Below are 71101 nucleotides of genomic sequence, written 5' to 3' on the forward strand. Positions count from 1 at the left end.
TCCACTGATGAACCTCCCAGCAGAGAGACTCCGTCTTTAACTCCATGTCCTAAATATCGACAACAATGCCCCCACAGCACCAGATGGAGAACCATAAATAACAGGCCCATGTGCACCCAATAGAGTCCATAAATAGTGTAACAGTTCTGAGGGTAAAGACATCGTGGCGAGGAACTGGTCCCCCAAGGGTCCAGAGGGCCGAGGAGACGCTGGCCCATAACTCCCCGATTCTTTCAGTGACAGAGAGCCTTTGCTCTCATTAACTTGTGAGTAAATCATAGAGGGGCAACACTGCCGTGCACTTATTCTTCAGCTACGACCAGTGGTGGTTGTCTGGAAACCAGAGGCAAACCAGATGTCTGGGTGGAGATTGTGCGAGACAAAGAAAGACAGAGATAAGGAAAAAGACAAATCATTTTCATATAATTCACAGAATTATTTTGTTGAGGTTTTTTTTCACACAGTAGGATGGAATAAGTGATAGAAGGGTTTCATAGACCTGAGCTGATGACTGACCTGGTACTATCTTTGCTACCTTGATTTGAAAACCTCAACCACCTGATGCTTCAAGTAAACAGGAACAACCTCATAAAGCTTTATTTCAGCCCAGACAAAATACACTTTTAAAAACGTTTCATAGTCTATTCTCATCCAACACTTCCTTGGTCATCAACAACCATCCGTTACAGCCAACATATACCACATACAGATGCCAGACCATGAGAATTGATACATTTAATTCCTTCACTATTGTAAAAGGAGTTTGAACATCATAGTCTGAGGGGTGAGGCGGTTGTTGCAAGTGTGTTTCTGTTAAACCCCCATGACTGAATCTATTTTCTGAGGCACCTATGACACTCATCTGGACCACAACAATGCCCCCTTTCTCCTCTCCGCCTCACGCTTGGCTGGCTTCTCTGAATACGACCCAGGGCGAAATAATCCATACCCCTGAACCCCCACACGGCACTCACATACACAGAAACACACACATGAATACACATGTTGGCACTTAAATGGTCGCACGTGTTGGGGCTCACTGAAACGAAAGCCTCACTTCTCGTAGCACACACATGAAAAACTAAGCTTAGGCAAACACCTACACATAAACTCACAAATTAAACAGGCAGACAATACACATGATGATACACGTAAGAACATTGAAGCCTAAACATCTACAAGAGCTCAAATCAGAATCAGACAACTCGGAATCACAACACTGCCCTCATGTGGAGATCATGAAGAAATACAAGAGGGCTTTGCTTCATTTCTTCCTGACGATTAGTTCAAATTAGTACCATTAGTCCACTTTTGAATTTATCAGTGTCACATGAGGACATTCTGCAAACTGAAGACAAATGAAAACAATCTAATCCTCATTAACTTGTCCACTGTATTAAACTGTAAACTGACTGCTTATCTTAACAGAATGGCAGTCTACACAATACTGACTTATATTTACATGTATGTGAATTTGAACTTACAGTTATCCATACTTTTAATTCATATAATTAGTCTACAGTCCATTTTGCTTCAATAGATGTTTATGTAACGCAGTAGTATAACAACCTATACTCGATTCAATTCCACGAATTTAACATTTGCCACAATTTCCCATGACCATTTTAAGAAAAATACACTCATGTATGCATCACATTAATAGTTCAGCTGGTTATGGTGTGGCAAAGCTCTCTGCAGGCATTACGAGTGCGCGAAGTGACTGGGCTGGCTGACTCGAAATGCTGAAGTGAGCGTGCACGTATTGTATCCTATTCCATTTCAGTTCTCCGACATACTTGATGAATACTGAAGTTATCTCTTTAAAGCACTTCTCATCATGGAGGATCAGAGATGAGGGCTGTCAGACGTCCTGTCTGCAGATGTGTCTCAGAGAACTGAATTTGAAAACATACTGAGCAAAGAGAATAAAGAGTTGAAATGTTATTACATTGGGGATCAATTTAAATTCCAAACCATCATATTCAATGTGAAATTAAACAATACAGATTATATTCCTTTTTTCTGGAGCATGTTCCTCTCAGTGGACATTTTATATTTTAAACATTTACCTACTACATGATATAAGCTCAACTATGAGTTGGAAGAGGATCCAATTTCCTATTATCAAAAGAAAAAGAAATGCTGGTTTGAGGCTGAAAGTTCTCTCTCTCTCTCTCTCTCTTTCTCTCTCTCTCTGTTAATTTAATTAAAATAATTATGCAAATTCATGTCAGAAATATGAAATAAAAAGCATTATTGGATTAATAGTTCATCATAGAAAATCTGAAGAAGCCTTTGGGACGCAGGTATTATAGAGGCGCTTCCTCTCACGCGACTGAATGTTCGGAGTGAACTGCTGATAAGCAGCAGTCTGCCTAAAATAGCAACATCATGATCGTCGTCAGTAATTGAATATAGTTGCTGTAAGGAGGGCAGAGCCGCTGCGTTCTCGACAGGATCCGTTCTTCACACACGCTATCTGATCTTCAAGATCTTGGATGCTGACAGTAAATAACCACAGGACCAAGTAAGAGTTTATTTTCTCATTTTATGCTTATTATACCTGCAAATTTTTTTATTTCTGTTCAATAGTAGGTCTACAACTTTACTAAATCCAAGCATTTGCAGCTTTTCATTTAACTTGCTCTGTTGTGATGATTGTGTGTCTACTGCTATCAGTATACTGATGATGACTCTTTATGCTTCTGTTTCCTTCTGCAATTCTCATGTTTAACCCTGTTGCCGAGCTAAAGCTTTGATATGGATGTCCAAAAGGTCAGACATCCCTTACCACATTTGTTGGTATTGAAGCTATTGTTTTACCCTGTGGTACATGTAAAACAAATATAATTTCCTTTGCTTACCATGTTGTCTTTGCATTGATCCAAGGGGCAACAAAATAACTATTCTTGGTATTGTCCTTTCTTTTAATGCATTGTGCTCAGGTTGTCTTTTACAATAATATAGTTATAATAATAATAACTTTGTTTACAGTTGCAGCTACTTCATTGAAATGTTCCTCTGGGTGTTTTCATGATTAATGTTTATTCAGAATAATAACTCATCCGGGACAGCCAATGTTTACATCACTGTATTAGAGCTGTATTCGAGCCAGTTGGTTTGTTTTGATAAGAAGTTGAAGGTGGTGATGTCACCATTTTGACTTCTTATCTCTACGGCCATTTAAAGGGCTGGTGCCTTTGCCGGCTCTTTGACTTGTTTTTAAACACATGGGTTTTCGGCATCGCTTTCTCATTTCACCGTTTAATTCTACGAGGTGCCCGATGAAGTATTTTTGCAATATGTTGTTTGACATGTTAGAGAACATGCTCATTAATACTTTGAATTATATCTTCTGCAAAAAGTAAAAAACAGTTATTTATGGTGGTATTTCTTGAGCATCTGTACAGTTTACTCAAATTTCAGGCAGATGAGCCTCGATAACATTGTTTGAAGCACCCTTGGCATACTATTTCTAAGTGAATAACAGTAACCGGTAAACACTTTATTTACAGACACTTGAAATGTAAAAATACTAATTTCTCTCATGTAATTTATAACTTGTGTTTAATTGCTGGTGAACTTTCAAACTTTAACTAATTTGAACCAATTTCACTGTAAATTACTTAAAGTTAGATAACACATTCCACATATTTCCTAAACATCCACATTGGCTAAACGACTACTTCATTATCCAGTGATTATTCTGTAACTCTTTCTTTTTCTTCTTTTTTCTAAATGGAGCGTCCTTTACCCAGTAATCCATCAGAGGGCGTCATCTCACAATCTTCTTTCTGAAACTCCAGAGTAAATATTTGTACGGAACCTTAGTCTGCACTTTATTTGATTTAGTGGACCTTTTGATTTACCTTCAAACAACATGTGTCAGCTATTGAGAGAAAATAGCAGAAAGAACGTGTGTGTGTCGAGCATGACTGAAATCTTTTAGGCGTGGAGTTGTGTACATAGCAGCACTATGGAATAGCCATTCTAGAGCAATCTGTTTTACTGCTGCTGGGCATCCGCTTTGTGTCCTTAAAATAACCATGACTTAATCCAACTGATGTTATTGTAATTAATCAACACATTTTTAAGAGTTTGGCCCAAACACACAAGTTCATTATTAGAGCAATGCCCGAGGGGAAGGGAGACAGAAAGACAGAGGGGTAAGAGAGAATAGAAAAGAGATTATAATGTGCGTATGAGTGTGTGTGCGTGTGCGTGTGCGTGTCACGGCCACCCGCAGATGAGTTTACGAAGATGAGGGTTAATCTCGTTACTCAGACAGCCATGGCAGTGAATAGGCTATAGGAGGAGGAAGAATCACGTAATCTGATGTCCTGCCTGCTGCTCAACTCCAGCCAGCAATGGTCTGGACTGGGTAGTGTGTGTTGCTCGGGATAACTTCCCTAAATGGATTACAGGACAGCATATGTCAGTGAAAGGGCACCTGGACAGACAAACACACACACACACACACACACACACACACACTGTACGAGCAGGTGCACAACCAGAGATTAGTCAGAAGTGCGTTTTTCACCCCCTGCAAGGAGCTTAACGTCAGCTAAGAGAAAGAAGAGGTGTTGGAGCAGCTTTGCATTTTTGACATTTCTCTGCCTTTTCTCTCAATATTTGAATACTTTCTACCTTTTGACCTTTTACAGTCATTGCCTACCAGCTAAATTATTCCCTTTTCTTCCAGATATCTGTTTCTCTGAAGTCTGACTGGAGTATCAAGTGTCTGAGAGCTGCTACAACAGGAGGATGGCGTCAAAGGAAGACACCAAGTCTGAGGCCCAGGCTGAGGCTCCAGACAACCCCCAGGTCTGTACTCCGGACTCATCCGAGTTCGAGGTAACCGCCGACCGGCTCGAGCAGCTGCTGAAGAGCATGGAGGTGCTGTTGTTGGACGTGGAGCAGCTGCGGGGCCACTGCAGCCACCACGCTACTGAGCTGATGCATGCGGCGGTGGACCTGAAGCAGCAGCAAGAGGAGCTAAAGGAGGGTTACTCTGAGTTGTGCAGAGAGATGCAGGAGATCATGGATTCAGTGGAAGACCTCTTCAGCACCAAGAGTGCCTTCGAAGCCAAAGAGACGCAAGCACAGAAACTGAACCGGCAGCTCTGAGGCAAAGAAAGTGACTGACAGACTTTGTTTCTCCTCGAGGAGGGAGCCAAAAATCTAGAGTGTGTGGTTTTGAATTTGGATGTGAGTCAAAAGCTGGTTTGGATGGGCATGGAGGTGGGGTGAGATGCTGGGCTTTAATGAGATTCTTAAATGACATATAACATTTCTGTTGTGCAAGGGATACTTTTTAGGTCTATATTTGACAACCACATTCACTGAAAAGTAGTTTGTAAAATGCATGGCTATGTATCGTTACTATTGGTGTAGTGAATATGTTCAAATGCATACAGCCTCAATAATACTCATAAAGTTGAATTAAAACCTTTCTGTCGTAGTTTTAATGAAACTTGAACATTATAAGCTTAACAAGGGTACAATTTGGTGCATCGCTTTCACACTATATAATCAAGCTTCTGTCTTTAACACAAGTTATGACAGGCCTGTGCATGTCAACAAACTATTTACTATGACTTCTGCAGTCTTTCTTTTTTTCCTGCCCACCCACTAAAGAACGCACACACACACACACACACACACACACACACACACACACACACACGCACACACATCACCACGGGTCTTGACTAAAGTATATATGTTCTTACTCCCGTCCGCCTGGATGGCTCCTACAGCAATTGCGGCACAGGAACGTTGCTTTTCATGGTCTTTTGGTATATCTTCCATATTCTATTTCCATCCAGGCTCACTAAAGCACATCTAAATAGAGCCTTAGAGCAATTTTTACCTCCAACTAGCTCCTCTGTGACTTACTGGTCTGTATTTAGTGGTTATGGCATGTGTGAAAGGGACAATCAGTGGCCAACAACTTTGAAAAAAAAAAAAATCAATCAACACTGGTAACTTCAAGATCTCTTTTACCCTCAATCTCACTTTGGTGGGTTTATGGTGCACATTAAATGTGTACCATAAGATTATCTTCTTCTTTTGTATTGGGACAAACAATGAGTACCTCTGGACACACGTGGTGTTTTTCATACCCCGCTAAAATTTCAGGTGGCTCTTCATCTCACCATTTTTGTAACATTGAGCATCCAGCACACAAAGCCTTTCTAAGAATGTGTCTGTGGCTACGTTCATTATTAGAGTCTAATCCCAGAACAGAATGATGTGGATTTAGAGGTATATCTATCCTAAACACTCTCTTAATCTCTCTTTGGACTGATAGCAAAAAAGTTACAGTTTTAGGGCATGACCACATAATATGTTATATGAACCACGGCTATTTTGACATTTCAGACACAATGGAGAGCACATAGGGTCATATTTAGATCAACTAGCTGGGAGTAGGCTGTGATCTTGTATTGGGTCTCATAGGATTTGTAAGAACATACAATTTTCTTTGCATTCAATAAAATGTTTCATCACATGTGAGCATCAAGATAGGAACCAACATCTTCCCCCTAAGATGTTTTACTGTTAACAGTGGAGATGTTAACAAATATTTGATCATAAATATGAACTTCTTCCTCATCGAAGTAACTTATTAGTTGTCTAAGTGATTAATTTACAAACCATTATTTCTTTAACTAAAACACATGGTGAAAATATTTGATATAAAACTACAACACGAGTTGTCTCACGGCCTGAGGGTCTTGACTGGAAAACCTCTGTTCCAAATTAAAGATATCACTGAAACCTGACACTTTGTGGGCTGTGGTGTGAGTGAGTCGAGAGGGTGAGGAGATAAAAAGCTGGGCGTCAGTGCCTACCTTCACTACTGAGGAGCACATGCCTCTGGACGGCTGGGAATTCACTTCAAGAAGGTAAGACAAAATAGGACATTGAATGCATGCGAAACAAATCACCAAGCATATCAAGAAATTGATATGTGCATCTGATATACATATGGAATGTCCTTTATGGTGAGAAGTACTTGCAATTACAATTTAGTTTTTTTTTTTTTGCCATCCTCGTCAGTAGTTGTGCAGTAGCTTCTTTAGAAAATGAACATCTTGCAAGTCCTGGGTCTCCTGCAGCTGCTGGCTGTACCTGCTTTCACTGTGAGTACCAGCTTTAACAATATTAATGTTATACCATTTGAATGCTAATGTCATTAATAAGTACTTTGGTACAGATGGAAATTGCAAAGAACTCTTAGCAGTATGTCCAAAATCTCAACAACCCCCTCCCCAGAAATGTATACTCTCTGACACATGTGTCAGCATTGCTGCTGTTTGTGTGCCATAAAGAGGGTTTATGTAACGTCGAGGGGAAGGTTTGTGGCTAAATGTCCCAGTTTCTATTTCGGTGTCTCCAGTGTGCTGTTAGTGTGTGTTAGTGGTTCGTGGTGGGCTATGATATGGCGTGTGAGAGAGCACTATGTGTTCCAGAGGCTGAGTTGTTTTCTTTTTCAGCTGACACGGCCAACCCATGACAACTGGGGAGAGTTTGGAGCCTACGGGCCCTGCAGCCGCACCTGTGGCACGGGAGTGGCAATGAGAACCAGGAAATGTATCACTTCGAGGTGGGGCATAGAGACATAGGGTGATGGGATGTCTCATCTATTGAATATTTTGCAACGAGAGGCCCGATTTTGATTTGTAAAAAAAGTAGCACAATACTTATATGTTTTATTTGTGCTATCGCTTTTCTTTATTTTGCATTGCCTTTATATTTTCATATTTTTTATTCTTTATTAAACATCATAATAACATCATCATTTATAAAGTATGATCTGCATAAATAAAGCCAAATGCATTCAACAAGAAATTGAGATGCAAGTGAATAACATTCTTTCCTCTCTCTTACAGGACAGATGGAGGACATAACTGCATCGGCTCCTCTAAGTCCTTCCGGACCTGTAATACACAAGTAATCATCCTATTTTTTGGCCTCTTAATAAATTCCACCCATCCATAACCGACACTAATGTTTCCTAAAATATGCCAACAGTCCATCATTTTGTTTTAATGGCAGGAATGTCCAGTTGGATCCCGGGACTTCAGGGAGGAGCAGTGCTCCCAGTTTGACAGAACGGACTTTCAGAGCAAAAGCCGCACATGGGTGCCTTTTTATGGAGGTATCAAACATCCACCTGAGTCTATGAAATGATACTTTAAAAAAATGATTGGTGTTATATGTAACCTCCTAAGATAACCAGAGATGGGTTCACCAAGTTGTTAATTATAAGAATTACCTTTACACAATATACATAAATAGTGAGGCGCATTACAGTAAGTAACGTTACTTTGATTGTCTTCTTTCTCTAACTCTCTGTATTGCGCTACAGTATACAGAACAAACCCTGGTTCACCGCAGTCAAACCACAGGATAGTGCAGATATTTTGATCTCTTGATATACTATGTGTTTCTGTAGCATCCAATCCATGTGAATTGAGCTGTGTCCCAAGAGGAGAGAACTTCTTCTACAGACACAGACCTGCAGTGGTGGATGGGACGCCATGCTATGTGGGCCGCACTGACATCTGTGTGGACGGCATCTGCAGGGTGGGAACACAACTGGGATCCATAATATTATGAGAAACTTTCAGAACTCTTATTCATATCTGTAGAATATCATTGTCTATTTTTCCAAATTAGTAGCTATTATTTATATTCATAGTTGCAGTAGTGTAATCGACAATAATTTCTCTCTCTCTCTCCAGATACTGGTCCATGGAGATTTTATGGGCTTAGATGAAGACGCTAATTCCGTACACTCTGCTGCTGTCGTTGCTGTTGCTCCTCATCCACGGGAGACACTCACATACATCTACAAAACCGGTGTCTATGGCCAGTGCTCTGCCTCCTGCGATGGAGGCATGCAGTATCGCAGCTTGGAGTGTTGGGTTCAGGACCCAGTGAACCCCCGTGTGGTGGAAGAGTCTCACTGCATCACCCAGCACCTGCAGAGGCCACACAGCCAGCAGGCCTGCAACATGAATCCATGTGCTGCTGAGTACAGTATCTCCAGCTTCAGTGTGGTATGTATCTTACACGTTTGTCTATCATACAGCCAGGCAATGACATACTGTTTCTGGCTACAGAATAGGAAGAAGTTAAAGACCTAACAGAAATAGACTCATCAAAAATGTATCCTTTAAACCACAAGGGAAAATACAACATAAGTGTATAACTCAATGTTCACTTTTGCTGGTCAGTGCTCGGTGACTTGTGGGGAAGGCCAGCAGACGAGGGAGGTGAACTGTGTGGGGTCGAGAGGTGAACGTGTGGCTGACCATGCCTGTAGTGGACTGGCAAGACCCCCTTCTGTCCAGGCCTGCCGCAGACCTGCCTGTTACACACACATCACCTGGCATGTGACTGACTACGGACTGGTAGGTGGAATTGAACAAAACAAAAGAAAAGTGTTGGAGTAGGTGGTAGGTGGACTGGGAAGAAAGCTTTTGTCTTTCCTTTCTCTCCACATTATTTACCCTCTTATGTCTTGTCTCTGCAGTGCACCAGAAGCTGCAGTGGTGGTGTGAGGGAGAGGAGAGTGGGCTGTTTTGATACGGATTTGAACCCCTACCCAGAGGCCCAGTGTGGAACAGCTACCAAACCTCTCTCTGTGGAAACATGCAACTCACAGCCCTGTCCCAGGGCACAAAGTGAGCCAAATCTGAGCCAATCAACTCCTTTGGTTTGATTATCTGTGCTTGTTTGTGTTTAACCAATGTACTTTACATTTAGTGGTCCCAAGTTTACAGGACCCAAGGGCACATGAGAGCACCATGAGAGGATTTGTACCCCATGTTCCAGAAGACCCTTCAGGTATGTAGAGCATGTGGAGGACGTTTTGTTTGAAGGCTATTCTCTTTTTTGTGCATGTTTGAAATACATGCAATTATTTTATAAAATATAAAAAAGATGCACAGAGAATATTTAAAATGAATGCACAGTTATTTGAGAGCAGGTGTTGCTCAGATTATATTCAAGTAAATGCATCCTCGGGCAGAAAATGTGCCCTTATGTTGTACTTGTTGCTGTTAAGACCATGATTGCACTGGTTTCTCATTGCTTTCTTGATCCTTTTTTACACACACAAAGTCCAAAGTGTCTCTTTACTACCTTACCACTGAAAGTCATATTTATTATTATATATTACATTCTAAAAAAATACCCGTCTTAAATTAACTACTGGTAAATATAATCCTACACCTTTAAAAAAAGCTAAGTTTTTTCACAGGTCTATGGCATGTACAGTAAGCTTTTTTGACCATGTCTGCATATGTGTTTGCTTACTTTAGCTTCCAGGCCACAGACAAACATTGCCTACCCTCCTGTGATTGGTCCTTACTGTGCACAGTCGTTATATGGCTGCTGTCCCGATGGGCACACCTCTGCCACGGGGCCAAGGAACGTGGGCTGCTCCCAAGACGACTGTGTTCGCACTAGGTATCACTGCTTCCTGCATCCGACTCTTTAAAACAATATATCACATAAATGAAAATGATGAATGGCATGGTGGCTCAATAGAAAATGTGTCCAACATAAAAAAACCTCTCTTCCCAGGTACGGCTGTTGTTTGGATGGGGTGACTCCAGCGCAAGGATTTGGAAGGGCTGGATGTCCCGAGTACCTGACAGCTGTGGTAGGAATCACATCCGTGATAATGTAGATCTATTAAAGGGACACCTCACTGATTTTACAAATTAAAAGTTTACTCTTTATGGAAAGTCCTACTCATCCTGTACAAATAGTTGTGTAGGGTATTCTTTGGCTCTGGAGAGGCTTTGGCAAGTCTGAGAAAGCCATCAGGGTTATTATACATTCATGACAGAACGCCTGAGCTTCAAATAGAGAGTTTTGAGTTTGAAACATATAGGCGTTCACTAGGCAGGGAGGGTCTAGTGATATGGATCTGAATATGTTGGCATCTGTTGCAAGTTTTGAAAATTGTGATTTTAATCATATCACTGTACCTCATTTTTAAACGAGAACTGACCCTATATAGTCCCTGCTACACACACCAACACACACATACAGTATATATGTAAATTTACTGGCTATACAGTACAATTTATCTCTCTCTCTCTGCCCTTTTCCCTAAGCAACACACACCACCTTCTGCCCCTCAACCCTCTGGTAATGTGTGCTCCATGCCTCGTGATGAGGGCCCCTGCGATACTTGGAAGGTCCGCTTCTACTTTGACTCTGGCACAGGCAAATGTACTGCGTTCTGGTATGGAAGCTGCCAGGGCAATGCTAATAACTTTGTGACCCTGGAAGCATGCCAGAGAGAGTGTGGGGATGTGGTGATGACGGAGCCCCCACCTGCATCTCGCAGAGGGACCCCAAGGAGAGGGGCACAAAGCAGTGCTTTGAGGGCAAGGGCATGACCATGCTCACCAATAATACCTCCAAATCATGGGATAACCAGAGTCCCGCCTCTATGAAGCTAATCACGGGATATTTACATGTATGACATTCACAAACATGTATTCTAAAACTTACCACATCCTACCTTTCATTTAAACATCAGATGTTACATTAAATTATCTAGATTGTCTCACATTATAACTAACATGGACCCAGGACATGGTTCTGATTTTGTTATCGTTTTAAGCTTTGTATTTTGTTTGTGATGCTTAGTATATTTTGCCGTTTAGATGAGGACTACAATAAAATAATGTCATTGTGATTATAAATTAAATCATAAACCATAAAAAAAAATTGGTTTTCTCTTGTCTCCACCTCTTGAAATGTCTCTAAAAAAGCACTTTAATTTGACCATCTTTTTAATAAACTATCAGTCAGTTTTTACAAAGCAAAATACAATGGTGTGATCATATAACATGCTACATTTACTCAAGCACTGTGGTTAAATACAGTCGTTTTTTCCTTTCTTTCATACTTCTGCTTAACAATACTAAACAACAGCATCGGCCAGCTACAATACTGAAATACTACACCTTGATGCATCAATAATAATAATACACTAATAAAATATCCAATATAATATATAGAATACTTTTGCCAATAATTAAGAAGGCCTAAATAAGATTTTAATGAAAGACTTTCACTTGTAATTGAGTATTTCCCTTTATGGAATTGAAACTTTTACCTGAGTAAAAGATATAAATGCTTTTCCCACCAAATACATTAATAATCATTATGAAAAGTCACATTGATTCTGTATTTTTAAAGTCAGACTTTTATTTTGAAACTAAAACATTATCTTGAACGCACCTCAGTTCTCAACCGGAAATATCTTAATTCATTTCCTCTGCATATTTTCCCCCAAACAGCTAGTTTAGCTAGATTACACGGAGAATTGAGAAGCATTAAACACTGTGTTTTTTCAGTTTTGCATGTCCTTTATACAGACAGGGTCTGCAGTCAGCCTGAACATGGTAAGAGTATTCTGTTTTACGCTTTAAGAGGTGAAAATACGCTGTAGTATCTCTATTAACTGTTAATCCATCATAGCTAGCTAAGCTAACGCTACATGAGTAACGTTAACTCTTGTCGAATTTCTTCTGTTGCTGTTAACACGTATTTTAATGCTTAATTTAATTTAGTAATTTCCGTTTGTTAACCTGAATGTGGATGAAGTAATGTATGCGGGGTATTTAGTCAAAGATGACCGTCAGTTATTGCGTCAAAGTTGCAGTCAGACAAACAACGTCCCTCTCCTGTTTGAGAAGGTTCCTCGTGTTGAATCAGAGCTAAATATATAGCTGCGCCTCGATAATTTAGGTGGTGTGGAGAAATATAATGAGCTGACATTATTGTGTGTATTTAATGTTATTAATCATCTTTACAGTCGCACACAATTTTGCTTGTCCAACCCACCAAAAGACCCGAGGGCCGCACTTATGCTGACTATGAGTCAGTGAATGAATGTATGGAAGGTAAGTGTTCACTAACAAAACACGGTGCTGTCTTTACCTTTGGTTCATTCATTGTAGTCTAAACCCATATTCTGTTAGCACCATTAGGAACATTACATTTCAATAATATTCCTCATTGAGGCCAATTAAATAATTTAATTTGGCTCCCTTTCATCATTATAGTTTGGGATCTGTTGGATGCAGCGTGAATGCATTTAATCGGTATTAAAATCTGTATTAAAATAGTAAAAGTTCATATGTTTTTACATTTATTTTGTCATTTCTTGGTTATTGAATGGTAAGTGTACTGTACATGCTTTAATTAACAATACACTGGAGTTGAACCTATATTTCATTAATAGTTTTAAAATATTTTTTCTCCTTTTCAGTCTCTTGAATGAACAATTTGACATTGTTAAATGAAGTTTATTATTACGTGTAGCATTTTAGCCTTTTTTTTTTCTTTTGATGCACACTTTTGGAAATAGCTTTGCTTCCATTCAGCATGCCTTGCACCTTTCTTCTAGGTGTTTGCAAAATGTATGAAGAGCATCTTAAGAGGATGAATCCAAACAGTCCCTCCATCACTTATGACATCAGTCAGTTGTTTGACTTTATTGACGACTTGGCAGATCTGAGCTGTCTTGTGTAAGTATGATTTAGCTTATCAATTTGAATGAAAGCCATTGAGTGTATATTGATTACTTCAAGTAAAAATATCATTATTTGTGTACAGGTACAGAGCTGACACTCAAACATACCAACCGTACAACAAAGACTGGATCAAGGAGAAGATATATGTCCTTCTGCGGCGTCAGGCTCAGCAGGCAGCAAAGTAAAGGCATCGGTGTGGAGTTGTCCGGCTACACTTGGAAGGAGTTTATACTGCACCGTATTGCCACAGCATCTGGAAGATCTTTGTATACGGACACCGTTGTCAGTTTGACATGGGGAGGGTTTACATATACTGTACATGGGAAAATGAAGGGGTTTGAAAACTGGGGAAAAGAAATGTGAGGCTTTATGTAGAAATAGAGTCGTGCTCTGCAGCATGCATAGCTGCAAGACATAACGCATTGACTGAGAGGGATTCGTGCTTGGCGAAATGCTCCACGGGCTAGGTAAAAATGTTTTTTTGTTAAATGTTCAGTAGTGTGCTTTCAGTTTTCCTAAAAGTTATGTGGCTTTTTTTTACATTTACTGGGCAGTTGGATTTGAACATGCTGTGGATTTTGAATGCAGATGCTTAATTTTTGAATGACCTAAATGCCTGCAGACTGACTAACCTATCAATGTAACCGATCCCAGAAGATTTATTTTCCATATTTTATCTATTCTGTTGCCACTATATCCTACCATCATAATGTAAAAAGTTGTTTTTTACATTTTGTTTTGCGTAGTATCTGATTTCAACTCTCCACTTTCTGTATTCTTTGATTTCAACAAAATAAACTATTGTTTTCTGAATTGTCTGCCCTCTGGAATTTCAATACAACCGTTCGCACAGTGAGGAATACATTGTTTATTCAGAGTCTCAGTATAGAAATTAGGATCTACATGTGGATCAATTTATATGTCAAATGGCTCCACTACTGATTGAATATGATGAGTGGCTGCATGGTAAATTATATGAAAGGTAAAGAGCAAATCATGTTAGATATTCTTGGAGCCTTTCGAGTCATTTTTAGAAATGGAATTGAGTTACTGTCTCTTTAAATGTGGCGGACTGCCCTGTTGTTGCTGTGCTGGAAACCCCGTACTGACTCTGAAGGGACCCAAGATGGCTGAATACTCACGGGGGGGGCAGTTAGCAATTATCTGAGCAAGACGTCGGAAATGAATGGCATATAGCATTATAATGTAAAGCGTTACCCTCAAATAATTATACGACTACCGTTTGTTGGTTTGCATACTTTTTGGGATGCATGAATACCACTGAGGAGATAGTGGTCTCTCCGCGGCCCCGAGCCAGAACATGGCGGAACACTTGGGGAAGAAATAGCAGCTAACACTAGCTAGCTGGCGTATTACTCAGACATAATTAGAAACATTGGTGTGGGGTAAACACGGTATCTTCGGTCCGCAAGTGTGAAATAATGCTATCGGTGCACAGCACTGGACATTTTGCTTTCAATAGTTGTTTAACATTGAATATATGGAGCGTAGGTATATAGCGTACTGCTAGCTAGTTAACTCGTTAGGTTTTCTAGCTAACGTAACTGGCTAACGTTGCCCGCAAGCGTATAAAACTGTACTAATAAGCAGGTAGTTTGTTTTGGGGGCCACATATCGTAACGGTGGGGCTTGATGTAAATACTCTTATTTCAACTGTGTGCTAGGACTTTCCAATGTCTGTCTGCCCTCGTTTAGTCGACTAACACGTTAGCTAACGTCAATGCCCTCCGCACTGTAAACTGTCGTTAGCTTGCTACAATGGTCCGCGAGACGTTGTCTTCAACACTGGCGAGATAAGTTTAGAGGCTGCTCGTGAAAATAAACCGATATTGTGGTTGATGCAGAATCGATCGGGGAATCTTCCTGTATACTAGCCTGGGTGTTCGGCTTTTAAGCTCCTTCAAATAACTGATTGCTTGGTTGACATCTGACACTTAACGTTAAGTTAGCTGAGTTAACGTTAGTAGTGTTAGTAGTTACAAGTGATCAGGTGTAGAGAAGTGAATTGAAGTTGTGGAGTTACGAGGTGAAGCAGACGCCCTGTAAGAGTCAAGAAGGTCCGGAAAGGGGAAACCGGTCACAACTACCTGCCAGGATGACGGACACTCGTCGACGAGTCAAAGTCTATACCCTCAATGAGGACAGACAGTGGGACGACCGTGGAACCGGCCACGTCTCCTCGGGTTATGTGGAGCGTTTGAAAGGCACGTCTCTACTGGTGCGAGCAGAGAGTGATGGTAAGGCGAAGCAACGATCTAAGGCAAGATGAATGGCGTATGGCAAGTTACAGATCACTTGCTGTGTATTGGACAATTGTATAGTAGCTCAATACTTACTATATGTAAACAATACCTTACACACACTTATTTTGATCAGCTGGAACCATGCATGTAAACCTCCTTTATGATATATAACTTAATAAGATCCGAACCTACCCTCCTCATGTCTTTTTGACAACACCTTTGTTTTTCACCTGACAGGTTCTCTACTGCTGGAGTCCAAAATCAATCCAAACACAGCCTACCAGAAACAACAGGTCAGTACATAGCATGGCGCAGTATGCTCATCTAGAATATGGATTTCTTTCTCTGTGTACCGATTCTAAATTGGCTTTGTTTTTCTTTTTGGAAAGGATACTTTGATAGTATGGTCAGAGGCAGAGAATTATGATCTGGCACTCAGCTTCCAGGAGAAGGCTGGCTGTGATGAAATCTGGGAGAAAATATGCCAGGTAGCTGCACTTTCTTTGTGTGTGGGTGTGTGTTTGTCTGCTCCGTCTGTGTATGCGTTTGAATTCAAGTGTGTTTTGGTTTCTGTAACTAGTCACATCCTATTTAATCGTATGTTTGTCTCATGGTTAAGGTTCAGGGAAAGGACCCATCAGTGGACATAACCCAGGATGTGGTCGACGAGTCTGAGGAGGAACGCTTTGACGACATGTCCTCGCCGGGTCTGGAGTTACCGCCATGTGAACTGAACCGCTTGGAGGACCTGGCTGAGCTGGTGGCCTCCTCACTCCCATCACCACTGCGGCGCGAAAAACTGGCACTAGCTGTTGAGAACGAGGGCTACATTCGCAAGCTCCTGGAAATGTTCCGTGTGTGTGAGGATTTGGAGAACAGAGAGGGACTGCATCACCTGTACGAAATCATTAAAGGCATCTTCCTGCTGAATCGTACGGCACTCTTTGAGGTTATGTTCTCTGAGGAGTGCATCATGGACGTCATTGGTTGTCTGGAGTTTGATCCGGCACTTGCGCAGCCACGGCGGCATCGGGAGTTTCTAACTAAGACGGCCCGCTTTAAGGAGGTGATCCCCATCTCTGATCCTGAACTGCGTCAGAAAATACACCAGACGTATCGGGTGCAGTATATTCAGGACATGGTGCTGCCCACGCCCTCTGTTTTTGAGGAAAACATGCTGTCCACCCTGCACTCCTTCATCTTCTTCAACAAGGTGGAGATTGTGGGCATGCTACAGGTGAGATGCGTGTGCACAACATGTTCCCTTTAAAATGTATTCACTGTAAAAGCAAATGATACAAAAGCATTTACTGTACAAGCTTTACAGAATGACAATCCTGCAAAACATCAAAAGGCAAAAATGAAAGAATATTTTTTTTAAATAGCGTTTATGCCCGAGGACTGGAAATTACAGTAATTGTAGAATCGTTCAAAGGTTTTAATTTAGGCTGATTTAGCTTCACCCACCAGTGTGAGTTTGTCTGCTAGTCTTTTATGGTCATGTGACCTTTGTGTTTTTGTACTGTGTCAACTCAGCAGTGTTTGTGTATGGCTGTCTCCATAGAGATGGGGAAGTGTTGTGTAAATCAGTTATGCTGCACTAGAGGAAAACAAACTGCCACGCTGTTGACTCTGGTACACGGTGCTTTGTGAAGTTCTGAGGTCAAACACTACTGATACGGAGCTTTTCTTCTTCCTGTCTTGTAACATGAACAGACCAGGTGTTTAATTTATTTCAACAAGCACTTGATATTCTGGATTGCAGATATTGAAGAACTGAGTAGTCTGTGTGAGACATCTAATGTACAAAACCCATCAGGAAATCCACACAAATGTTATGTGATAGTTCTGAAGACTTTTTATATGCAGCAGATTTCCTTTAATGTAAACTGTAATAGTTATAAATAACAGTGAACAGAATATACATGTCTCTACTATGATGATTATAAAGACAACTTATACTGCACTATAACTTCAAAGTCAGTCACGTTAAATATGGTTGATGTTATTTCCTGGTAATTTGTATCTGACACATACCATTGTACATCAACAACAACTTTGTAACGACAGATTTAACAGAGTGCACAATTGGCCCAGGATGAGTGTGAGGGTAAAGGGTGATTTTTCCATATTGTGATTTGTTGACCCTCTCTGTGATACTCACCCCTTCTTATCTCCCTTTTTTGACGTCAGGATGACGAGAAGTTCCTGACAGACCTCTTTGCACAGCTAACAGATGAAGCTACAGATGATGACAAAAGACACGAACTGGTATGGCAGACCGTCATCAGTAATTATTCATAAATTATTGTTCTATTTTTTATCTTTTTCCCTTGTTTCACTGAGCGGTGGTTTGTTTCTTCCTTACAGGTGAACTTCCTAAAGGAATTTTGCGCATTCTCACAAACGTTACAACCTCAAAACAGAGACGCCTTCTTCAAGACATTGTCAAACATGGGCATTCTACCGGCACTAGAGGTCATACTGGTGAGTGCAGCAAGCTTAACACAAATCAGTCGGTATCATCAGTGAAGATGTTACGAGTGTCGGCATGATGTGCAACTGTGCATCTGCTCTATACGATGCTATTTTGCTACCAGAGATTGTGTACACACCGCAAGGACATCTTGAGTTGTATTACAGCTAAACTCTCACAAGCTTTGTTAGACTCTCATTGACCGGTGCATCTAATCATACCAGGTCGAGTTATCTGTCAGGAGAATCCACTCTTACGCTGACTCTGGGCCACACTGAGATCCTGTTTGAAATGTTTGAAAAACGATCAGTTATGTGTCGATGTAAATGCGATGAGAATATTGATTTTGCCAAAATCCTTAGCCTTACAGATGCAAAAAAATAAGAATAAAAGATAGAAGCTGCAGTGTGTGTGTATGTGGTGGGGAGTACACCGCCTGCATCTACCCAGCAGCCTCTGAGCTGCATTTGGTTGTTTCTTGTGTTCGTGCCTAGTTCACAGAACAACCCATTATCCAGCGATACAAATATGTGAAACAATTATCCTTGGACATTGGAGGTCAGGGAAAAAATATCTGAACAAATACATACAACAGATTGAAACAGTAGCTCATATGTTGAGATATGTGTTCTTGTTACATGTAACACATGTATACCTAAACCGTTTGTTAGAGTAATTCCCGCTTCCTCCCTCCTTGTCCACTTACACCCTTCTGAAGTAAACTAAGAAGAAATAAAACAATAAATGTTGGTGAATTTAAATGCTGTTGTGTCTGTTTTTGATGATCACTTTTGTTTCTGTTTTGTTGTTAAGATAATACACAGTCCACTGATGAATCTATTTCATGTTGATGAAACAGGGAATGGATGACGTTCAGGTGCGTGGGGCAGCCACAGATATCTTCTCTTATCTGGTGGAGTACAACCCCTCCATGGTACGAGAGTTCGTCATGCAGGAGTCTCAGCAGAATGATGATGTGAGTATATGAACAAAGTCAGTCAGAGATATCGGAGAAGGATTTCTTTACGATTACTAATACGTAATTATTGGCCTTCCAGGACATCCTCCTGATCAACCTGATCATAGAACACATGATCTGTGATACAGACCCAGAGCTGGGGGGAGCAGTGCAGCTGATGGGTCTGCTACGGACTCTGGTGGACCCTGAGAACATGCTGGCGACTGCAAATGTAAGTTTGCGTGCTACTCCTAAACACGTTTATACGGTCGGTGACTTAAAGAGTTGTGCTTCGTCTCATAGTGGCGCTTTACATTACCGCTTTTAATAATCGCCACGTTCTCTGAACATATGAGACACACTGGTTTTAAGTGACATGGGAAGAATCACCATATAAGAGTCTGGTCTCGCTGTCTACCTTTCTCTTTTTGGAGAACGCCATGTGAAATAACTTCTCTGACTCGAGTACTGTTTGGCCTCTTGTCCAGTCCCAGTCTGTATGCATGTCACTCAAGCCGCGATGCTTATCGGAATACACATATTTAATTGGCTGAGTATCATCATGTGAGATGATTTACGAGCATGTAATTGGTCGCTGTGTTTCCTGGACCGCTGAACGAGTGGCGTAAAGGCTAGACAAGCTGCGCCGGTTAAAATAAAAGCGTCCGTCCTAATTGAATAATTCCCAATTAGTTGTAGGTCCAGGGTCCAGCTACTACATATTAGTGACCCCTGCCTTATATACTCTATAGCCAACTGTGTTGTACTTTCTCCAGGCGTCCGTCTGACAGTCCATTACACAGAAACTGAGTTCACCATTCTGTAGCCAAGAGTTCGGCGGCAATGGAAAGGACCGGGTTATTACAGGGAGCAAAGGAAGGTGGAGTTGTTAACATGGAAGTGCCACATTCACTTCTATACATGCAAAAGACAAACATTTGATCCAAATGTAGATATTGGCTGTTAAAACAAAAAATGAAACATTCTTACCGAATAGCTGGACTGTCCTGCTCATCAAGTCACTCTCCAGTAGTGGAAAAAGTTGTTGGCAGGTTTGTCCAGAGCTCTGCACCGTCACCGTTGTCTCTATGTATAGCGTTCTGTAAATATTTACATTATCATCCATATCCGAGTTGTGTTTCTAAGTAACAAATTCTTGTTACTGAGTAGAAAATGTGCTCTTTTTTCTTTTTTCTCCTCCAGAAAACCGAAAAGACGGAGTTCCTGAGCTTCTTCTACAAGCACTGTATGCACGTCCTCTCAGCTCCACTGCTGGCCAACACCACAGACGACAAACCGAGCAAAGGTATTGTGTGTGAGTGTGCGTGTGCGTGTGTGTGTGTGTGTGTGTGTGTGTGTGTGTGTGTGCGTGTGTGCGTGTGTGCGTGTGTGCGTGTGTGTGTGTGTGACAGTATTTGTCATTCATTTGTACCGAGTTGCCAGCCATCGTTTCTCACATTGGAGTGAGACGAGGAGAAAATGTGATGTTGTGATCTTCGCAATAGAACATCTTTGATGTGACGAGTCTTGGCCAATCAGCGTTAAGATGTCTACAGCGTCTTTCCCTCCGTTAAAGTTTAAGTTACGTTATGTCCGTTACCGTTCATACTTGCTGGGTTAAGTTAACGTCCACTGCATGCGGAACTTTGTCGACTGTTAACGTTCGTCATTGTCACGATTTAGAAGGAAAAAACGTAACGTGATGAAACATGCAGCCCCCCCCGTGTTCCGGTTCAGTTCACGCGGTCACTCATTAACGTTAAACCGGAACACCGGCGCATCTGGTTGCAGGTTGTTTGTTTTAACTCAAAGTAGGATGAGGATGATTTCGTGGTCAGAATAACTTTCATGACCACGAAACATGAGGCCCAGATACTGATGAGATGATGAGGTCAAAGAGCTCCAGGAAGAGGAGGCTGTCTGTAGCGCAGCTTGACGCAGGGCTGAGATGTGAGTGGAGCTGGGCCTGGATAAAGGTGGAGGTCTAAACAGACGTGAGTACAGCTTCCCGCTGTCACAGTGTTTTAAATACATTGATAAGGCAGGGTATGCTAAATGCAGCCTCTGCTCCAAGGAGATAAAGTACAGCAACAAGGGCTCACGTGCCCTCTCATCACACTGTACACACTGTTCACTGTAATGACCACAGCCAGTGTACCAACAGTCCCAACAGTCCCACGTGCAGTTGCTCTCAAGAACCCTGAAGTAATGAGAGGGTTAAGGTGCCTGTACCTTCATTTCAGCAGCTTGCTAATGCATATTAATTGCAAATAGAAGATAGGCCACAATTCCAACAGCTTTGCAGTAACAGTGGAAGTTAATATTAAGCCATACAGTAACAGGGTTCAATGAAAACTTTGCACTACAAAAGAGAAAGCAATATGTGCACTAGCTGGATGCTACTACCTACTAAAGCTCTTATTGATGTGTCAGTGTTATGAATGCCTGTCAACCAGAGTATATTTATAAATGTTTATTCTTTTAATCAAACTATTGTCTCTCATTCGTTTGTGTCATTTAAGGTATACTGTATGCTTTGGAATTCTCATTGTTAGTTTAAATACTACATTTTCTCACTTTTTCATGTATACACCGAGATTTCACAAAATGTTTGGTCATGGAAATTTGGTTAAAAGTCATGGAAATCCATTGGTCAAAATGTGTATGAACCCTGGACTTTAATGCACAAGTATTTCATGTTGCCTTCTGCCTTCCTTCTTTTCTCAGATGATTTTCAAACATCCCAGCTGCTGGCCTTGATTTTGGAGCTGCTGACGTTCTGTGTTGAGCACCACACCTACCACATAAAGAACTACATCATCAACAAGGACATTCTCAGGAGGGTGCTGGTGCTCACGGCCTCTCAGCACGCCTTCCTGGCACTATGTGAGTCACACACAATCACTTTACCTGTTAACTCGGGACAACATGCTGACATTGATCATGAATGAGTTTGTTTTGAGCTCGACATTCCTCCGTCTGTGTCCAGGTGCCCTACGCTTCATGCGGAGGATCATTGGTCTGAAGGATGAATTCTACAACCGCTACATCATGAGAAACTTTCTCTTCGAGCCCGTCATCAAGGCCTTCCTCAACAACGGCTCGCGCTACAACCTCATGAACTCGGCCATTATTGAGATGTTCGAGTACGTCCGTGTGGTGAGTGTTTTCTTACAGTTAACATGGATATTCTGCCCATTGTTTTCTGTTTTGGGCAAGTGATTAGGTCATTTTATACCTATTAAGAGGCAACTAACAGGTTAATTACAAAAATAACCTACGCACAAAATGACGTTAATTATAAGAGGCCCTTTCCTGTTAGTCCTGCGCTTTATTGACTCAATTAGCTTTTCAAAGCACTATCCATTCTTAGAGGTGCTGAAATGTTACATGTAACATTTTATCGATTCATTTTAACTTGTTTGGTGTGTTCTCCCCTCTTTCTCTCCCCGGCTCTTTGTATCCACACTTCCTTCTTCTGCTCTGTCTCTGTCTCTGTCTCTCTCTGTCTCCTGAACTGTAAACTATTTATTTTACCTTTTCACACTTTCCCCCCCTCATTCTGCCCTCCCACTGTGTCTCTACACTCCTCCTCCTCTCTCCTCCCATTGCCCCCAGGAGGACGTGAAGTCTCTCACAGCTCATATAGTAGAGAACTACTGGAAAGCTCTGGAAGACGTCGACTACGTCCAAACGTTCAAGGGCCTAAAGTTGCGGTATGAACAGCAGCGAGAGAGACAAGACAACCCCAAACTGGATAGGTGAGTAAACCAAAGCTGCACAACCACTAAGGATTTAGTGAGTGTGAGTCCCCTTGTCTGTGACGGTGTCTCACAATAAGTGGAACAAACAATGTCAGACGTTCCAATCAGATAACAGATGTTGATAAACCATAAAAATACCATTATATTGTTTCCAGTGGGCATTACGTTTTGGGCAGTGTCTATTATTATTATTTTATATCACCTTTTGAAATGTTGCTTGTGCACTTGTTGTGCTGCAGGTTTCTCAAGTAAACACAGTGAGTGTTGTGACTTGCTGTGATTGTGCAATGTACAATCTAATATTTCACATCACATATGATTTACAATTTTAATTGTTTTTTTCTTCCTGAAAACAAACTAAGCCTAAAAACCGCCACACACACAATGTGAGAGTGAAGACTGGTGGAGTAGTTCCCAGTGACTACCGAATAGCCCTTTTGCTTGAAATGCTCGTCCGTAGTGCGAGTTCAGAGTCGGTCGCGTTAAATGCAGAATGACCTCCATGCGCTGCTTCATCCCCTCCAGCATGCGCTCCATCCTGAGGAACCACCGCTTCCGCCGCGACGCACGGACACTGGAGGACGAAGAGGAGATGTGGTTCAACACGGACGAGGACGACCTCGAGGATGGCGAGGCCGTGGTTCCTCCCTCCGACAAGATGAAGAGCGAGGAAGACCTCATGGAACCTATAAGCAAGTTCATGGAGCGAAAGAAATGTACGTATGGCAACGCATCGTTTAGTAGATACTTTAGGGTTTGGAGAGAATCACATTTTGTTGTTATTGCAGGACAGAATATTTGTCGTAATGTTAGTGGTTAATGGCTGATTGTTTTGAGAGTGAGAACTATATATCTGGTACGTGTGGTGTCTAAACTGTTATGCAATTTCACGAGGCTGCACTTTTATGATGGTTATATCAGTGTGAGATCATTAACAAGTACTGAGGAGGGAATACTACCAGGAAAGGAGTTTTATGTACCGGCCCATTGTAGTCATAGCCATATGATAAAAACTTTTTACGCGGTATTTGTCATATACTGCCTTATTTTATTGTAGTGCTGTTTTGGGTGCATTCATTGTGGATGGTACATCTATCTGGTGCATGAATAAGTCCAGGAACTTAAGACATTAGTCTGTGTTTTAGAGTATAATGTACAGAAAACTGTAGTTGGAGGTATTGGCTTGATTCAACATGGTTGTACCTAAGCTCACTCAGAAACAATACTTTTTACTGTAGGTTGTTTGTGGTGCTGGGTAACAGTCCCTTGTTGTTGGCTCAAACACAAACATTAAAAAGCAAATGCGTCTTGTAAAAGCATGTGGTTATAGAAGATGCATTTGTTCACCCATGAAGTGGTGAAAAACAACGTAAAAATGGAGATAAAGAGCGTTTGTCCGCCTCTCCCTCCCAGTGAAAGACACGGACGACAAAGACGTGCTGGGGAAGTCGAGCTTATCCGGCAGGCAGAACCCGAGCTTCAAGCTCTCCTTCTCCGGCTCCACTAAGACCAGCCTGTCCAGCCCTCCATCATCTGCCTCACTGAACCCAGGCTCTCCAGGATCACCGGGTTCTCCGGGCTCAGGGGCACGGAGCTCACCCTCCACCACAACTGTAACCACAAAGGTACCCGTCAGCATTTTATTGGTCCGCTTGTATTCAGTGCTACTGAGAGATTCTGTTCAGTAACTGAAAGGAAGGAAGGAAGGATTTGGTGAACACTGAGCTTTAACTATGAGCCTTCACACTTAGACTGTTAATTTTCACACAACTCCCACCATCCCTGTTGTGTCTTACAAAGAATAGTCACCACCACCAGTGTGCCACTGGGCTGTACAAATGTTACTTGTTGAGCGTTTAGACAGGAGGGAAATGGAGGGAGAGAGACTAAGAATGGCACATGAACATTCAATAGATTTACAGAAGTGGGTAGTAACGTGATACCTTCACTAAAGTAACCTTTAAGTACATTGTAACAGGTGCCGGTTGTGAATGCTGATCTGCAGTCAGTGCATTAGAGAAGCGTGTGTGTATCTCATGGAGTCATGCTCATTGGTGTAGCCTGATGAAGAGAGAGACCAAACTATGCACACGAAAAACATCACAGCATTGTCTCCTAATGATCCTAAAGGATTCATCTGACTTGAAAGATAAGAGACTGATTTGTCCACTTATCTAATCTTATTGTCGTTATATGATTGAAGAGAACTCTGGTCTGTGATGGGAACGTGGACTTTGAGTTAGTTTAAGGCAGAGGTAGCCAACACGCTGCAGGCACCCTGTCGCCCGCAGGGACCACGTGAGTCGCCCGCAAGACATGTTCTAAAAATAGCACTAGTCATTATGGAGCTCCGTCTAAAATTGTAGTTGCTGTTCTTTTTTAATCAAAAACGCTTGCAGAGAGTTAAGAGAGTTGGGTACCCGGAGGCGCACGGCGGACAGCCAGGACGAGGCTGCCGCACCGCACTAGGTTTTCAGGTTCTGAATGGCGGGCGCATCCCGTTGGTGCCAGACGCGAGCCGCGAGCGCACCCCGTCGTCAGGTCCGTAAGTCCTCGGAACAGGCCGCGGGGCAACAACTCAGGGGTGGCGGGGGTAGAGGCGAGGCAACGCAATCCGACCGAAAAGGCCCAGACTAGAGGTTTGAACGCGGGCGCCCGAAGACGCTCGCGCACCTCGGAGGGTTGGATCCCCCGCTCGGCTATAGACGAGACCTTTTATTAGTTAATTCGTGGAGACAAAGGTACCGTTGGAAAAGCTGGTGTCGGTGACAACAGACGGTGCTCCCGCGATGACGGGCCGGCATGCGGCTTCATTGCGCAATGCAAAGGTGACCCAGACTTCGCAAAATTTCTACATTACCACTGGATCATTCACCAGCAGGCGCTATGTGCAAAAGTAACCGGCTTTAATCATGTGATGATACAAAAATATCAGAGATGTGATACCTCTGACTTTCAAATGTTGAAACAGATTAACAGAAATAAAAGTTGCATGTTTAAATATATATGTGTAGCTATACCATCATTGTTGTGGAAATCATTATTAATAATTAGTGTGAGGAATAATTAACTGACATGTGATCAAACAGTCTCTTCACATATATTATTATTATTAAGGTGATCTGTGCAATTTTGTTATTCAGGAAGTTTGTATCAAATAAGTAGCCCTTCGTACTACTCGGTACCCTTGAAGTAGCTCTGTTTAAAAAAGGTTGGTGACCCCTGGTTTAAGGACACTGTAACATGTTGACACTTTATAATTACTTTTTGACATAACAGACGAGGTTACATTGTGCATGATTTGCTGATTTATTTGCCAAATAATACAATATATGAGACAAGCAAAACATGTAATTTTTAGAAAGTCTTCATTTATTGATGAACTTAATAGAGAAGAAGAATAATAATAATGGTGCCAGACTATTGCCCGCAAGAGATTGTTGTTTGTATGATCGTGTTTTAAATGAATCTAAATTAAAAAACATAATGACATTCATTCATTTTGAAAGCTACGGGGTTTGTCTTCCGCGTACAACGTGATGTCATTGCGTTACATTAACTTGGTACATAACACGGTAACTGCTTCTGTCTTTGGAGTATGCTCGTGATCATGTCATTGCATTGCTTTGCAGTCTGCACACAAAAATAAGCATTTGTCTAAAAACAAATGTATTTTGGATCGATGTTTGTTTATTTATTCAAATTAGTTCAAAGTTGATGAAAACAGATGTCTAATTTTTGTATTTTTTGTTTTATTTATGACACAATTTCACTACTAATTATTATGTTTGTCGACTTCGTAACCTTTTAGCTTATGTTGTACATATGTCAGGAATATGAAGATAAATTGCATCAAAATATGCAATAATTCCAACGTGGGCTATTGTTGACCATTTCTGCAGAGTTCAAAGGTCTGATTTGTGATGTGCGTTTTGTCTTCAGGGAGGTTTAGTGGGACTGGTGGACTATCCCGATGACGACGACGACGAGGATGAAGAGGAGGAGGAGGATGGGGAGAGTAAAGAAGACCCTCTGCCACCTTCGAAGAAGTCCAAACTGAGTTCCTAAAGAAGCTTCACCGTCCCAGCGCGTGCTCCGCTCGGACGGTCTCGGCTCACAGACTTCTCACGGGAATGATGAAACTTGTAAACAGATTGAATGAATCCGAGCCACCCCCTCGCTGTCAGCGGGTGGCCAAAACGAGGAGCAGACTGTGAACGGATACCAAGCCTCCTCAGACTAGCCCACTTCATACAAAGTGCCAATCAGGAAACCAGGAGTGAAAACACGTCTGAAAGGTGCATCGGGCGTGTGAATGTCGGGGGGAGAATCTCACTCAGTGCATCGTCCGCAGACTCGGGACAGCACCAGGCCGGTTTGGAGTTTGGAGTTTGGAGTTTGGTTATTTAGCAACTGGAGGAAACGACCACAAACAACACATGTACACACAGACTGAAATCCCAGAGAGCTCGCATGGCTCGGACCATAACCCACTGCCCACCCCCCCCCCCCCCCCCCCCCCCACTCAGGGAAGGACATCGCAGCGGCCCAAACGGGTCGGCCAGTTCAAACCCAGAACCACCACTCTCACCCCCCCCCCCCCCCCCCCTCAGAATTCACCTTCCTCCTTGTTTCCCACCTACTTCTTTTCCTCTTCTCTTTCCTCCTCTCTTTGTTGCTTTTCAACCCTTTTTTATTTTTATTTTAAGTTAGTATATAGGAGCAGACGGGAGGCAGCATGCGGCAGAGAGCTGTCCCTGTTGTCGTTTGAAGATGTCATCAGTGTTGTCGTTCCTCAGCGGACGTTCTCTCTCTGAAGAGAAACAAAAAGCCAGCAGTTTCTTCATGATTTTCTTTACGTTCTCTATTTGTCTCTCAATCGTTCTCCTGTTTTTTGTAAATGATGACAAAAAGAAGACCTGCCTTTAAATGTTCAGGACGTTTTCAGTCACACTTGAACAGGTTTTTAAAGACCTCAGTAGGTGAGCTAGTTTTACCCTTTTTGCCCTTTGAAACTGCAGATTTTTTGGAGAATTTGTAATCCCGTCTTGATTAAAGATTGAGTGGAATTCTAGATGTGATGAATTTTGTCATATCTTTTCATTTTTTTTTCCTTTTACATGAGTGTACACTTAGTTGTTGAGAATATTTGGGACCATTAAAATGATCTTTGCTGTAAGATGTCCTGAATAACTCCAGTGTTTCCTTGCTGCATCGTACCGTTACTGATCGGCCTGGGTTGACCCTATAACTGCAGCACAGAAGGTGCCGTTGGGTTCAACATGGTTCCACAAACTACTATCCGGCAACTCAACCCCACTCTGAAGATTAAAGAAAGACCTCCAATCCCACCCGAATGCTGTAAAAATGTAATATTTCAGTGTACATTTTCATACTTTGAAACGTGTCTGTTATTACTAAAACAAATGGATGTTGTGAAACCATGTACATGAAAAAAATATATGGTCAAATCTTGTTGCGGTAGGACAAACTCATTTTGTTGATTTGACTCAACTTTCAAGATTCTTTTTCAAACTTTAGTTCTTTTATTTTATTTTTGGGCCGTACCTGCTGATGTCATTATTTTCCACCAGGTGGCGCCCTAAGTCCATAAAAGAAGTTTCAGGAGGCGCGTTGCCCGTCCCTGTGTAACTCTTACAGTGAATATGTTTAGGATGCTGTCACTAGGTTAACACTCTGAAAACATGTTGATGCTTCCACTGCCCATAGCACTGGTTTGGTGTTATCCTTAAGGTACTACGTATTCTTGGTATATCACTTGAGCAATGATGGAAGGGTATCTTCATTTTAAGTGCCGCTTTCAGGACGATAACGAGTTCAAAAAAGGTACTCCATATGATATTCAGAGTGAATATTTAATAACTAACTCAGTCACTTCACATCCTGGAGGATAAAAACAAGATTGTGCTCTTTTATGTAGATTGTTGACAGTTTTCTACGTGTGCATGTTCATTTTACCGACTATCACTGTTTTGGTCATAAGTGTTATTCAGTTTGAGGAAAGGTAGAGCTGAATTGCTCCTTTAGTATCATAAACTAAAGCCACAGCACACTGGTAGACCTTCAAGTGTCGTTTTTTTTATAATGAGGGAAAACACTTTTTGAAAAATGTCAGCACCTCCCAGCTTATGTGGTCACCTTAGTGGGAGTTTGAGCACGACTCAAAAAACAAACAGCACCGAGGCCACCGAGGAGTCACTGTGTTGTCCCTCCAAGTGCATTGTGGCCCTTGAACATTGCTTATTAATTATAGAAGCCAACAGAAGAGGATCGCCCGGTACTCAGCGTGCAGCGAGAGCCGTTGCGCAACGCCTGTTAAGGCTCCCATTCACATGAAAGCCATCGGCAGACAACGGCGGCTTTTCAGGAGCAGCCCTCCCTGCCAGCCTCCGTTTGCTCCTCAGCAGGAGTGTGGCAGTGTGTGTGTGTGTGTGTGTGTGTGTGTGTGTGTGTGTGTGATCTCCCTCTTTGCCACTGGAGAGGCCAGCCTGCTGCTGGTGCCAGCCACTGCTGCACCAGAATGCCGGCTCCACTTCCAGTGCCAAGGCGCTCACCCGGCTCTGCCCGCCTGTATGTCTGCCAGACTGAAGAGTCCCCCATCGGTGACACTGCTGTCCGGCTTCCTGCTGGGCCCATGAAAAGCCTCTTTGACAGCTCTCTCCATTGGCTCGGCCCCCCGAGCATCCAGGCTGCCACTTATCAACCGTCTCTGATTGATCACATCGGTAGATATGTATGCAACTGATGGCACTCGCACAGCAGCGTATAATCGTGCACTGCAAAACAATATTGCAATGTGTGTGGGGGTAAGTTGTATGCATGTTACCATAATTGCATATTGCAATCTAGGGGGAAACTAGGAATTATCCTAAATGCTTTGAGTTGACTCAAACAAACCTATAATGCACAATATTTCATAGACACCGACAACACTGAGGGGTTTTAAGCAGCAGTCACTTGTTCACGGTGTTTCTAGGAAGGACATCTATTTTTATGTTGCATAAGAAATACATTCTACTGCAAAATCAATAACTTCATTATATTATACTGTATCCCATTTAGTCTCAAATAACATTCATACCTTTGGCCCCCTACAAAAGAGCAGTGTGTTGGTGTCATGTTTCAGATTCTCCCTCTAAACGTCTCACATTGTTTCATTCAAATAAGTGTTTGAGGTCTGAAGGTAAAACTCACAGAAAAGCTAAAAAAAATGAGAAAAGTCTGAAAAATAAATAAAAATGTATGTAGCAGAGCTGTGTTTTTTTCTTCTGTCTTCATCTCATGACCCCCAAAATCTGTCTTCTGACCCTTTGCCCGGGGCCCAGACCCACAGGTAACCACTGGATTTAACAACCCAACTGTAAAGTATTTAAAACTAATTCCACCTTCTGTATTAATCATTGTATTCATCAGTCACAAGGGGATGCTTTTCTATTTACCATTCTAGCTGATCATATTACTTCAACCGGTCTTTCTTCCATTGCAACAACTTGTTGGACTCTTCCAGCGAGGTTAGTAATCTATTTTTGACTTTGTGCTGTTTTAAAATAAACCGAGTCTTTGAATGTTTCTTACATTTAGTGTAAGAAACATTGACTTAGCTGGTTCTTGATAAGTACTTTGTATATTTGCAATGTACAGTAGGTCACACACGCAACTGGCAACAGCACGAAAGGACAACCTGTAGGGAGCAGTAGAGACCACTTGTGTGGATAAACTGCAGCGGATCAATGGAGGAAGAAATAACTCATTAGACCTTTCCTAATTAACTTGCAGGCCATCATGGAAGGAACTACCTGGCAGTTAGTTTGCAAGCAAACTTTTTGCTACTTTCTGTTTGTGGAGTGACCTTAACTGATCACAGGAGCAGTGCAACGACGAAACAGTGATCCATTACCTTGATCCCATGTAATCCTGGTAACCAACCCGGGATATGAAATAGGAAATGTGTCGCACACATGCGGTTTTTTCGGAAGCCGAGCCGAGGTTGTCAAAACACCCGCAACAAAGTCCGCACTCATGTCTGCCCACCGGGCCTGGCGTCGCGGCGGACAATGACCTGTGTTTCCCCGGCACAAAGTGCCCTCTGTGTCCGCAGGAGCTCCCCTTGCTTTAATGGGAGGGTATGGGGGTGGTGGGGTTGGCCGTGTTTAGCGCAGCACGTCCGCCGCTGCGTGTGATTAATCACCGCGTTAAAAAAAAAAAGACGCAGCAGCGGAGAGTCCCCGCGGTGGGGGGGGGGGGGGGGGGGAGGACCGCGGGTCAGCGTCCGCCGGTAGCAAAATGAAAGAGAGGAGAACAGTCATCGCCCGTCACATGTGGTTCACATTGAGGCAGAGGTGAGATACAGTGAAGTCCGACAGACTTCTCTCATGAGTGAACTGATGTCTGACACGTTAATGAAGTCGCGAGGTTAGCGTGTAGGCGCTCAGTTGACAGTAAAGCTTTTCTGAACATGGCTGCTGCTGCTCTCTGCAGAGTTTGCCTCCTTAAATCCATTGGAAACTGTTGTCCAGTGCAGCGACTCCTAAATGCAATGAGTTGATTTGTCAATTAACAAACAAATTCAAATTGCAACAACTTGGATATTTAAGTTATTCATCAAACTTAAAACAGGGACTCACCGTACTGACTCAAACAGCTTGATCAGGTTATCTGTGACAATGGGCCGACCTGGTACTGGAGGCCATTATTTGAGTAAATAACAATTCAAAACATTTCTATCTATGCATTTATTTGTTTCATTTTGCTTTACAAAGTGATGGTAAGCGATGTTTTAGTCCTGACTTCTAATCAAACGCAGGTATCCGATCGTTTCTCAGTATCGGCCGATACCCAAAGTCCAGTTATTCTGACGGAAAAAGTCGTCTCCGTGCATCCCTAAACAAAAATACCCCTAAAATGTAAACATGTGCTAATTTAATCTGTCTTACATGATAGTAAATCGAACATCTTTGGATTTGGAAGTGTTGCTCGGACATTATACCAAGATATCGCGAAACACAATCACGTTGTATACATTGTAAAACAAGCGCACACTAACTTGAATTTCTCAGCAAAACTGATGTGAAATATTTTGAGGCATCCCTGCACACATGTCTTTTGGCTGCAGCTCAACACTTTAAGCTCAGAGCGCATACAACTGTTCCTAAATGTGCCCCATAAACCATCAGTAAAGCCCGTGCTGCCTTTGTTTCTCGGAAGCAGGCCGTGGTCCCTTCATAACTCTCGTCGCTCTAAATCAAAGACGAATAATGAGCTTTCCCATGGACGCGTTGGGATGTGGAAGAAGTTGGGGCTGGTCTGCCATTGCTAAATGTTAAGTGGTTGGTATTGTGCCTCAGCATGGGGCACAGGAAACATGGATGTGAATGTAAGAGCTCTTGGGCTGTGTGTTAAATGGAAATGTCACAGTGATAAAGAGCGCACCTTCCGCACCCAGGCGTGCGTGTGTGTGTGTGTGTGTGTGTGTGTGTCGTGTGTGTGATGGGTCTGTAGTATACTCTGGAGGCGCGCTATAAATCCTCACCATGAGCTGCAGATAGCTGGTCACACACTTGACTTACACACACACATGCACACTTGGATCTATTCCTAGAAGCAGCGTACTTTCCAGGAATTCACATCTAACAGTGGCGCGCTAGTGTGGAGTGGTGCCTTGGGATCCGGCAGATAAAATCCCCAATCATATAAATTTCTGCGCCTGTTAAAAGCGCATAAAGCTCTCACCGAATAAAATAAAACCAACTTCACCAGCCCTCTGGGCTGTTATTTGAAATGGGGCTGTGCAGCGGAGCGCTGTAGGAGACTGAATGGCTTCTGTGAAGGAGAACGCGGAGAGAGGCCGACATCCAACATGTGAAAATCACCCAGGGCCAGAAGGTGAATGACCAGAACCATGATGCCTGGGCTATTGAATTTACCTCTCGTCATGTAGCATGAATGAAGCCCTTAAAGGTATCGGCTTGCAGTCAATAAACAGGGGAATCGGACGCATGGTTCAGCAGGAGTTGAACATGTGGGACCAGTCACACACACACACACACACACACACTCATGCAGCGCCCCAGTCAGGATACTACTGTGCACGTTCGACTTCACAAATCAAACCTCCAGCTCCAGCTATATGTTAATGTCTTGGCAGGCTGCGGGTTCTTGCCGGTAACACAAAACTAACCAAACAGAACTTTCCCCAAATACAGTAGCAGTCAAAAATGGTGTGTGACGTTCACAATTTGTGTCCACTTTTTGTTTTTCCCGGAGAGTTGAGTGCCCGTTTATAATCGAAACTCTTTGATTCTCTTCTCCCGCGCAGCCGTGCCTGATGGCTCCTGCTGCTGGAGTGTCTGAGGCCTTTTGACGGAGGCTCTGTGTCGTGTGGCGTTGGCGTCCGCGCTCTGCCAAGGCGGCGTGTGTGGTCAACAGGCGGCTGGGAGAGCGAGAGGGCTGCGGGGGGGGGTCGAGGCAGAAGCCCCCATCGGTCCAAGTCAGTGGCTCGCCGCGTATCTGTTCAGTGTCCACTCTTCGCGCTTTCATTTCTATTCATCTTTATGTTTCTTACCTACTGTACGCGTTGGCATGTGCCTCTTTCATGAGTTTCGGCATCCTGCTAAGACACATTTCCCCCCTCTCACACTCTTACACCACATCTTTCTCCCCACCCCCCCTCCCCCCCTTTGCGGCCTAGGGGCATATGGTTTGGCTGGGCAAGAGATAAGAGAGACGTGTCAGCCTGTGGTACCGAACAAACACATCTTTTATTTCCCCCTTTTCTTCTCTCTTCCTTTGACTCCTCCTCCCTGCCTCACTCCTTTCTCCTCTCCTCTCCTCTCCTCGCCCTTTCCTTTTCCTTCCCTCCTCTCCTCTGCCGCGATCCGCTCACCTCTTTCGTCTCTGTGACGTCTGGGTACGATTAGGAGCAAAAAGCCTTCAGTCTTGTCGCAGAGAGAGAGAGAGAGACGTTGTTATATTTGCGGGTGATGGAGAGAATGGGCTTCAGATGCTCTCTAGGAGCGATGACGAGGGGGGAAATGAGGGGCTCTGGGAGAAGAGACAGATCTCCTCCTGCTGAATGAAAGGCCCTCTTTCCTCTCTGGTAGGGCACATCAGAGGCATGCGCTCCTCGCTTTTATGGAGGGTAAAGTGGTTTCCACCAAACTCTGCTTCCATTTATCTCCGGCTTGCTCGCCCTACTCCCTGTGCGCACACACACATATACACACACACACACACGCACGCACGCACACACGCATCCGTTCACATTTGTGCGGCACATGCACGCTCATGCACATACTGTACACATGCTGGATTTGCTTTGATTCTTGATTGCTTTGCTTTCTGCGGTGACTTGATCAGGTTACTGTTCAAACTATGTGCCAAGCCTGTGTGTGTGTGTGTGTGTGTGTGTGTGTGTGTGTGTGTGTGTGTGTATGAGTGTGTAGAAGTATGATGGTTCCTCAGCCAGTGGTGGGAATAACACAATTTCAGCTTCTATTATTAGCTCTCTGTTCCACAGGCCTGATTCTTTCCCTCTGTCTCCTGCCTGACACCAGCGTTTCATTACTATCTGGCTCCAGCGCAGGAAGGGCTACGCTATCGCAGCTTGCCACGGGGAGGATAGCCCCGCTTTCATTCCAACAAGGCTTTTTATAGGCTCCATTACTCCTGCGTACATTGTGTTACATAGTCCGTGTGTCAAGGACTCGTGGTGGATGGGGGGGGGGGGGGGGGGGGGGGTAATAGTTCCCAGAGCCAGGCGACACACTTATTAGTCTTTCATGGTGTTGCTCCAACACTCGCACTAACACACATGTCGGCAGATGCACCCTCCTTGTGACCGGTGAGTATTCCAAGGGCACAGTCCTGGGCTCTGATCCTCGTATGTCACGCTTCAGTCATTCGAACACAGTCACCGCTCCCACGTGCAGCGACAAATGCATTCCCGTCCCGTTCCTCACCCCCCCCCCTCCCTGGACTATCGGCTACACAAGTTGTCTTCCATTACAGATAAGTGCAGCAGTGATATTGACAGGGTCACGATGCACCATAACTGCCTTGACCTTTTGAGGCTACTACCCATTTGACCAGCCAGATGGTCACAGAGAGTTCACCTCTTGTGGGTTCTTAAAAAAAAAAGGTGCAACAACATGTTCTTTAAAAGATATTCCACTTATTAAGAGAACAGTAGAAATGTTGTGGAGGCTACAGGGAGGGACCTGATGTACATCTCGTACATATCGTAGTGAAAGGTCTTTTGTTTGCTGGCGAGGGGAAAGAAAGTATAAATAAACATTCATGGATTGTACGGGTCAGAGGATTTTTCTTGCTAATCACTAATGCGTATTTGTTTAGGTTTGAGAGTGTGCATTTGCAGTTATGTACGTGGATGTTTTGATTGCACACGAGTCGTACGGCTCTGAACAAAAATAAACTTCCAGTGAAAAGCGCCGAAATCATACCCGCAGCCCCTCTTTTCCCTTGTGTTTAATTTCCGACCTGAGACCAGCGCGATGTTAGTTTAGCAATGAGTTGGATGTGTCCCCCGAGCTCTGAAGCCAACTGTGAGTTTTGGGATCCGTTTTTGTGTGACAGGTCCTCTGTGGTTTTTAACTCTGACCTTGGATCAGAGTAAGTTGAGAAGTTGAGGCTGTGGAGTGAACTCTATGAAACTGTCCACAGTGCTGTCCAAGAAACGTTGTGAGGATTAAAATACATTTTTTTTATTATGATGTCTTTGAAATTCTTGGAGGGTCACGCACACACACACACACACACACACACACACACGCACACACACACACGCACACACATGCTCTCTCATAAAGATGATGGGAGCTGTAAGCCACGGTTTCCCTTTTGTCAATTCATCAGCCTTGGTTTCTGCTGAAGAATCCGTTGGGACCCATATTTTCTCTTCCTGTTACAGTATCAAGCTTTTATTGTTGCAGCAGAAGCAGAGTAGGTGGTGATGGTGGTGGTGTTGGGGTTCAGTTAAATCCTGGACCCGCTGGTTGTGCCGCTCACGAGGTGCCGCGGCATGAGCATCTGATGCCGGCTAATGGGCTGAAACGGCTCACTGTGAATGTCGCTGGCCTGCTGGGTGGTCATGTTTGTCAGGTGGGGGTTATAAAGCCAACTGGTGCTGAAAAGGTTTTGGGCCGGGTCCAGAAAAGAAGTCCTTAGCTGGCCCTCAGGCGGCTCCTGGAAAGATATGAAAAGATTTGCAATGGAAATTGAAGATTTTCTCTCACTTGGACTCGGTGGAGAGTTTATTTGGGTAACTTGCTAACGATCTCTTATATTCAACTCGCCTCAGTAATTGGCACTTTTGGTAAAGGCAGAGTTTATAGTGTTTACCCCTCTTGCAATGTCAGTTGTTTCTTCATTTGAATGCAGTTTTCTTAACTAGTCATACATTCAGTAGAGTGTAAACCTGCATTAAAGCTCAATTAAGCAGTATTTAAAATATTTTTTATCAAATATCTCTCAAACATGTGAAAGACCGGATATCTGCAGGTCTTAAAGTACTGACTTCAGCTTCCGCAAAAAAGGCCTTCAAAGGTATTAAAGAGTCAAACATTTAATTTACTTAATTAAATATTATATATTTTGTTAAATCCTTTTTTTGCCTGCTGTTGACACTAATGTTATAATGTTATGTGTTATAATATTTTATGTGTGATTTTTCTTTTTTTTTAAAATTAATTGTATTACTTCGAAGCACTGACAAAAATGTGATATAAATGCCAGTAATTCCATGCATCCATGCACGTTCATCATCCTTACTGGTCTTCATCGATGTCTCCCATACTTTGGACGTTATGACCGTGACACAAATTGCATTCTATGGTAATAAAAATGTCTTTAAAAGTCTTAACCCTGCAGAAACCCTTGAAAATACTTTTTTTCGTACTGCAGGTCACAGTGAGAATCCAAAACTAACTCCTAGCAGCCCAATGCGGAAAGCAAATGAAAGTAACTGCCCAGTTGTTAGTGGCAGAGAGCCAACATAACCATGTGGTTGATGAATAAAGTCAAACATCTAGCCTGGAAAAAGGAGCCTGGACTTGCTGCACCAAACTAGGGCTGAAATGCAACTGAATCTAAACTTGAATGTAAGATGTAGAAAGAAAAAAGAGCTTCAGTCGAATGCCCGTGTTGTCCTGTTTCTGCTCGTTAGTGTTTGCTAGCATGATAGCCATAAGAAATACATACTAATATACGTTTGATCTTGTTTGTGTGGTCTGTTTGCATACATATATCTCGTCACTGCTAACAATCTCATGTCGTCTCTCTACAAGTCTCAATTCTATCAATGCTTCGACACAACCGTCCCGAATACCACAACCTATACGGCCTGCACGGCGGGGTCAAAGGTCACCTGTTTTAGCTCTGACCCCCCGCGTGACCTTTACTGATGCGATTGACCACTTGCACAAAAGAGCCCCAGTGGCCTGTGTTCGCCGAGGTTCTGGGCCATCCGTTAGCCACAGCAGGGGCAGATAGGGGAAAGGTTTTCCCGAGTCAGGGGTCAGCGGGATGCCACATGCTCGGTCGTCTGTCGCACGGCTCGGCCCGTCTCGGATGACAGTGGACGGCTTTGAGAGCTGAGCCCCGTCCCCTCTACGGCCCTCCACTAACGGATGGATGCAATTCATTCAGGCTATCAGTTCCCCCTGATGAGGACGACATGTGACTTGTTGAGCAATCCAAATTGGACAAAGTGTTTGGATGCCATGTGGTGATCTGGGATACCCTCATCGTATATAAGTTGTGAATAGTGCTCATTGCTTATCGAAAAAAATAGTTTACTCTAGTATTTTGCTGTTTTAAGGTTTGTTTTTCCTCTTCCTTCTTGTTGATTTCTAAAAAAAAAAAAAGATCCTTTAAAAGATTTCAAAAGAATTTGGATGTAGAATGGAAGCAAGTGGAATTATTTCTACGTCTCTTTTGATAAGAAAAATATGATAAAATATTCAAGACTAAAATAAATCACAGATCTTTTTTCCTATGTCTGTCGGTCTCTCTCCCTCTCTCTCTCACACACACACACACACACACACACACACACACACACACACACACGTACATATAGAGTGGAGGTGACCCTGTCCAGACGGGATATAGGGCTTAGTTCCATGGCAAAGCGCCGGTGTTACTGCTGAGGAGGTGAAATGTGAGCCAGCTCACTGTCCTGGATCGATGGACTCGCCTCTACTGCTGTCCCAGGAGTCCGCTCGCTCTCTATCACTGTCACCACTCCCCGTCTCTCTCTCTTCCTCCCTCTCTCTCTCCCTGTCTCCTTCACTCTCTTTCTTCTGTATTCTGCCCCTCCCTTTTAATCAAAATGTGTGTATATCTATATGTATGTATTATTACATGAAATTATGCGTGTATGAGTATCTGTATACACACACACACACACACATTTAACCTTATTCTGTACTTTTCTCCTCTTTCCGCATCCTACCCAACCTTTCCCCCTCCTTCTCTCTTCTACTTGGCTTTCTCTATTTCTTCCTGAGACACTTTACTCTCGGTGTTCGTCTTTCTCTTCTATCGATCCACTGCAGAAGCAACTGGTCTGCCTGCTGCTGAGGAAGAATGTGGCAGGGAAGCTTTTTTTATTCATATGGATTCATCTAGTGTGTGTGTGTGTGTGTGTGTGTGTGTGTGTGTGTGTGATGATTACTGGTACACAAGAGGTTTACTGAGGAAGCATGCTGCAACACATAGGCTACTGTAAATCTTGTTTGTGTGCAGGTCTATGCGTAAATGTTTGCGTGCTCTGCACATCTTTGTGAGTCACATCATGTTCATACCATCATTCATTTTTATGATGGCATCAAGGTTATTGCCGATTTCTGGCAATTCAATGACACCGCTAAAAAGAAGTCGGATGGAACAATCAACATCCATTACAATCTACTGGTTCAACTACAACTAAAGTGGTTTAGAGACTATATGACCAAACTGTTGGCTTCTTTACAACCTGCATGATCGTCGGACCACTCGAGCTCAAGCAATTACTTTGGTGAACACCATGTCGTCATCATTCGACATGCTGGCCAAAACTATTAAACGAGACCCGAGTTGCAATAAACCAGAAGTGTCCTTTAAGATTAGGTTCAGCTCCAGGTTAGATTAAAGGTTAGGGTTAAAGCATGTAGTTGTGATTGTTACGGTTAGGGGGGCTAGACACTGCATCACGCCGGTGACAGCCCCCAGAAATACAGTACAATCGTGTGTTTGTGTGTGTGGCGCTGTGCACAGCAACATTCCCTTCATTATCACTTGGGGAACACTTTGCCCCGGCGCAGCCATGACTGCGACCCTGTGTTTGGAGTCCAATATAAAAAAAAAGAAAAAAAAGAAGGAGAATTCCAGCCAGGAGGATTTTCCTGTAAACGTCCTCCTCTGGGTGAGAGCCATCAATCCGCCTCTGGCAGCGTTCCGCCCGGAAACAAGGATCACATCCAGTCAAAACAGGCCAGTGTTTGGTTTCCACCGCAGAACACGGTTGGACGCCAGTGGCGAGACCCTTACTGCGTGTGTCTGTGTGTGAGAAAGTAAGGGAGAAGTAAGAGTGAGACACAGGTGAAAGCATACCCCTTGTATCTAATTTGTTAATTTGCCTGGAAGCGCAGAAAGCCTCGACAGTCTCGCTTTCTTAATGCTGCGAAGCTTTCATCTCTCAACGCCGTAATGGCCCACTAGTGCCAGTTGCTGCGCTGCGTGAACACACGGAGGATGCCTGGTCTCCTCCACACATGTTACTGTGCTTTGTAATGAGTTGAAAACTCCCATCTGCAGCTCGCTCTCTGTTCTCCTTTTTTCTCTGGGTCAGAGAATACAAGCCATTAATCATCACCTGGGTGTGTGACAGCCAGTGTTTGATTGGAGGTTTGATCCCGGCTCTTTGACGGCTTTTTCTTCTCTGGCTGGCGTTGCTAGAGGGGCAAAGGCAGGGAGGCAGGGAGGCAGGGTTGGCGGGGGGGTTGAACACACATCACAGGAAGCATAATTGGCCGTGAGCGAGCGCTTACTGGATCAGCAGCGAGCTCCCTGACTGAGCGGTGTGTGTCAGCCGCCCTGGACCCCCTCCAAGTAACCGGGGATATTTTTAATTTACCTCAGACATCAGCCCCCAGGAATGTCCCCCACACCCCCACCTATAGATACCATACTCCACCCCCTCTTTCATTCCCTCGTGCTCTGCTTTCCATTACCTTTATTTGAAATGCAGATCTATATTGACTCATCAGAAACACATGTTGGCGACACACGTGCGTATGTGCAGATAGTACATACGTGGGCAACATACATGTGTGCTTATGCACACAAATTCACTTACTTTCAGTCTGAAAGCCGATATGGGGGTTCACTGTAAAATGGGCCCACGGTGCACTCCGGAAATACCTGGAAGTAGGAGCCAGGATGCATGTTGTTTCATCCTGCGCTGCCAGGTCACCAGAGTTCAGACTTTCTTCACAGGCATACCTCTCCGATTGATCTGGATCGGAACGGAATGGTTCTGCCCTTAGGTACCGTAGGTCGAGTTGGTAACTAATGCACAACCAGGTTGGCTGTGGTTGGACGCCTGCTTAAGGGGCCCTGCTGATCAAGCGCAGGCCTGTCCTGGCTTCCACCCCTTTAGTCTTTACTTCGACGACAGCAACTGGATGCTATAATGGCTCCCTTGGTTTCATTTTTTGGACTCTCAACAAAGCAACAGTATCATGACGTAAAAAGCTGTGTCTCGCCATACCATGGCCCCAATACCCCTTCTTTTGGAATACTTGTTCTTGTAACAGGAAGTGTTTATCCCCCACTAATTATGCCCCCGGGAAACCAGGCTTCTCGGAACCAACCAGTTGCGCTCATACATAAACATTCAACTCAACTGGAAATGCCTTGTTTAGATGCTGAAAGCTGCAGGAAGGCAGACTTCAGACTTAATAATTTGTGTACGAGTTTGCTCTTTGAGAAATATGATAATACAAGTGTTAATCTGACACTGTGTTGACAGGGTTGCAGGGAGGCTGAGAACATTTTGAGGATCAAAAGGTGAGGAAAGGCTTACATTTTCCTAAAACCACCACCAAGGTTACAGGGAGGTGAGCTTTGGCAGGGTTCACTGCCAAGGTCTGGACATATATGTGTGTGTGTGTGTGTGTGTGTGTGTGTGTGTGAGCGAAAGGGTGAGTGCCCTGGCTCTGTCTTTATGAACGTCCACCTGAGGAGAGGCTGTTTCCGCTGTCACGGTAAATTCCTGTGCGGCTCTCACAGTGTCAGCCCCGGCAGCGGGCTGTCTTTGGGGTGGTCGCACTCAAGAGGCCCCCTGTTTCATAGCTACTCAGGTCGCCCCCTGCCATGCCTGCCGAAAATAAAGAGCCTCTCTGTCTTTGTCCTCTGGAAACATCAGTGATATACTTTAGCCAAGTAGCTTCTGTTTCAACTGCCAACGCGGACGTTCATCATAAATCTTAATGGTGGACACGTCTCTGTTGCAAAATGAAGATGTTTTTTTTTAAAAGTCATATACAGTTTGTCTGTAAGTCTTAAATGAAAGTATATATCGTTGCATTGCAGTAGCCTAAAGATTACGGATGTGCTCTAGGGTCTAGTTTAGAAAAAGGGCAATTGTTTCTCATTTTAGCATTCTCATTTGTTCTTATCCAAGATAAATAGTCTTGTCAAGCATACATGACCCTTCACTAAGCCCCGCCCCCCTCTGCTACTTTGAAGTGTAGCATAGAAGTGCTAACACTAGTTAATAATGTGTTAATGTACTCTGCTAATGTTAGTTCCACAGGTTTTAACATTGAAACGTTAAGATTTAGAAACGCGTAGTTCCCTCCAACCTCTCCGGGTATCGAGTATCACTATTACGCAACGTTTAACCATGACTAGCTCCAAATCCACAAAACCAGCTTGAAAATTAAGAAAATCAGAACGATCGCATACGCAGAGAGCAGAGCCAGTTGTCGGACTCTGGTTGGAGTCGAATCTACGCTATGATTGGCCACTCCGCATTTGAGGGGCGGGACTTGGTGAAGGATCAATTAAAGTTGTTTAAAAAATAATTCGTTTTTTAAAGTAAGATATTCCATGTTTTTCAGGCTGAGCTGACTAAAAACAAGTTGAACGGTTGTTACTCTTAATCTTTACATCTATGAAGAGAAAACGCAATAAATTTTGTATACCACAGTCGCATGGTGAAAAAAACTTTAATCTTGAATATTTTTACTGCTCATATCATGTTTTTATAGATTAGGCTCAAGGTCAGACAGTGTTGCTATCGGATTGATTTTTATTTTAGTCTCAAGCACCTTTTTCTTTCTCCATTGGCATGTTTTTTTTGTTTGAAACCAGTACTTTTCTCTACATTGTCCGATATTTAGTTTGCTTTTAGAGGGTGGATTTTTTTTGCAGTGTACCATGAAGGTGCCCTTGAACAAGGCACTTAACCACCAGCTGCTCAGAGTTGCTCAGTGACCAATAAATGAAGACTGGGTATACGGGGCAGCTCCCAGTTGTCAATGCATGGAACTGTGGGAATGTGCTCAAGCGTGCCTCAATTACTTTCCATATATGAATACAGGATAAGCTTGATTGTCACATAATTTCAGCACAAGTACAGGATTTCATTCTAACTGTGTGCTCTGGTTTGGAAGCATTGTGCATCAGATTAGGGAGCGATAGTAATCTCCAGCCAATTAGGATTAAAGAACCAGATAATTGGTGGTCTCCTTTTGTCCCCGGGTTCATTATCCTAATCATGTCGGGTGGAGGAGCCACCAACATGCATGTGTGTGCAATAAGTGTTTTATTGTTTTTGTGAACTGGACTGTGGAGGGGAATTGAATGTGGGTGTGCGAGGAGGGGGAGGAGGAGGAGGAGGAGGGGGAGGGGGAGGTGGGTGCGGGCTGTTATCTAATAAACAGATTTTTCCACCTGCAGATGTATCAAAGCCAGGCGAATCAAATGAGGGAGGGGGCTACGCAAATTAATTTCCCATTGCTGTTTTCTTTGTCTTTAACCCCTTCCATTTCTCCTTCATGTTGACCGCACTTCCTCTGCCTGCATCCCTCCACTCTCAAATCTTTCTCCGTCTCTTTATCCCCGCCTCCCTCCCTCTCTTTCCTTTTTCTCCCTCATCCTCTTTGTCCCATACATCGGTGAATGCAGTAATGCTATAGATGCATGACGTCACCCTAGCGGTTGCACTCATTACTGTAATAGCCTGCCCGCGCTCTGCTCGGGGAGGGGAGACAGATTTTTTCTGCTGTAGTCTGCATAGGTAGTGGTTCATCTCCCTTTGTCTGTCTCTCTCTGTCTGTCTCATCCCCAACTCTCTTTGTGTCTTTGTCTTGCAAACATACCTTTCTTTGTTGCCCAGTTTCTGCCTTTGTCTTTGTTTCTTTTGTTTTCACTCTCACACTTCTTCTGCTATCCCCCCCCCCCTCATCTTGGTCTCTTAATCCCTCTATGCCTTGGCACACACACATCTCTCTCCCCTTCCTGTCTCTCACGGCAGTTAGTTGACTGATGGAGCCTGCTCTTCGCCATATAGTGCACTAATAACGACCCTGCGGTCTTGATGTGCAGGATGTCTTCCGCCACTAGGACCCCACTGGGAGGTGTCAGTACCACTCTGTGATGGGGTGTGTGTGTGTGTGTGTATATGCGCATATGGTGTCCCATGCGTGTGTGTTTCACTGGTAATGTAATGTAAATATCAATCGTGGCAGAGGAGAAAATGGAAGATCAAAGCCGACGGGATACGGGGGAATGGACTGCTGTCTCTAAATGTGTCTGGCCTGCGATATCAATGATGAGCCTGAAGTGTTTAGAGACAGAAGGAAATCCCGGGAGGCCCCGATTCCCTCAAATATGAAGTTAATAGACGCAGTTGATGGGAGCATTAGTGTATGAGTGGCCGCTGTGTGTGAGTTGCCATGTGCCTCTGGTATTTTCAGGACTACAACACAGTTTCTCATGCATCTGTGAGGTTTTCCCGCGATATTGGAGAAGGGAGGAAAGCAATTGAAAAGAAGAATGTGAGTCGAGCCCCTCAACTCTCAACGGGGCAATGAGAGATGATGGGTGGTGACAATGCACCCTTCAACGAAAAATGCGCTTCCTCTCCACCGGCCCTCCGCCTCTTGTCCTCGGGCCCCCTCACAGCTGAGAACCTTCGAAGGCTCCAGGACCCCACCAAGCCGCCCTCCCCAAAACGGAGGGCTGTCACCCTGGGCTGCCTCAGCCATTGAGCCCCTCTGCTGGGCCTCTGACCAGGAGCCACGGGAAAGCATCGGGAAACTGTAGACGTCTTTTCGTATGATGTGGCCTGTAGAACAGTCTTGATACAAACCAAATGTGACAACAGCAAATTACCGCCAACGAAGAGCACAGAGGCCTGAGGGAAGCGGTCACACAGTGGACTGCACAATGGCTAGTACAAAGCTACTGTCCTGCTGCATTAGCTGTGTCTAATATTTATTTCGCTTGCTCTCCCCATCTCTCAGTCTCTCTGTCTCTTCTTCCCTCGCTGCTGTCATCACTGCTGTCATGCTGAATGAAGCTGGAGGATGTCCGTTCACTGGAAACAAGGGGGCAAACTGTCAATTATTGATCTCACGTGTGATTCATTTTGTATTCCATGTGAGCTCTTCCCAACTGGATGTTGGATTAAGGTTTTGCTTTGCTCACGCCACGCTGAGACAGTTGTTTGTCTGCTATTGATCGCAAACCAGGCGTAATCAATCCTTGTTGTCCCTGCTGCTGCGGGAAAGACAAATAAGTAATTTCAGCATCGCAGGAGAACCGTCCGAGAAGAAGTCTGACCCCGTCTGCTCCTGCACTATACATATTGGTCCTGCGTGCCGATCGAGCATTAATGCCGCTTCTGGCAGATCAGCGTATAAGATGCCAGTTGCTTGTAATCTCGCCGAGTTGGCAGAGGTGCAGACCCAGCCCTGGGTGGTCGCCGTGACAGCGCACCAAGGGTTATGTAACCCCCGCTGATGGAGTTGTGATTGGGGACTGATAAGGGCATGTGATCCCTGCAGAGGATTTAACACACGCCTCACTTCATCCCTGATCCTGCTTCCACTCAACATAAAGCAAATTACTACTAACAATCTGCGGACAGGCCCGGCAGCGGCGGCGGCGGCCCAGGCTCCTGGTGCAACAGGGACAATGCCATTGTTCTCCAACTCCCTCCCTCCCTTACTCCCCCAACAAATTATAAGTACCCCACTGGGCTCGAAGGAGCCTGTCGGCCTCAATTCCACGAAACTTTACACATCTAAACCGTCTTCGTAGATGCCTGTGAAAAGAAAATGTTTCTCCTTTTTTTTTTGTCTTTACCCTTTTGTCCTCACAGTTCTTGATTGTCTTCTAATTGATGGTGCTTTCAGGCTCATATTCATCACTGATTTTCCCATGCTCCTGATGGACTGTGTGCTGATTGGATGGACGGGGCTCTGAGAAGGTGCTGACACAAACAAACACAAAGCCGGCTCGACACCTGTGTGAGAAGTAACAAGATTTGAAAGCTGAAAACAAACGCTGAAATTCCAGAGGACCATCTAAGATCCACACTCTGGGCAAAATGTATTTTTTTAATTGGTGTTTTTAAAGCTATGACTCTATATTAAGTAAATCAAAAAGGTGGAAAGAATCAGTTTTATTGCTTAGCATTCCGACAGAAAGGTAAACAGATACAGATCTGTATCCTGAAGGTCACCTCAGCATTCAGTGTCGACTGAGAGCAGGTGTGTGTGTGTGTGTAGGGGAGGGGTTGGTATGAAGCAAAGTGGAGTGAGATAGAAATGAAGAGTAAGCACAAACGAAGGCAATTGAGACGGGAGTGCATGAGCTGTCAGGGTGAATACATTTCCCATGCATCATATTCAAGATTGAAATCCCCTCGTATTTTTTTATTCCTCATGATATGAAAACACTTGTATGTCCACTTTTGGAATTTTGAAGAACGTCTCTGACTCTGAGTGAGAACACGGAGGAACAGGAGCAAAGAGCTGCCGTCTGTCGTGAACCCTTCAGCGCGTAATGCTCAGCCTCGATCAGCGTCTTCCTCAGAGTTGTGTAACACCTCACTGACAACGGCGTTGGGGCGCCCTTGACTGTCACTCTCATCATCTTCATCACTCCTGAAAAATGGATATTGAGTGGGAAGCCGCAAACGGAGGAAACATGTTAATGTTGCCACTTCAGCACAGCCTATAAATGATGTGAGCGAGCCTTTCTGGGTCACCTTGTGCTTTTCCTTAGAGTCCCTTTTGCATGCGATAAAGTGTCCCCCTTTGAACTCCCACTCAATGCGGAGATACAATGCAAATTTGAATGAATTTACCTCGCAGTTGACTATTTGCATATCTATTTAACTATGGATATACTCATCATATTTCATCATTTAACATATCTCCAAGCTGTGTTCAGCAAGATGAATTAAAGCCATTTATCTGCTAAAGGTCCTCGCTGTGCCTGAGGACATCACCATTCGTCTTTGCGATGATTACTGATCGGGGCAGAAAGGGAAAAGCTTGGTCTTCTCCACTGGAATGTCGTCTCTAGAAAGGAATGGAGACAAAGGAGCTGCGATAAAAACAACTCTCTGTGTGTATGTGTCGGGGAGATTTAAGGCGCCGCCGCTGATGACATTCTGTACATCATCTCACCGAGTGCATTATCCTCCCTGAATCTGCTGTTGTTCACATCGCTCCCCGCTCCTTTCTCCCTCCCGTCCCTTCTTTCTCTTGCATAATAGCTGCTGTGGCCAAGAGCTAGTAGTGGCAGCAATGAGCTCACAGCGGCTCACCCCGCCCATCCAGCCCTGGCTGGGCTCAGCCGTTACTGAAAAGCTGCCAGTATTTCATCATCCTCTGTGTCTCCCCTCGATGACCCTTATTGCAGCTATACCCCTAGTCGCCTCAGGGTGGCAGCGCAGCCATGCGTTTTTTCCCCACAACAGCCCAGACACATTGCCCTCGTTGACTCGGTGTGTGTGTGTCTGTGTCTGTGTGTCTGTGTGTGTGTGTGTGTGTGTGTGTGTGTGTGTGTGTGTGTGTGTGTGTGTGTGTGTGTGTCTAACGGCTGCCAGGAACACCAACCGCCTGGAGTCTGCAACGCTCTCTCTCTCCCTTTCTCTCTACAACAGTCTGGCACTGGCTAACACCAATAGACACAAGTGAGAGAGAGAGAGAGAGAGAGAGAGAGAGAGAGAGAGAGAGAGAGAGAGAGAGAGAGAGAGGGGAAGGAGAGAGACTGCGGAAAAAACAGGACAAAGAAAGAGGAGAGAGGGAACATTGAAAGCAGAGAGGAGGAGGAGGTAATATATAGAATGATGAAGTAAGTGAAAGAGATGGAGAGAGACACAATAGGATGCTCTGGGACCTTGAGGGATTTAGGAAAATGATTTAAGGAAAGGAAAGGGACTGGGAAGAAGAAGAAAGACTAAGAAAGAGACAAATATAGAAAAGCACAGACAAAAGGCTGACATAAAGACAGATGAGGTGAGAAAACAATAGGAAGGAAACAAGAGATGGAGAAAGAAGAAAGGCAGAGAAAGTAAAGGAGGAGACAGTGATGCGCCTGAAATGAGTGTTTTGTATTTATATATATCTGGGCCAAATTCATCTGCAATGCAGAGGACATAAATCTACCAATCTGACAACAGCTGGCCATTGATAGGAGTGTGTGTGTGTGTGTAGGTTGGGTTATGAAAACACCCCCGCCATGCCGAGGTATGTGTGTGTTAAGAAGAGGAGCCAAAGACTGGTCTGGTCTGGGGTAGGGTGGTGGCAGTGCATGTTGTAATGGGCGTAAAGGGGGCATAAGTGGAAGTGTAAGGAGGAAGGAGAGGGGCTCTTAAGTCAGCACCTGTCGCGTGCTGGCCCGAGGGAGTTTGTGTGTGTGTGTGTGTGGTGGGAGGGAGGAGGGGGGGAAGAGTAGGAGTAAAAAGTGCTGGAATGCAGCCCAGCCCCTTGGGGTTAACCCCCCCCCAACGTCGCCCTCCATCCCCCTAATGATTCCTCATCTCTCTTATATAACCCTATGGTCCCTGCACTGGCAGGCAGAAAGAGAACGACAACGACAGGTACACACAATACACACGTGCACTCTGCACAGTGCGAAAAAGGTGTTGGGGAGGTATCGTTCACAGGATGGAAGATGTTGGCCGATGTCCAGAAGAGGATTATATCACTTCCCTGTTGCTTTCTACTTCAACACAGGGAAATCTAGTAGAGCCCCAACTGCGCCAGCAATTCCCTTTCCTCTCGCTGGCACCTCCGCTCTGCCAACTGCACAGACACCGGGAAATCAGACCGGTTAGTAATAGAATATCTTTTTGTCCCGGGGAGTGTTTTGAGCTGAGCACGCATGCTCTTGCTCCTCACCGTCATGTTTCACATCCATACTGTACTTACACACACACACACACACACACACACACACACTTGGGAGCTTCAGCTGTAGGTCACTGAACAGCACTACTTGGCATCTGGAGGCTTAAGCGTCTGTCCTCATTACCAGCGGTGTACTTGAGCAAGAGTGGTATTTCGTTCAAATACGCTTATTTTCCCTAACTTGCTGCTGTTAAACTCCCATTGAATGTTCATGTTCATATATCATGTTTATGCCCTGGAAGTGCTGGGTAATTTTGTGGAGCTGTAATGGCAATAAAACCATTTGATCCCAAAAATGATACGTATCATTTTCAGGCATTAGCCCCGTAAAGATTTAAGGATCCCCCATTAAAAAAAAGCGTTATAGTGAGCTGTCTGGACACTTTCACTGCGCCGTGACCTACTGCTGTGACCTTTGACCCGCAGAGTGTACGCACAATGGGGTGCAATGCAACACCAGGGATATGGTAAAGTCGTGGAACTCCCCAAGGTCAATAACTTCATGGGCCGGAGAGAGAAGCAGAAAAGGAGGAGTGAGGCAAGAGAAAAGGCAAAAAGATGAGAGGAAATGGAAGTGAGAGCAGAGGTTGTGTTGGTAAAAAAAAAATTGTAAAGAAGATTTTATCACACACACACACACACACACACACACACACACACACACACAGACACACACACACACACACACACAGACACAGTAGCCTACTTTCCCACTGTTTTGGGCCAAAGCGGCAGAGTTGATATCCCCAAAGTAATTATGTTATATTTAATTACAATTCCTTGGGGATCGGTATGGAAATGAGTCCCCATGTTTCTGTGCCACCAGGCGGAGAGCAGCAGCGCAGCGCAGCAGTAAGGTGAACACGCTGCCGGAAGCACCCGGCGTCATCATGACAGCTGAGGCATTACACGACGGATTTGACATTGAACATGTGATGAAAGCACTTCATCACCTGTGACAGCGGTCACAGCGGTCTCTCACACTTCCAGTTTGTCTGCCCTGAAATAGTCCCGGTGTGACAAGTTTAAAAACACAAGCCCGCATGTCTGCGGGAGTATTTGATCCGATAAAGTGCAGTATAGTTTAGAAGCTGTACTGAAGACTGAATGAAATTAAGTGCAGTATAGATTACGAACTGTCTGATTGATGGGAAATTCACTGGGGTCGGAAATAGAAAACACCTAGACTGAACTGCGGTCAACAAGCTATTAATCCTGCCCGGCGAACACACAGATGTGCAGCGAACAACACAATCCAATCACGTCTCCGAGCCGTGGAATGCGGTCAGATGCCATAACAATATACACCATCAAAGCCTGTATGGTTGTAAGCTCCAAGGGGTTGAATAACCCCTCAGATTAGTGCTGTAAGTCATTTCAGCCACCCCTGTTCAGGGACCCAGACGTCATAAACGTCCCCAGACACTGAGAGCTAGTGTCGGGCTTGGCCTCGCTGACCCCTAGGTGGATGTCTTTGGGTAGATTTTTAGTTATCCGGCTCCCGAGGTTAGTCTTTGTTTGTGTCACGCTGAGTGTTTAAATTGCACCGGAGCTTTGTTTTAGATGGTGATTTCCGACTTCCAAGGCCAGGGAGGAGCTGTGTGAACAGGAGCAGCTGTTTTTGGAGCACGGTGGGGTGGGGGTGCAGCCATGGGTCGACCCTTTCTACTAGTCCCTATGACCTCAAAGAGTGGACACGTCCTTGAGTACCACGAATCTATGAAATGGAAATAAGTCATTTTTTAAAATCCTGAATCATTATTGATTTATGTAAATATTGCCCCAGTTGAGGCGCCCTGATGGCTCAGACAAACCTAGAACGAATCCCTTGTAATCACAGGGTTCTGGTGTATCTTTCCTTTCACTGGGAATCGTCTTATAAATCATAAAATTAAAAGGCACTTGAACAGTGGAAACTTCTGCCAACACTGAGTAATCAGTCTGTTTTCGGTATGTTTGTTTTTATTTATTTTGTAATTATGGACTAAACATGACTACTTGTGTAGTGGCACTAATCCCACATCTGGATATCCATCAAATGCTAATCATTTGAATACGCCTTGTTTGGCAGATGCCCAATCTCTTCATAGGCGTTGACATTGTCATAGGTTGCTATAGTATACTATATGGTTGTCTTCACTTCTCATGCAGACAATAATTGACATTTGTTTTATGACATGAATATAAAGTAATACGGACAGTTTTATTGACTGTTTTTCCCTCACTGCGTTACGTGACTGGGCATTAACAATCCCCTTGATGAGGGCGGCTTCAACCACAGGTGCTTTCCCCGTGCACATTGGTTTCCTGTCTCCATCACTAGCAGCCATGACTGTATCTCCTTGTTTCAGTAGACTACACAGAGTGAAAGTCTGAGGAACACCAAGTTCCGCGACTGCATCGTGTTGACTTGTTTTTTTGGCAGTTTGTCATATCCTTCAAGGTGGCCACGTAGAAAAAGGACTTTGTTTTTCCTCTCATGATTTCAATGTGCACTCAGCACCACGTTGAGGTAGCAATCCGGAAGACGACGTTACCACGAGGCAAAGTATCATGGGAAAGATGAACACTGTAAGCGGACTACTTTATCACCCTCAGCGAATTATTTAAACAGCGTTTGTATTTTGTATTGTCCAAAGCTTTTTGATCCATACAAGCGGTTGATCACTGTACCCGTAGTCACTATAAGCAGTTTCCACTGTTGTGGAAATCTGTCGTTCACACGGTTGGGCTACAACATCAGGAATCTCGACGTGTTGAGATGGAATCGCGCATGTGCAAAGTAGAACTTTTTTTTCTCCTTGTGTGCCTCGGCCGTCTCACTGCTCCTGCTGCTCCTGGCTTCTGTCATCCTGGCAGCTGTTCTCTCTGAACCCGTCTTGTCTGACTCAGACAGGACGCCTGTGCTCCTTTACTGCTAACAACAGGTGTATGTCTTAACACAGGACCACCCTTTGGGAAAAAAAAAATACACTCATAGACAATACATGCACAAGGCGCGCACAAAAGAGGGCTCCGAGTAAAGTGCAGGCCAAAGAGCGGAGTTGCTGAATGAAGCAGGTTTAGATGAAAGAGGCTCTTTTTTTGACATCAGCTGGCTGCTGAGCCTTTGCTGGCTGCGACAGACGGGTTTGTGCCAACAGGGCAGATGCTGAGGCCCGGCCACCTGATACGGAAGGAAAGCAAGAGAAAGGGGGAGAGAGAGAGAGTTGAGAAGACAATAGAGGATGGGTGTAACGGAAAACAATAGTGTTCAGACAAGGAAAACAGTAAAATGAGCGCCTTTTCATACCGGCCTTAGCATTTTCCTTTTCTCTCCTTCACTCTGCGTCTTTATCATGCAAACACACACAGAGACGGCCTCGCATTAGTTTAATCCTACCCATGAGCATGGGAGTCGTGGTTGTGCTCCCAGGCAGGCGGTGCCTTATGTTGTGGCACTTCTAATCATATTACAGTCAGCCGTAAGCTGATGTTCTTGGCATGGTCCCTGCTGATAAGCATGTTAGACTCAAACCTCAGCACTGCACCACCAGCTCTCTGCAGCGGAGTGATGCTCGGAGAAATGCTGGGGATTTTCTGATGTCAACAACTGTTGAGATGACAGTGCTATTTTTATCCATATCATACACTCCAAGAACTGCTAGTTCATGATGGTTCATTAATATGTTCAGATTGTATGTGTTCGAAAGACATTTAATGCACTCAGTATGGTGCTTCTATCTGTACCTTCTGTGACATCACCGACTGGGATTTTGCCAAATGCAAATATTCAACCCATTGAAAGCAGCGTCAGATTTCCTGCTGTTACAGATTCAGAGCCGACTTAAAAGCCTCTGACACACAGGAACCTTTACAGGGACATTATTTCTGTAACAGATTCTAGTTATATGTGGCACTAAAGCACAACAGTAAGTGCAAGTTAAACAAAGCCGACACTCCTCAGCCCGTTATTGGTCCAGTTTGCCTAATCTTTGTGCTTCTCCAGATGCAAACAGACGCACTAAAGGAACTTCCCTATTGAGTTCCTGATTTTAAAACCTATTTGCTTTTTGAGACCGTGGAATATGTTCAAGGATGTATAGGAGGGACAGCAAGGGATGACTCATTGGTTCAACTGAGAGTATTTGAGCAGTGAAAGTGAAGTTCGGCTCCCTCCTAACCGTCGTTGGCTTTGGGGACTTCCTCAGGCACTTAATCTCCAGGTGATGCAGAAGTGCTCCTCAACGGTTGGCCAATATGTTTGGCAAATAAAACCCTTCCTTGGATAACATTTGTGGAAGAGAAAGCAGCGATTAACACATGTTCATTTGTGATTGGTTTAGTAGACTAGTGATAGAGAGATTATAGAGCAGCTAAAATGAAGAGCAGATAAACTACAAACAAATCTTTAATCACATTTAAACAGCAGTGGAGAAAGGCCTGTGTTGACTTAGCAGCACATAGAGATCTCCTTGTTTGCTGCTCTTTAAGTGAAGTGGAACACGCCAGTTAAACTCTCTCAGATGGCCTGAGTGTTTTATAATGTTCAGCATAAGGCTCTCATCTGCTTTGCGCCCCACACATAGTCGCATAGGCGTAATGTGTGCGTGCACATGCGTGCGCACGATAGTATTGATATGATCATCTCAACCTACACAGCCTCTTTGATGGTCTCCACACGTCCTGTGTGTGATCCTCTGAGGGAGGAACTGAGGATGAGGCTTTCTGCAAGTCACAAAAGACTCTTGGAGTCGTTGCGGCGAGGCTGCCCGGGAGCCAGGCTGATTCACCGCTCCATCACCGCACGCAAGGCATCGATCATATTCATCATCACCACCTGACAGCGAGAGGAAGTCACACACAGGAAGTCAGCTGCGTTGCTAAGGGATGCCGCGTACGTTAAGACCACACCATGTGCTCCCAGCTACCGGTAGCTCGAGCGCACGCGGGGCGAACTCCGCGGTCCCACATGCTGTCCTCTGTGACATCACAGCACCATATGAGCTTGACTGACAGGCCCGTCTGTTTGTTTTCCTCTTCAAGACCGAGTCCATTTCCTGTGCTCCCTTTGTTTTAGACCTAAGATTTAAAAAAAAGAAAGAAAAAAGGCTGTGTTTACATTGTGTGAGCGCTTTGAGGGAAAGCACAAAGCCGCCACACAGTGGGTGGATTATAAACTTGGACTGAGTTTCAAACAGACTGAACTTATAAACACAGAATTCCCCCACACTCAACTTGCGGGTCCCAGCCTGCTAGCATATTACTGTGGATCAAACACAGACGAGGCCTATCCTTGCACTTTGATGCGTTCGCGTGCGTGCGTCTGCGCTCGCATTGTGTTTGCACCTACTCGTGTGCCTTTTTAGTTTGCGTTCACACTTCCAAAGTGCCGCTACGTTTCTACCTGGTGTTTTCCATCACAACGAATCGATGTGTGTGTGTGTCGGTATGACGGCATCCTCAGCAGCACCTTGGTGGGGTGATCTCATGGTTGCCATGTTGTACGGAGGCACGCGAGGGGGACGACCTGGATCTCCATGTCGTATCGAAGGACTACAAGTGCCTGAATACCCATTATGTGCCAGCTGTTCAGAATGAGGAGTAATTGCTCTGTTGGCAAGGGTCCACATGGGCCCCTGCGCTGTGGCTTCCCCCCCCACCCTGGGCAAGCTGCCAAGCCCTCCCGCATACTGCCTCCCTGACCCGGCCTACCACCACCTAACGGCACCCCACCCCACACCCAGGCCCACCCCTACGCCTCAGCCCGTACCACATCATCCCCCAAACTCTTCCACCCATTACCACCATCCCTCTGTTCCACATTCCTAGAGGGGCACTGGTTAAATCTAATCCCATAATAAGACACTCAGCTGTCCAGGAAAAGAAAGAGAACTTTCCTCTGGTAAACTCTATACTTCCTTTTTTTTTTTCCTTCTCCCTTTTTTTCACCCCAAGTGGAGGCAAGATGACACTTTGGGCCCCCTTGGCCAGTTGCCTTTGTCTTTCTTCGGACTTGATTTATCCTTTCTTCTTTTCTCTCGCTCCCTCATTCCCTCAGTATTTTTCTGCCAGTGGTATAAGATTGCCTCCGTGTTGGGTCCAGGGTCCCCAAACAGACACACGGGAGGGACAATTTCTTTTACCAAAGGGCCACATGGCTCTGTTGTGCGAGACCATACGTGCACACACATTCATTTTTATGCTCCCAACACAGATGCAAGCAATTTATACATTACATTACCAAGTCCTTTAACATACTTTTATCTTGCCAGGCAAAGGATATAGTTGGGACATCATTATCTTGAGTTAAAAGGTGAAATGTAGATTTCATAAGAATTTGTACCTTTCACCTAAATGAATATAGCCTGTTTTCCGTCCACACTTAAATATTGTGAAAATAGTGCTTCGACACAGTATATTAGACTGCAATCCCTACAGTCAGAGTAGATTTATGCTTCCCAGTGAAGCAATCACTCCGCAGTGTGCAACGTCTATGGTTTTTGTTTTCCTTAATTTGTCTGCAACTTGTGTAACTTTGGCAATAAAACAATTGGCTAATCAAATGAGAGTAGTTCAAAGTCAAAAAAAACACTTCCTCTACAGCCAAATGGACAATTAGCATCCTACACTGTGTTTATGTTTATCCCCTGATTACTATAATTAATCAGGTTAAGATAACTGGATGGATATCAAACTTCAAAACATTTTTGGTGTCTGTATGTCTTCTAAATATATTTCTTCTAAATATATATTTACTGATTTTAACCATAGTTTATCTGTTTTCATTTGTATTTGTATGAACTCTCTAATACAGCTGCTTGTGTTTAGACACCATGTGATTAACTTTGGCTTCTTTGGCCAAATGGAAGAAAAAATATTTTAGTTGAAAGACATACAAGTAAATCAAATTTCCCACCACCACTTGCAGTTATTTTTTCTTACATAGAAACACTGCTTTGCTTTGTGACCTTTGCAGTGCATGCATACAGTCACAACACCCAGTGAAACGACACGATGTGTTTACATGCCGGGATAAGTGATGGTTGAACAAACACCTGAATGTGTTAATCAGGTTATGCTTGCATCGATTATTTGTTAATGTGATTAAAAAGATTAGACTTCCCTAGTGTTGTGAGAGTGTTATCTGTAATCCGATTGTAATTAAATTATTGAGCTTTTACTGTAAATGTCGGTGGGGAATGAGGATTCTTCGAGAGACGGTCCTCTTGCTACTGAAGTGCTCACTGAATGTTGAAATGACTCTCGCCTCTACGAAGCGTGACTTTCTCGTCACCAGAGGTGTCTCTGTATTTGTAGTTAGATAGAACTGGGGCTGACGTGTGGGTATATGTGTGTTTGCATACTTATGGCTGGGTACGGAGTGTGTGTCCGTGTTGACATCACTAAACTGTGCTATCAGCTTTAGGAGCCTGGGAAACTGGAACAGCCTGAGATACACAGAAGACAGCCAAAGGGGTACAGAAAGGGAGAGAGAAGGAAGAAGAGACAAAGACATATTAGCCATGAACTCCATTATTCTGTCTGGTAGATAGAGATAAAAGATTTTCTTTCATGCCTTTGAATCAACAACACGTGATACACATTCATTTTCATTTCTCAAAGTTTGTCACTACGTCACGTTTTTTTCTTCTTCTCTCTTTCCCTATTTGTTTGTCTCTCCCGCTGCTATAATCAGCTCACATGCTTCTTATTCTTGTCTCGGCTGCAGTATTTACCCTGCCTGTTTATCCCGCTGAAACGAAGCATGATTTAAGGCAGGGGGAGGGGTAACGTTGCTTGTGGTCATTGGTGGGGAAAAACCAAAACAACAGATGGACTGCGTTGTGTCTTTAACCCAGATTCTAATCCTGTCCTCACTTGCAAGAATGTCCACATTGCATGCTGAACCTGACCTGCCAAGTGACCATTTCGAATTGAAGCTGGCTGAGCTCGGGATAAAAAAACGGGGGTTGAGTAACGAGTGTTTAGGCTCACCCTGGAACACGTTAGGGTCGTGTGTTCAAGTCAAGGTTGATGATCATCCGGTAAATGTTGTTTTTGAGGCGAGCAGTTGGGGTGGGGGTTGAAGGGTGCTAGACAGTCAGCTGTCAGGGGCTTGAGGGGGGTGATGGGTTAGCGTCCCTCAGCTGATTTAGTGGAGGCGGGGTCGCGTCCGTCAGCTGATGGGGGTTGGGAGGAGGGGGGGAGGGGTTGTGGGTGTGCTGGCTGAATCAGTCAGCTGGCGGAACATCATTAGTCAACCTTCTAAAACCAGGTCATTGGTAGCGTTACCAAACCAAGCGTTGCTACCCAATCCCCTCCTCCCCTGTAGTTTACCAACACCTCTCCATAATTACCACTTCTTTGTTTATTCTTAATTCGTAAGCATCTTACTTCTTCCCCCCTTAGTGCTCAACACATCAGGTTTTGCTTGCTATTGCTTCGCCCCCCCAAGTCCTTACGTCAACCTGATTCTTCTCCTTGACCCCCGACCCTCTTCTCTAACATACTGCTCCCCCAATATGCTTGATTTCATTCTTTTCCCTTTAATTCCATCCCATATTTGCCCCCCCCCCCCCCGCCCTCCCTCATCGCCACAGTTAGCGCTGCTCAAGGCCAGAGAGAATATGTCGAGGCTTTCCAGGTCAGGTCAGAGGTCTTGCCTGGTGCAAGGCATTGCGCTGTAAATTAGTTGATTAGAAATCCCTAATTACACGCCTCTAATCTGTCTCAGGGTGCAAGTCTCCAGCTTAGTTGTCTCGCCAGCTGCCTTGAGCGCAGGAGAGAATGAGCAGGAGAAGAAGTGCAAGGGGAGTTCAGGGGCGATCTAAAGGTTGATGTGTACTTAGAAAAAGTGTCTGACCGTTGCACGCACGCTTGAGCATTTGGATCCTGGAATTAAAGTAGTATACACACGTCGCGATGTTTTTAGGGGACGCTGTTGTTTTCTGCGCTCTGATGTGAGATGATTCAATTTTTCCTTAATTGTGTTATGCAGTGTTAAACATTTAATGAATACCTTCCAGACAGATTATACTCGGCATGGGTTGCCGAGTTACTTCTGTAACATTGTTGACTCCCTTTCAATGGCTTAATTACATTATTGGTGTTAGCGCGCAATTACTGGTGTGAAATCGAGTATTGAGTTTTTCTCCACCTGACGGCATCACTGCACCCCAGTATTTATCCTCCTAGACAGTCAATGATGGCTGGTCAGCGCTTCTGTTGATTCTACCTACAATCGATACAATAACAGGGCTGACGCTGCAGAACAAGAGCCACACAAGGATCCATGAGTCTGTAATGGGATCAGAACCAACCGTCGCTACAGAGCCTTCCAAGGTTACAGCTCTCACACAGGGGTGGGATCTGACCAAATCGGCTCACATTAGAGACGTTGGTCATCAAGCAGAGTTATTAAGGATTATAAAGTTCAAAGAACAGAGACATAATGTATGTGTGCTTGATTTTAGGGGGTTGGGTTGTGGGAACATAAAGGACGAAACAACCCCTCCTTTCTTTATTCACACACCGAGATTTTCATCTCGACTCCTTCAGACATGCTGACTTTCTCAGAGGACCATAAGAAAGAAAAGACAGCAGAGGGAACTAAAGCTCAACAGAGACCTGTGGATGCATCCTGCAACCCTAATTACCCCAGTCAGTTAATGATGCGTTAAACACAAAGCTTTCCTGGGATTGGTGTTAATGCAATCAATGAGAATCAAAAGTGTAGTTCTTTTGATGAGAGGAGGCACAAGAGGGGAGGTCCGTGCCCGTGGAATTGAGCCGTCACAAAGGTCATGGGCAAACGATCTGGCAGCCGGGCAGAAGAAACCATCCGAATCAGCAGGGGTTGTGACCGGTAGGATGTGAGGTCAAGGGTCAAGGCCTCGTCCCGCGACCCTCTGCTCTCCAGACAGCCATAAACGGTCTCCTTCATTAGCAGAATTTCAATAGCGACAGATCACGGCAATGACAAGTGGGGTGTCAGTCTGTGTCAGTCTTCAGTGTTTTGACATTCTCAGGTGGTGAAGGAATTTATTAGCGCTGAAACGATTAATTGGTTATTTAAAATGTTTCGCCATCAAGTCATTTATCAAGCAAAAAGGCCACAGAGCTTCTTAAATCGTGAGGGTTTCCTGCCTTTTTAAAATAATTAACATAATTAACTTATTAGCTGCAGTCAGCTGATATGTTAATATTAGTTCGTGTTGTGTTTAATAAAGCAGCATGTGAATCAGCCACACCTTGATGTGGTTGTTATTTTGTCAGCAACTTCATGTTTTTATGAGTATGTGTTGCTCCGTAAAACGCGGTGCAATGGACCAAATGTGGCTAAAATGGCTTTAAAAATGAATGACTTCATCTGATAATAATCTGTGAATAACGAAAGAGAGGGCAGGGAACTCCATTTAGCTGCGAAGAAACCGAGGACGTTCGCAATGAAGGCTGTGTGGGGAAAGAAAATCTGATCTGATGACATTAATTAAATCAAACATCTGAATACCTGCTCAGCACTGAGACTCTCCACTGTCAATACAGAGCTCAGTCTGTCTCTCAATATATAATTACTCTCCCTTTCTTCCCAGTTCTGTTTGAACATGTCTAATAAAATGTGATGTATAGAAATTGACACGATGCCTCAGAGTATTTGCCATGTGGCATCACTGTATCGCTGTTTTTTTTTTTTGAGGCACCGATTCAGCACTGACGGGCAAAACCTGAATCACAAAACCTCAAGTGACGAAATGTGGAGAGAGGAAGGTCAAGAAAACAAGCAGCAGAGGGAGGGAGAGAGACAGGAAGGAGGGGAAAAAGGCGAATGAGCGAGAAACAGAAGTGTGGGCGTTTTTTATTGGTGTCATGAGAGGAAAAAATCAATAAAAGAGGTGAAAATAAGCCTCCTGCTTTTAAGAGCCCCATCCCCGCGGCAATTAAAGGGTCCTTCAAAGAGTCGGTCTAATCAGCGGTTAAATAAAGATAGGAGCAGGCGGCGCTTTGGATGGCCCCGCTCCTGTAATCTAACACCTACTGCCCTGGACCTGGCCCCTTGAACTCGATGTGCGTGTCTGTGCATATACATACTTGTGTGTTTATATGTCTTTCTCCTCTCACACACATCTTGGCGTACAGAGTGCCCTGGCGCGTTTCTGACAGCTTGTATGTGGTTAACAGACTCTTAAAGGGCAGATTAGCCAGTTTAAGCTTCCTCTGTGCGTCCTTCCCTGTCAGTTTCTCGTGTCTGACCTCTGTCTAAACCTAAGTGAGACAAAGCAGTTATGTATGCTTACCTTATATATATATATTGCAGCTATAGCGAGGCGGTCTACCCTCTGTACCTGTGACCCTTCCGCTTACCTGCCGTCTTATCTGCCGCGCCATAGACTCATTCGTCATGTGTGTAGGTTCTCACCGTGATAAGGTGCCGGCCGGTGAGTCAATACTCCAGCCTTGAGTCTGTCTTCGCGAGCCTCTCCCTGCTTAAAGAGGCACTGTGTGAACAGAGCAGATACCGGGCTGAGCAATGAGTTTGCTTTAGGCACACAGAGGCCAAGATAGACAGGTGAAAAAAGCCCTGTTACACAATGTCAATACATCTCATTCTGCAATGTTAAAGTTTACAGGGCGGGCTGCTTTAGTCAAACCTTGGTATGTGGAGTTATGTTTATGGACGTTCATAAATTCAGTGCAGACGAGGGCAGAACCAAGCACCGTGGTAACAAATCTCTTATTGAAACTTTTAAAAATCTTTGAACTTGTTGATAGTCTAATAGTTATATAATATAATCTTCATGGACCGTTAAGGGTAAAAAACAATCTTTTTTTTCATTCCATGCAGACTTCTTCCTTGTCAAAACCTGGCGCCTACATTACCCACGATGCAACCCAACCACTGACCGTTCAGTCAGAGATTCTGGAGTGTTATGCTATTAGCGGCTAATGTAGCCTCGAGCAGAGATGAGGAGCTAAGCTGATGTCTTTTGTAACACACATCCAGATTTTGTTCATTTTCAGGTTATAGTTTCATTTCTAAATGTTGCTACTTATAACAGCAAAAAAGTCGATTTTCTTTTTTATTATAAGGATTCCGATAAATGCAATCAAACACACACAGACAGCCATCCTGCTGTACACACCTGTGGTTGTGTTCTGCTGATGCTTGCACTCTGTCACTCCGATGTTTCCCAAATCCTTCTTCCCTCCTCCCCATTAACCCCTGACACTTTGCTCCCCCCCCAAGCACATCCCCGTGGTTAAGCCAGCATTATCGGCGGGCTCATTAGGACAGCATTAGTGTCAGAGATGGACACAGTGATATGGCTCCACAGCTGGATCAGGCAAGCCAGAGAAGACCCCAAGTTTTTTTTTTTTTTTAATCCACTTCCCGGTCTCTTCATGCTATTGTTTAGGGATGCCTCAGTTCTGACACCGAATGTCAGAGGTCACTCGTCCACAGGAGCCATCCCGCTCCTTCTCCCCAATGCACTGTCACTATGATTCACCACTCACACGGGTCCCTGTCACTCGGCCCCGACACGGCCGTCACTCACACCCACATGCATGTGAATATGCAGAGCCACGCTTGCGGGCAGACGCATACTTTTATCGCTTCGCAGTGCCTCACAGGCCCCTCGTCTACTTAGAAATCACAGCGCTTGAAGATGATGCACAAACACCTCCAACGGTATCCGAAGAAGTACAATGGCCCGGTATTAATTGGATCCACATAGCACCTTTTTCTGAACAGCGGCTGCAGGGCGCGTGGTGGCGCTTCACGCAGCATTTCAACAAAACAGCGTTCAGAGCACCTTTTTTCAATGTTTCTATAATATCTTGCCAACATATCACCACCCTAACCACTATTGTATGGTAGACTAGCATCGCTCCTTTGCTTTGTATTAAGTTCAGGATAGACAGACACAGCCAAAGTGAAAAGTTAAGAGACTTTCAGCATGCAGCCGCATACACTTTCTCCTCATTGAAAACAAAAATGAAGGCGCTTGCGCTCAAATAAATGCGTATGTGGACACAGGCCCTTAGTTTTCTTTTCCCTGAAGGCAGGTTAGTTTGATATTTTTTGGGAGAACAGAAGAAGAATTACATTAAAAAGGGATTTTTCCCGAAATATGAGACATACGCTTTGTTTCCACCATTTTATTATTTGTTGTTACATAAAGATGTTGTTTTGACTTGTAGGGGGAGTGCTGTAATTTAGAATTAAAGCATTTGCCAGAGACATAAAAGTCGCAGTCAAAACATGCCACAATACTTAAAGGCCGAATGCAGTTGGCCGTGTTGCCGTCTTTTCCACGTGAAGCAGGGGAGAGTGTCACACTCACAGATAAAGACCCAGCAGCCTTGGCCCTGTGACCCAGATAGCACCACTTAGGAAACCACTGCCCACATTCCCATCGCCAGCAAATGGCTCCTTCTCCTAATCATTAACACACAAATGGACCATGTTCTTGTGTGTTTGTGTGTGAGAGAGTCTGTGTGTTGATGCGTGTGTTTGTTGCGTACTTTGTCTTCGACACAAAGCTGCAATAGACATAAAACTCTGAGACCCACTTACAGCCCAGGTTTAAATTTAGAAGCACAAGATACTTGCAGCCAGAGTGACTTTACCCCTCTTTCTCTCGCTGTACTTGTGTGCTTAAGAACGGATGTTTGAATGGGTGTGTATCTATTAAAAAAAGAAGAAGCCAGTAGACGTTTGTTTGATCATTGCCGTGTGTGAGTGAGAGAGAGTTTGGACCTGTCTTTCCAAGAGTCTGCTCAAACTCGGCTCCCTCTTCTTGTGTGTTTGTGTCCCATAAAAGTATAAGAACACAAAAGGAGCTGTCAGAAGTCTCACTGTGATTTTTTTCTTTTCTTCTTTTCCCCAGCCCCTTAAGGCCGTTCATTAAAAATAAAAAAGAATAAGAGCAAAAGAGAGAGGGGATGGAAAAAGGAAAGCGGAGCAGGTGAAGAGATGAAAAGCAAGCCAAGGCCCGACTCAACAGTATCGGGTGTTCAGGTGTGTATATACGCAGAGATCAGATGTGAGAGGATGTGTGAGAGGGAGCGCGAGAGGGTCTCTGGCGTCGTCGCAGGAGTGATTGGCTTCACCTCTGTCAGGTGACTGGTGTCCTGAGCAACAACCCACCTCAGTGGGGGGATCTGATAGGTTGCTCGGGCCCTGAGGCGACAGGTTGGGGTCGAAGTTTAGAGCCCGCTGGGCCCAGGGGTCTCCTGTGAGGCAAAGAGAAGGGTTCAACAACGATGATCTGGATTGTAATGCCTTTAAACAGTCGCATCTTCCCAAAGACGCGACTGCTGAAAATGCAATACATGCTGAAAATGACACTTTATTTTCTTCTTTACTTTTCTATTTTATAATTTTATAGATGAAAGCTGTTAAACAGATGTGACATGAGCAGTCATAGCTTATACACCTGACTTCTTCTCAAAGTTATTACAAAAGACAATAGCATGGATTGATAAATATTCAAAAATATAAACAAAATAAAGGAAAATAAAAAAGTGATAAGTGCAATGCTGCATCATTCTCAATATACATAAAAATGTTTTTGCAGCCAACCATTTATATACACCATTTTGTAAAGTAACTCTTTATATGTAACTTCCTTATGTCCACTTTGCTTTTCTCCACATACCACAGAAAGGGAGAAGCAGGGAGCGGTGGCATTGGTCTGATTATGAGAATGAATGAATAACTTCCTGCCCCTGTTAGAGAGGGTGTGTGTGTGTAAGTGTTTTTGTTATCTGGCCCGGCTGTTTCTATCGGGATCAAACAGCAACTTGGGCATAGCTACAGAGGGCTGTGCTCTTTTATCTGCACTGGCGGGGATAATAATTCTGTTCATGCAGAAAGTCGGAGCAACAGAAGCAGGACGTCTTCAAGGAAAAACTGTTAAGGCAGGGGATTTGGTGAAGGGATTTCACCCACATAAGTCTCACGCAACACATCCAAACACGACTTGAACTGTCTTCTTTGCTCAAGAGCAACTCAGCAGCCATCACAGGAAGAAGAGAGGTCCTGTCTGTCAAAGCGTTGCCTCCCAGTCCAAAACTTTATTTCCATCAGGGTACCTCGGCCTATTACGTTTCCCGAACCTCTGGTTATTTCCATTCTGCACTGTTGTAGTGAAGAGACTGGGGTGCAGTCTAAACGGAGATTCCCTTTGGGCTGTGTATCGGACTGCGTGAGTGCCTCTAAAGGATGGGCAGTAAATCCTATCCTGGGGAGGATGCGGCGTCCCAACAGTAGTCTTTAGGAAGGGAGAGCGTGACACGTCGGTTTTCCTCGCACAGATATTGTTGAACTCTGGCATTTGAGACATCAACATTCAGCCTGCCCCTGTACAAAAGCTGTGAGACAGACTTACCCAGCTGTTTCCAAAACGATTGCCAAATTACTGATTTGGGAAACAGCTTCCCTAGCTCTGTCCTAAGGTAATAAAATCCACCCAAAGCTCGCTAATTAACACATAATGTCTCCGCTGTTTAATCTGTACAAAAATGTAAGAGACTCCAGGAATGTAGTGATCCCAGCAAAGAAATGGTCCCGACACGTAACCCCCCCCCTTAAAAGGTGAATTGCTTTTTTGCGCCTCAGTTTTGATAAAGATTAATCAGAACCAGGCTTGCTGGTTTTCCCCTTGTTTCTGGTCTCCGCACTAAGCTAAGCTTGTATTCAATGGAAGGATTTGACAATGCTATTAATCTTCTCGTCCAGATCTCTAACAGAAAGAGGGAATGAACACATTTACCAAAATGTCAAACTATTCATTTCAAGCATGAAGACAAACCAGAGAAAAGTGCAGCGCTTAAAACATCTTGATATTTCTAAATGTATTGAGTCTCGTCTCCTCTCGTGGATCTCTTTGTCTCCGGTGGATTCATGGTTTCAGGGGACTTCCGCACTCCGCTGAGGGTGGCCTTGCTCTACGCCTAAATCGGCTCAGAGATCATTTGGAGGCAGACACAGAGCAGGTCTGGATTAACATAATCCACCTAAATCCACTCTCTGGATGAACACTGAGCAGCGTTTGCATGCTGTACACCTACATATACATACTTTCTCCCTTCCCTGTAGTTCATCTTTGACATGATAATTGCCTGTGAAGTCCCTCACAGGAAAACTATAAATCATCCTTTTTAACAGATGAACACACCTGCATCTACCTGAACGTTGCTGCTTGGGCAGGCGCAGCATGCAGAAAACACACAACCCCGTAATTTGGTAATATTGCCCCAATTGAGGATCAAGTGTATAATGAGTGCAATGAAAGATGTACCCACGGTGTATGTTTTCATTGCATATTAAATCATTGCTCTCCCACCCCGACGATGTCTTTGAACTGTCAGGGAGCAGACATTTTCTCGCCAGATATATGGATTTTTCGCCCAACCCCCTATATTTTCGTACAACACAATACAGAGTGAGGGACAGGGAGGGGGGGGGGGGGGCAGCAAGGAGCGGGGAGTGTGTCGTTTGATGTGTTCTTACCCTATCCAAAGTAAAATATCCCTCTAGCTTTGATGTGTTACCTTTAAAAAAAATAAAAAAAACTCCCCCCAACCCCTCTTGCAGGAAAGCTAAGAGTGATCACACACACACACACACACACACACTTGTTTTTTTGGCCAGGTATGCATACAGTAGATGAGGCTAATGAAGTGTGTTTAGGTGCATGTGTGCGCCCTTCTGTGCACGACGGTGTGTGCGTACATGCAGCCAATGAGGTTGCCCTGCTTGCCAGGATCCCTTTATTCAAACCATGCTACAACAGGGATTCGATGGGCTTTGGGAGATTTAATCGCTCTGGGAGTTTGAGTGAGCAAGAGGAAATACCCTTAACAAGCAGAGTCAAAGTTTGATTAGCGTTTTTTCTTCGAGTCTGTTAGTTTATGTGTGCGGCGGCCTGTTCTGGTGACTCACATCCCTCAAGTAATGACACATTATCCCTCAACACACACACAGTAAGCCGCCGCTACTTTACAGCCATGATCAAAAGCAGTAGTCGTGCATTTTACATACACGTTTCATCACTCTTATCCGCTAACTAAGCCCAGTCATTGCTTTTATGTCAAATCTCAAACTTTAAATCCAAATTGTTGCTTGTATGCAAAATCCTTCAGCTATGTCCCACTCCAAGTCTTTAATTTGTAATTCTCTTACGTTTATGACAAAGTGTCAACCTCAGGACCAGTAGTTCTGTTCATGATGAACTCCTAACCTTAAACCAGCTGTGCGGCCTTAACGAGGGTTCTGCCAGTTCGGTCCGGCAGTAATATAGTTCCCCCCCAGTCCTCCTCCAGTCGAACACTAACGAGACGCCGCGCACTGACCTCTGCAGCGGCCCAAATTAGATGTAAATTGTGCCTGATTTTTACGGGGGTCCCTAACGCGATCCAGATCCCCACGCCATCGCGGCCAGCGGGTCAACGGCGTGAGAACGTCTCGCTCCCTAACGACATTTGGAGTGGTCGATGAGAGGGGTCATGGGTAATGGTGACCTCACTGGCCTACACTTCACTTCCTTCTAATTAGAGCGCTGGGGCCAGATCAAAGGAGCCAACCGCATCGCAGCAGGAGGGCTACTGAAGGAGGGAGGGTATTAAAGGCGAAGAAGAGGAGGAGGAGGAAGACGAGGGGGCAGGAGGAGAGGCCTTTTCTATAAGTAATGGGGTGCAGAATTTGAAGGTTTTTTTCATTAGTCCTGGAGGTCAGAGGGGCACTCAACCTGTGTGCAGCGGTATGGGCCCTCTTCTATAGGTGGTAGGAGTGCCTCAAAGAGGAGAGACTAATAGAGAGGTAGTGGAGGGGAGAAATGTATTTGTGTTAGAGGCAGAGAAGGAGGAGAGAGGGAGGAGAGAGAGGTGTAGGGTTAAGCACAGGAGAGAATAAAGCATTATTTCAGGGCCTTTCAGGAGAGCCACGTACCTCAGCGCTGTCTGCCGGCCTGCTCAGTGTCTGGCCACAGCTGTAGAGGAGACGGACCCAGACACACAGGAAGTGGAGCATTTAGCACTTCCTTCCTAGTGGATGTGTGTGGCTAGAGCCCCCAGCTTATAACATATGGACAAATGCAAAGTGGATACAAACACACACGTACACACACACACACACACACACACACACACACACACACACACACACATTCATCTCTTGTGGAAGCCACGGACACACGAGACCGTCACACAATAACAAGCGCCAGATTACATCTGTTTCCACGGTTACTAATGGGAGCACGAGCAGGCTGGATTAGAATATATAATTGAAGGTATCCACTTGGGAACATTTTGTTCCAGGAGGATAAGAGCGTGACAGCACAATATGTAAAACGGTGCAGAGATTTCTTCGAAGGTTGTGGCGAATGTCCGTACACGTTTTATTCTGTGTTTTGTCTCAAGACGAGACACCGCAGGCCTAACAGTTAGCATTAGATAATGCCTCGTTTGCATTTTTAAACGTATCATTTCAGAAAACTTAATATCCAAATATACTTTTGTTAGTAATCACCTGGGGAAGTTTCATGGTGATTCACCTGTAGTGTCCTCTTAGAATAGATATGATCAATGTGTTTAAAAGGCACTGAACTTTAAGTTTTTAGGTTTTTGGTCCGACTGCCCGTGTCCTTTTCACGTTCAAGCTGAGAGCAGCTTACTTAGCACAAATTAACAATTGTATTCCTTTCTGTGACGCATACTTGATGGGGTTATTTGGACACATTGATCACAAACAAACCGATAACTCTGAAACTTATTCATACTAACATCTTATAGCCCAACTACTTGCAAATATAAATGTATGTCGGCCTCACGCAAGAAGTAAAGAAGCTTTGTTTTCATCTTCAGAAGCTTTTGCTTTGATTGAATATCTCTGCCTGGGAGGCTCAGATCAGGCAAAAAAAAAAACCCAAAAAGGTAAAGATGGGAAACTGAAGATGGATTTTGCAGTGACACTGAAGTTGTTTGTTTCTGTTGCACTGATATCCGACCAGCATAGCCTTCAAACCGAAATTAATCAGAATTGATTAATAAATGAATCATCACGCCGATAGAAGATGCAAAACATTATTTATTTTGAGTGAAAAGATGTATGGGGGGGGGGGGGGGGGGGGGGGGGAAGCACCTGGTGCACTTGAAGGCTTCTGGAGAACACTGCGTTCTTTCACATTTGTCACTTGTAAGTGCTAGAACAATATGTTCCCTGTCACGACAGAGCCCCAAAATGCACTCGGCTGTTATGAATGTGTGGCATGGTCACAACATTTGTTGTTGTTGCTCTTGCATATTAGTTAGTGTGAGTTTTTTTAAATTTATTTTTTACAGTGCATCAGACCAATTTTTAACAACTTAATGACGAGGTCTGAATAAGGGAGCGTGTTCCAGTACTGTTGCTATACAACTTAATCCACAGGTTATTATTGTTAACCATATGTTTGGAATGCATCAAGCTTGTAACAGTCATTTTCCAGTGATTTGTTGTCGAAACCCAGTCAAATCAAGTACAGAGGTATATCGCTCCAGTGTGGCGCTGACCTCTCCTATGTGTCTCATAAGTGTGCTGTGAATGGGGAGATTGGGAATTTCATCTGCTGGGAGCTATATGTAGGGATCAGCGAACAGTGAAACACGCAGCCTGGGAAGTTCATGGTGCTTTGATGGAGCCAGGATTCCAGGAGCTTCCCGTAATCGTGGGATAAGGCTGTGTCATCCCTGTCACTCACCTGGATTTATCAGCAGGAAATCTGGAAATGAGACGGCATTCCTGCCCAGGTCGAACAGCAGACAAAGAGAGCCACAGTCACAGATGAGATGGGATTTGACACTGTGCAGACTATCTCACGCTTTGTCAAACTATATCATCTTTCAGGGTACGTTTTATATGTTCCCAACCAAACACAGAGAGAGTTTGTTAAGATAAACCCCTCAGAGATCACAGTGATTAAGAACCTGTTTGTAAAAGTCAAAAACCAGATCCTCTTCAGGCAGCCCTGTACACCCCTCGGGGCAAACCAGTGAACTATGTACAACCCCCTACTATTGATGTTGACATGTTCACTGACCTAGTCTATCAACATATACACACTCAAACACACACACACGCACACACACGCATAACTGGACTAGCCTTTCCGTGCTAACCGGCGCTGATATCATCTGTGTCGTCTGATATGCTCTGATCTGACCCCAGTATGGGCCTCGCCTGCCCTCTGGTTCTGTTTGTAGCCATCAGAGCACAAGACCCCCAGTGGGCTCACTGACCCTGAGATGAGCTTCTCTCTCCGGGACCCCGCAGGGCTAGAAAGCCCTTCTTTCATTTATCGGATGTACGAGCAGCAGCGCCACAAATCACTCACGAAAACTGTGTTGTCAGCTTATGTGAATACAATGTTATTTCATAAACAAAGAGCCACATTCATATAAATATACATTTCTGAATGATGCCCAGAGGCATTTTTTTTTATATAAAGAACCACTGACAATATTTTAAATAATTGACAGAAGGTACCATTCATAACTAATTCTGGCTTATTTTGGACCATTTAAGCTATAAAGTAATAGAGAATAGTTAACAAGGCCCTTTACAATATTCTAGACCACGAGGCGATGTCTTTGAATTTCTTCTTCGATCAACAGTCCAAAACCCAAAGATATTAAATTTACAATGATATGACACAACAGAGAGGGAAATACTCACATGTGAGAAGCTAGAACCAGAGAATATTTGGTGTTTTTGCTTGATAAAAAACCTAAAGGATTAGCACTGTCCATTGACTGTTTGATTAATCGACTAATAATTTCTGCTTTAGATCACAGAATATCTCTGTAATCCATTGCTTTTCTGAAGATATGAATACATAACGCTGTTTCCAGCTTTTCTAATGAGATAATTTGCAGGTTTTCTCTGTTTTAAAATCATTGTTGATTGAATACTTTCACGTTGTTGGTCAGACAGAACAAGCAACCATTTTTTGGTACTTGTCTCTGGTGAAGGTATATTAATATTTCGACACGTTAATGTATTTCTTCTATCTTGTTTTTGCGGTTATTGTTGTTGTCTGTAATTTCTTATGCTGCTTTCTGGGCCAGGTCCTTATAAAAGAGATTGGAATATTAAATTGTATGTATGTGGTATTTTCAGGAGGAGATACTGTTCTAGAGAACATGACAGCATCTCATATTTTCATGGCAGATTAGTGACTGATTCCTTTTTAAACATACACGAGCATGCATAAACACATGCACTGTACTAATGCTGTGACACATTCACATGGAGTCATTCAGGCATGAAACTACGGTTGCAAACATGCCGAGTAACAACCAGCTATCCACACCAGCTCATTATGGTGACAATTATTGGGGTAATCAATCGGCCAAATTATAGACCAATAACTGAGGCCTTATTGTCTGAGGGGGAAGACAGCGTCCTTCTTCTCCGCCGTCCGACCTGAATGCATCATTTTGGGCTTGACCCCTGGCACCCTCCACTCTCCTCCCCAACCCCTAATACCTTCCTGTCTCCATTATCGGGCTGTGGAGGTCACGCTGTGTAAAGGTCAGGGTTTAGGGGTCATGCTGTCACTCAGGCGGGCGCCAAAAATAGGTGCCGTGTGATTTTAACCACGGAAGAGCTGGGAGCTATACGGTCCAATGGCCAGTGAGTTATGTGTCCACGTCATCGAGCTTCTTTACGCAGAGCTTAGCGCCCACACGCAAACATTAGAGAGTGTGCTGCTCATGTATGTGGACTACAGCAACTGCATAGATGTTGTTCGACCCAAATACCAACTTCATTGTTCACAACACAAAAGCAAACTAACTGGAAGAAAATAGTTCTTTAAACTAGCCCGCAGGAATCCAGTGATAATAGCTGGGAGGGAGAGGTGGCCAGGCTGTTAAAACGCTGGTAAAACCCCTTGAGGTTGGCTGTAACGGGGCTTTGGCTGTGAATACAGGGCTCTCTGACAGATGTTTGCTGGCACAGGCGCAGGCATCCGCCACGGCGCTGTAACACTGCCATGCAAATCAAAGGTGCTGTGTTAGGGCTGCAGGATAAATCAATCACGTCCCTGCCACCACAGTCTGCAGGAGCTGAATAGGCCTGCATCGTGGGCTGCATTCCCAAACGGTGTCTCACCTGCGCTGCGGCGGCAACATGACTGCTACGGCATAGCGGGACACTCTTCTTCTCTGTTAACGCGAACACTTGCACCCACGCTCTGAGATATGTCCCTCTGCAAGTCGCTGCAACATGAGAATACTTCTTAAGGCTCTTGTGAATAGGGCGAGGTGATGTACCTCATAAACTGACACGCAAATGACAAATGGTGCACTATGCTGTAAGTGTGTGCAGGTATCTTCAGTTACCTGTGAGCTAAGAGGAAATAGTTTACCATACAAGTCAGGTTATGCATGCTTAACATTCCCGGTATCTGCTGTCTGGGTTTGTTTAGAAGTCCTTATCTACATTGAAGCAGAAACGCCGCGGAGCAAAGGGCACTAATAAGAAAGAGAGGATGTGAAATGTCAAAAGTCACTTGGCGAGTGTGAGAGTTTTTGTTTTCTGTATCTTTTATGACTTGCACAAATATGTGACTGCGTGTT

General features: G+C 44.2%; 3 protein-coding genes and 1 long non-coding RNA gene across 8 annotated transcripts; 3 read left to right on the forward strand and 1 right to left on the reverse strand.

The window, feature by feature from the left end:
• Positions 1-2367: 2367 nt before the first annotated feature.
• Positions 2368-11766, forward strand: paplnb (papilin b, proteoglycan-like sulfated glycoprotein). Of its 4 annotated transcripts, none has more exons than XM_076084290.1 (15): positions 2368-2527; positions 3745-3807; positions 4706-6914; positions 7069-7151; positions 7506-7615; positions 7902-7962; positions 8068-8170; positions 8468-8598; positions 8757-9074; positions 9252-9428; positions 9551-9701; positions 9784-9864; positions 10341-10488; positions 10606-10684; positions 11145-11766. In XM_076084290.1, the coding sequence occupies exons 4-15, from the start codon at positions 7095-7097 to the stop codon at positions 11430-11432; spliced, it is 1704 nt and encodes a 567-aa protein (XP_075940405.1). In that variant the 5' UTR covers positions 2368-2527; positions 3745-3807; positions 4706-6914; positions 7069-7094; the 3' UTR covers positions 11433-11766. The 4 variants fall into 4 exon arrangements, with proteins under 4 accessions (XP_075940405.1, XP_075940401.1, XP_075940403.1 ...); XM_076084286.1 differs by having other exon boundaries at positions 2369-2527; positions 3745-3817; XM_076084288.1 differs by having other exon boundaries at positions 2369-2527; positions 3745-3817; positions 7072-7151.
• Positions 9168-15819, reverse strand: LOC142942098 (uncharacterized). Its single transcript, XR_012951553.1, has 2 exons — positions 9528-15819; positions 9168-9425 (listed from the first exon to the last, which is right to left on the reverse strand). It is a non-coding gene; the product is annotated as an uncharacterized LOC142942098 (long non-coding RNA).
• erh (ERH mRNA splicing and mitosis factor) lies at positions 12289-14393 on the forward strand. The gene is made up of 4 exons (XM_076084291.1): positions 12289-12446; positions 12860-12947; positions 13454-13574; positions 13663-14393. The coding sequence occupies exons 1-4, from the start codon at positions 12405-12407 to the stop codon at positions 13763-13765; spliced, it is 354 nt and encodes a 117-aa protein (XP_075940406.1). The 5' UTR covers positions 12289-12404; the 3' UTR covers positions 13766-14393.
• On the forward strand, positions 14685-28221 carry smek1 (SMEK homolog 1, suppressor of mek1 (Dictyostelium)). 2 transcript variants are annotated; one of them, XM_076084284.1, is made up of 15 exons: positions 14685-15838; positions 16082-16137; positions 16234-16332; positions 16464-17081; positions 18038-18115; positions 18215-18331; positions 19180-19296; positions 19379-19510; positions 20482-20584; positions 22006-22164; positions 22268-22437; positions 22897-23039; positions 23568-23758; positions 24456-24667; positions 26985-28221. In XM_076084284.1, the coding sequence occupies exons 1-15, from the start codon at positions 15697-15699 to the stop codon at positions 27108-27110; spliced, it is 2463 nt and encodes an 820-aa protein (XP_075940399.1). In that variant the 5' UTR covers positions 14685-15696; the 3' UTR covers positions 27111-28221. The 2 variants fall into 2 exon arrangements, with proteins under 2 accessions (XP_075940399.1, XP_075940400.1); XM_076084285.1 differs by having other exon boundaries at positions 14686-15838; positions 22900-23039.
• The last annotated feature ends 42880 nt before the right edge of the window (positions 28222-71101 follow it).

Source organism: Anarhichas minor, unplaced genomic scaffold, assembly GCF_050575085.1.
Source record: "Anarhichas minor isolate MPS153535 unplaced genomic scaffold, ASM5057508v1 ptg000136l, whole genome shotgun sequence".
Classification (NCBI taxonomy): domain Eukaryota; kingdom Metazoa; phylum Chordata; class Actinopteri; order Perciformes; family Anarhichadidae; genus Anarhichas; species Anarhichas minor.

Excerpts from the sequence above, each read along its gene's own strand:
- erh (XM_076084291.1), top strand. The coding sequence starts at position 12,405 with ATGTCCTTTATACAGACAGGGTCTGCAGTCAGCCTGAACATG. Across the intron at positions 12,447-12,859 it reads CTGCAGTCAGCCTGAACATG|TCGCACACAATTTTGCTTGT; the intron begins GTAAGAGTATTC and ends TCATCTTTACAG. Across the intron at positions 12,948-13,453 it reads AGTGAATGAATGTATGGAAG|GTGTTTGCAAAATGTATGAA; the intron begins GTAAGTGTTCAC and ends CCTTTCTTCTAG.
- paplnb (XM_076084290.1), top strand. The coding sequence starts at position 7,095 with ATGAACATCTTGCAAGTCCTGGGTCTCCTGCAGCTGCTGGCTGTACCT. Across the intron at positions 8,171-8,467 it reads ATGGGTGCCTTTTTATGGAG|CATCCAATCCATGTGAATTG; the intron begins GTATCAAACATC and ends GTGTTTCTGTAG. Across the intron at positions 9,702-9,783 it reads GCCCTGTCCCAGGGCACAAA|TGGTCCCAAGTTTACAGGAC; the intron begins GTGAGCCAAATC and ends CTTTACATTTAG.
- smek1 (XM_076084284.1), top strand. The coding sequence starts at position 15,697 with ATGACGGACACTCGTCGACGAGTCAAAGTCTATACCCTCAATGAGGAC. Across the intron at positions 18,116-18,214 it reads ATGACAAAAGACACGAACTG|GTGAACTTCCTAAAGGAATT; the intron begins GTATGGCAGACC and ends TCTTCCTTACAG. Across the intron at positions 23,759-24,455 it reads GTTCATGGAGCGAAAGAAAT|TGAAAGACACGGACGACAAA; the intron begins GTACGTATGGCA and ends TCTCCCTCCCAG.